The 72089-nt window shown below is 43.9% G+C and overlaps 3 protein-coding genes across 6 annotated transcripts in view; 2 read left to right on the forward strand and 1 right to left on the reverse strand.

Moving 5' to 3' along the window:
• Positions 1–5193: 5193 nt before the first annotated feature.
• On the forward strand, positions 5194–51476 carry cdk18 (cyclin dependent kinase 18). Of its 3 annotated transcripts, XM_042324438.1 has the most exons (17): positions 5194–5561; positions 20305–20364; positions 29257–29378; positions 45274–45422; positions 46416–46562; positions 47035–47091; positions 47832–47946; positions 48216–48310; positions 48438–48500; positions 48854–48977; positions 49151–49271; positions 50152–50249; positions 50390–50495; positions 50602–50644; positions 50735–50825; positions 50957–51034; positions 51170–51476. In XM_042324438.1, the coding sequence occupies exons 3-17, from the start codon at positions 29261–29263 to the stop codon at positions 51202–51204; spliced, it is 1440 nt and encodes a 479-aa protein (XP_042180372.1). In that variant the 5' UTR covers positions 5194–5561; positions 20305–20364; positions 29257–29260; the 3' UTR covers positions 51205–51476. The 3 variants fall into 3 exon arrangements, with proteins under 3 accessions (XP_042180372.1, XP_042180371.1, XP_042180370.1); XM_042324437.1 differs by lacking the exon at positions 20305–20364; XM_042324436.1 differs by lacking the exons at positions 5194–5561; positions 20305–20364 and adding an exon at positions 20430–22009.
• A 5144-nt stretch (positions 51477–56620) lies between these two features.
• On the forward strand, positions 56621–61133 carry LOC121846845 (major facilitator superfamily domain-containing protein 4A-like). The gene is made up of 2 exons (XM_042325030.1): positions 56621–57068; positions 60883–61133. The coding sequence occupies exons 1-2, from the start codon at positions 56845–56847 to the stop codon at positions 60899–60901; spliced, it is 243 nt and encodes an 80-aa protein (XP_042180964.1). The 5' UTR covers positions 56621–56844; the 3' UTR covers positions 60902–61133.
• Positions 61134–69845: 8712 nt separating this feature from the next.
• The window catches only part of LOC112254537 (ETS domain-containing protein Elk-4), a 17350-nt gene continuing 15106 nt past the window's right edge, over positions 69846–72089 (reverse strand). For both annotated transcript variants that reach the window (XM_024427210.2, XM_024427208.2), the window contains one exon: positions 69846–72089. This exon is cut by the window's right edge and continues 1665 nt beyond it. The gene's annotated coding sequence lies outside the window, so the exon portion shown is untranslated.

A 72089-nucleotide genomic window follows, 5' to 3' on the forward strand; every position in this document is an offset into this window, starting at 1 on the left:
GGCTGGCACCAACCGCCCTGGCTGGATCTTCACCCTAGCCCGGCAGATGTGGGAAGCTGGGATGTAGCGCACCGGGCTAAGCACGCGTACTGTGGACACCGTGCGAACCACCGCATAACACGGTGCCTGACCAGCACCACGCCCGCCACAGTTAGCACTGCTAGGAGCACTGTAGTGCTGAGATGGCACAGGACGTGCAAGGCTAGGGAGATGTACAGGAGGCCTGGTGCGTGAGGCTGGCACAGTCTTCACCAGACCCCTAGCACGCACCTCAGAATGAGTATGGAGAGCTGACCCAGGTGCCATTAAATCCCTGACACGCTCCGTCGGGCGAATGTCGTGCCTCATGCACCAAACCAGCAACTCCCACATATCTCTCTCCTCCAATTTCCCCATTAACTCCTTCACGGTCTCTGCTTCGCTCACCTCCAACACCAGCTCTGGTTCTGAGCTCCTCCTTGGCTCCTCACGATAAACAGGGAGAGTTGGCTCAGGTCTGACTCCTGACTCTGCCACACTCCCCCTGTGCCTCCCCCCCCAATACATTTTTGGGGCTGACTCTCAGGCTTCCGTCCGCGCCGCCGTGCTTGCTTCGCCAACCTCATTCTCCTGTAACCTTCCGCGCACTGCTCCATCGAATCCCAGGCGGGCTCCGGCACTCTCCCTGGGTCGACCGCCCACCTGTCTATTTCCTCCCAAGTAGTATAGTCCATATTCTTGCCGTCCAAACCGTCCTCCCATGTCCATTCCTCTTTTCGCTGCTGTTGCCCGTTACCACGCCGCTTGGTCCTGTTGTGGTGGGTGATTCTGTAACGGTTTTCTTTAGGTGAAGGTGAGATGGACCAAAACGCAGCGTGGTGGTTATTCATGTTTTTTAATAAAGACACTAGACATGAATAAACTAACAAAAACAATAAACGTGGAAAACCAAAAAGAGCCCTATCTGGTGCAAAACACAGAGACAGGGACAATCACCCACAAACACACAGTGAAACCCAGACTACCTAAATATGGTTCCCAATCAGAGACAATGACTAACACCTGCCTCTGATTGAGAACCATATCAGGCCAGACATAGAAATAGACAAACAAGACATCCAACATAGAATGCCCACTCAGATCACACCCTGACCAACCAAAACATAGAAACATACAAAGCAAACTATGGTCAGGGTGTGACAAATTGACTGCTAAACTTTTTTTCTAAAGCACCCAGTATAATTCCTACTTTAAGACGCTTGATATGGTCCCCCAATCATTTTTCATCATCTGAAAAGCAAAAGTGATCCTAGATCAGCACTCTTGGATCTTGTAAATCTTGTAAATATGAGCCTAGAAGTACTCAGCATATAAAGAAGATGGGTGAAATGATGGAGAATAACCCAGTTACCATCAATTTCCTGGATTAGTTATGTCTAAAATTCCTAATTGACCATACTGCCATGTCTACATACTAAAAAAAAGACAATGAAAGAGAGCTTCCAAGAGGATCCAAACACTGCAGGTTCAAACCCCACATGTGCAGATTGTCAATATACTGTATGAAGTGTACATAAATATGGGTGTGTTTGCATAATTAAATGCTGTTCAAATGTCCTATGAATGAAATTAAAATACTATATCACCTACAATACAGTCCTCAAATGCACATTGACATTACATCTAGAAAGAATGTAGGTTTCTTCCTAGGTTTTGGCCTTTCTAGGGAGTTTTTCCTAGCCACCGTGCTTCTACACCTGCATTGCTTGCTGTTTGGGATTTTAGGCTGGGTTTCTGTACAGCACTTTGAGATATCAGCTGATGTAAGAAGGACTATATAAATACATTTGATTTGATTTGAGAGAAACATAATGGGGATGTATTCCAATATGCTTTAATTTGGTTGCTGTGATATGTTATGGTGATATTAGGTCAAACTTAAATACAACATTTTCTAAATGTTTGGAGGACCTCCAAGACATGAACATCAATGGAATATTATTTTAAACCTAAAACAAATATTCTAATAAGGTGAATGTTCTGTGCAACGTAACTTAAACATGAATGTAGGAACTATATCACAACTAAGCATATTTTGGGTTTTGGTAGCCTACCTCTTGCAATGTTCCCACAACCTACAGTGCATTCAGAAAGTATTCAGACCCCTTGACTTTTTACACATTTTGTTATGTTAAAATGGATGAAATTACATTTTTCCTCATCAATCTACACACAATAAAGACAAAGCGAAAACAGGTTTTTAGAAATGTATTAAAAACAATAAACATAAATACCTTATTTACATAAGTATTCAGACCCTTTGCTATGAAACTTGAAATTGAGCTCATGTGACAAATAAAATTGATCATCCTTGAGATGTTTCTTCAACTTGATTGGAGTCCACCTGTGGTAAATTAAATTGATTGGACATGATTTGGAAAAGCACACACCTGTCTATATAAGGTCCCACAGTTGACAGTGCATGTCAGAGCAAAAACCAAGCCATGAGGTTGAAAGAATTGTCTGTAGAGCTCCGAGACAGGATTGTGTCGAAGCACAGATCTGGGGAAAGCTACAGCATTGAAGGTCGCCAAGAAGACAGTGCCCTCCATCATGCTTAAATGGAAGAAATTTGGAACCACCAAGACTCTTCCTAGTGCAGGCCCGGCCAAACTGAGCATGGGCACTCTGACATGGTCACTCTGACAGAGCTCCAAAGTTCCTCTGTAGAGATGGGAGAACCTTTCAGAAGGACAACCATCTCTGCAGTACTCCACCAATTAAGCCTATATGGTAGAGTGGCCAGGCGGAAGCCACTCCTCAGTAAAAGGCACATGAGAGCCCGCTTGGAGTTTGCCAAAAGGCACTTAAAGGACTCACAGACCATGAGAAACAAGATTCCCTGTTCTGATGAAACCAAGATTGAACTATTTGGCCTGAATGCCAAGCTTCATGTGGCAGCATCATGCTGCGAGGTTGTTTTTCAGCAGCAGGGATTGGGAGACTAGTCAGGATCGAGGGAATGATGAATGGAGCAAAGTACAAAGAGATCCTTGATGAGAAGCTGCTCCAGAGCGTTCAGGACCTCAGACTGGGGTAAAGTTTCACCTTCCAACAGGACAACGACCCTACAGTAAACACAAAGCCAAGACAATGCAGGAGTGGCATTCGAGACAAGTCTCTGAATGTCATTGAGTGGCCTATATAGAACTCGGACTTCAACCCGATCGAACATCTCTGGAGAGACCTGAAAATAGCTGTGCAGCGACGCTCCCCATCTGACCTGACAGAGCTTGAGAGGATCTGCAGAGAAGAATGGAAGAATCTCCCCAAATACAGGTTTGCCAAGCTTGTAGCGTCATACCCAAGAAGACTCAAGACTGTAATCGCTGCCAAAGGTTCTTCAACAAAGTTCTGAGTAAACGATCTGTATACTTACGTAAATGTGATATTTCTGTTGTTGTTTTTTTATATACATTTGCACACATTTCTAAAAACCTGTTTTTACTATGTCATTATGGGGTATTGTGTGTAGAGTGATTTGTAACGTAACAAAAATTTGAACAAGTCAAGGGGTCTGAATGCTTTCCGAATGCACTGTATTTACATGTTCTGGGAACCTTTAAAGGACTGATAAAGGATGTTATGTTATCATTCTTGAAATATCAAAGGAATCCAATCAAATGTTATTTGTCACATGCACTGAATACAACAACCTTACCGTGAACACTATACTTATGTGCACCTTGATACAAACATTTTCTGAACATCAGCGCAACTGGACAGTTTTAGCATTTTGGGAACGTATTTCAAGTCATGTTAACCCTATGTTCCCACAAACTAATGAAACATTCTGGGAACCTCTAAAGAAGACAAAATGTGTTATGGAGACATTTTTGTAACATCAGATGAATGTTTTTTGCACTCTAAAAGAGACATTGTAGAATCTTCTGCACAACCTGACAGTTTTTGTGTTTTGGGAACATATCTTTTGTGATGTCTCCACAATGTTCCCACCAGACTGTTCCCACAACCGAATGAAACATTCGTGGACTTAAAATAACAGATTAAATGTGTTACAGGAACATTCTTGCAACATCAGGCACATGTTTTATGCAAACATACAAACATTTGGGGAATGTTCTTTGGTGGTTGTTACAGATGTTGTGGACAACATTTTAGTGAATGTTAGGAGAACATTCCAAGGATATTTAATCTCAAACATTTTTGATAAACAAATATATTTTGTCAAAACATTTTCTCAAGATAAAACCCTAGGCTAGAACTTAATGGGAATCTTAGCTAATGTTCTGGGAATGTTCCCGGTTTGCTGGGTATTCACTGCTTTTGCCTTGGGTCGGGTTTACGAGACTAAAAGGTGCATGTGTTGTTCTCATAACTGCTGTAAAGGAGATGATTGTCGAGAGCATCCTGACGGGTTGCATCACTGCCTGGTATGGAAACTGCTCGGCCTCCAACTGCAAGGCACTACAGAGGGTAGTGCGTACGGCCCAGTACATCACCGGGGCCAAGCGTCCTGCCATCCAGGACCTCTATACCAGGCTGTGTCAGAGGAAGGCCCTAAAAATTGTCAAAGACTCCAGCCACCCTAGTCATAGACTGTTCTCTCTGCTACTGCACGGCAAGCGGTACCGGAGCGCCAAGTCTAGGTCACAGAGGCTTCAAAACAGCTTCTACCCTCAAGCCATAAGACTCCTGAACAGCTAATCAAATGGCTGCTGCTACTCTCTGTTATTATCTATGCATAGCCACTTTAATAACTCTACCTACATGTACATAATTACATAAATGACCTTGACACCGGTGCCCCTGCAATTTGACACACTGACTCTGTACGGGTAACCCCTGTATATAGCCCCGCTATTGTTATTTACTGCTGCTCTTTAATTATTTGTTGTACTTATCTCTTCATTTTTTTGTATTTTCTTAAAACTGGATTGTTGGTTGAGGGCTTGTAAAGTAAGCATTTCACTGTACGGTCTACACTGGTTTTATTCGGAGCGTGTGACAAATACAATTTGATTTGTTCAGTTGCTTCAACCTGTTTCCAAAAAATGGCTGTCCTGCATTAGCTGGTTAAAGTGAGAATCATGTCAACACTGCAGAGCAGGCTGTGGAACGCTTGTGCGATGCTGAGCTGTGATTGGCCGTTGCTATAACAATGAGGGCGGGGTGAATGCGGTAGGGGGCGGAGAGAGAGATTGACGATAACACTCTTCTGTAGCGTTCCCTCTCTTCTCATAATCTCGAGTTAGCTTCTGTTTTTTTCTGTTTATTATTTTTCAGTCAGCAGGTCATTGCATGCAGGCGGACGGAGTGGCTGAGTCCTGCGCTGTCAGAGGGGGAGATTGGAGTGGTTGTCTCTTGCTACTACGCTCTTTCTATTTCTCTCTCTTGCTTGTGTTCTGCCTGCTACCATCGGAATAACATTCCTGCAGCTCTGGATTATCTGCCTAAAACACAGAATTACACTTTTACACACACACCTGGGAAATCTCTGGATACCGTAAACAGAAGGAGAGAGGCTTCTGTTTCCCTTCGCGGGCGACCTCTTCTCCCCTGTAAGTACAACTGCAGCTGCTCTCTCTCTCCCTCTCTGCAGCGGTGTGTAACGTTACTTCTCACGTTGTCTGTATCGCTTTCTCTCTATCTTTCATACCTATCTGTTTTACCGTTTGCAAATGGAAGCACTTTATGTATATAGTCCCCCCATTTGAAGGTGTCATAGGCATTTGGACAGTGTATTAAAGTAATCAAATCTTTGTTGTACCCATATTCCTAGCACGCAATGACTACACCAAACGTGTGAATCTACAAACTTGTTGGATGCATTTTTCAGTTTGTTTTGGTTTGTCTCACATTGTTGTGTCCAATAGAAGAGAATGGTAAATTGTTAATAAGAAAATATGTTTCTGAACACCTCTATATTAATGTGAAATGCCTCCATGATTATGGATATTGAGGAATAAATCGTGAAAATTGAATGAGTGAGAAAATGACACAGGCAGAAAGATCATACCCCCCCCCCTCAAAAAGTATGCCTGCTAATCTTTGTGTGTCTGTGTCTCTCTCTGTGTGTGTCATACACCCCCCTCCTAAAAAAATGCTAATCTCTCACCATTACCAATAACAGCGGAGGTTAATGTGCCGGTGTTCTTTTCTCACTCATCAATAGTCACGATTCATTCATGATTATCCATAATCAAATCAAATTGTATTGGTCACATACACGTGTTTAGCAGATGTTATTGCAGGTGTAGCGAAATGCGTGTTCCAACAGTGCAGCAATATCTAACAAGTAATCACGGTAACACACACATTAACGTAGCATGTCTTGGGGATATGATCAAATATGAGAATACACTCAAATAAAAGGTGACATTCTGTAGTGTCGCTACATTTGATCTCAAATCCCAAATGCTATATTTAAATTAAAAGTTTTAGCTTGAGGTTTCTACAGATCTGCCAACCCTGGCTCGGTAAGGCCTTGCCCTGTGTCCTTTGCAGTGACACATATTCACCTCTGGCACTCTTGCACAATTTATTTTATTATAATTATTATATATATTTTTTAAATAATTGCCAGCTTGGTTCTCCAAAGACACTAGGCTAAAGATAGCTGTTTAAGAGCTAGTTAAAAACACGGTCTCACAATGAGAGTGAAGATGGAATCACTGAGAAAGAAACAGGGAGCGTAAAGGTGTGTGTACAGGTGTAGGATCTTAATTTAATCACCCTGTTGCAGAACACTTCCTAATATTGAGTTGTACCTACTACCATACCCTATTCAAAGACACTAAAATCTTTTTTCTTGCCCATTTTTCTTGCCCTTTTTTTCTTGCACACATACACAATCCATATCTCAATTGTCTCAAGGTTTACAAATCCTTCTTTAACCTGTCTCCTTCCCTTCATGTACACTGATTTGAAGTGGATTTAACAAGTGACCTCAATAAGGGATCACAGCTTTCACCTGGATTCACCTGAATTCACCTGGTCAGTCTATGTCATGGAAAGTGTTGCCAGTTATTCTGCGCTCTGGCACACTCAGACTAGAGTGCTCTGAAATCAGAGTAGATAGCCAGAGTAAATTTACAAACACACCCTTAGATTGACACACATGTGCGTTAATCCTTAACAGTCTATTAGACATATTGTACTTTTCTTAAATGTTGTTTTGTATTTGACTAAAACAAGCAGACAACAACAAAATTGCTTTTGAAAATGTAAACTATTTGTTGTGAGCCAATGGGGTAACCTAGGTAACAACAGGTTGTTTTCTAATACCGACTGGGATTATCGCAATTATGCATCACCTAATCAACATAGAACCTCCCTTTTTTTTCTTTAAAAAAAATATATATTTTGAATATTCATCAGTGTGTTGTGTGGAAGCTCTGTGGCAGCAGACTGTCAGCAGGGCAGAGGGAGACAGACTGAGATAAACAGACAGACAACTATTAATAACTCGAACAGCCTTTATCAGCACTGTTTGCATTATGTTGTTTCATTACCATAATTCAAATAAAGGTTAAATAAATAAAAAATGTGTACACTATCATGAAGACTGAGGGACTAGAGTAGTGCACATGTTATTTCCTTAAGTTTCTAACTGTAGTTATATCATCAAACAAGAACTAGTATGCTTATACAAACGTACTTGCATTTTTTTAAATGAAATTAATTATAAAATGACATGTATACTTTTGTTAATCCCTTTGAGGCTTTGTCTTCATTCAGCTTTGACTTAACTATACTATATAAAAATCTAAACGCAACATGCAACAATTTCAAAGATATGACTTAGTTGCAGTTCTTATAAGGAAATCAGTCAATTTAAATTAATTAGGCCCTAATCTATGGATTTCACATGACTGGGCAGGGGTGCAGCCATGTGTGGGCCTTGGAGGGCACAGGCCCACCCACTGGGGAGCCAGGCCCACCCAATCAGAATGAGTTCCTCTTCAAAAAAGGGCTTTATTACAGACAAAAATATTCCTCAGCACCCTTGGGATCTTTCATTTCAGCTCATGAAACATGGGACCAACACTTTACATGTTGCGTTTATATTATTGTTCAATATATATTCAGATCCTCTTTTTTGTTGCAGCCACATTTCTCCACCACATAACTTTTTAGAAAACAAAGACAAGCACAAGAGACAACCATTTTAATAAGCCATTATCAATCATCTGCTAACAGAGGTCACATACACAGAAAAACATTTGATAAACAATGTTATTCTTACAAACAACGGCCTCTAGTCTTATGTCGAGTGCTTCCTTGGGAACAGGTCAAAAGTACTAAGTAGGATGGGTAAGTACACCAATATGAACATACTGTACATTTGGATAGAAAAACACATACTAGCTAGCTAACAACAACTATCTACTTCCTGTTTTGTCTTCTTCTGCTGTAGTGACTGCTTATTTACTACCAACATCAACTAGTAAAATAATTACCTGATTACTATTGACAAGCCTGTGTGTACTAAAGAGTTAGTGTTTTTAATTCTTATTTACAACCAACATCAAGTAGTTAAAATCTCTACCTGAGTACTACTTTACTACTGGAAACACTGTTTTACTACTGAACACAAACCTTTAATTGTGTATCTGAGTAGTGCATAAACTACACAATCCCTACAAGTCTCTACATAGCCACTACTGCACAAAATATGTTTTGTCTAGTATTTCAGTAGTTGTTTTTCATTACGTAGGAGAGAAATACAATACTGTGGAAGGGAAGAGAGAAGACAACTGTTCTTGAGAAAATATATATTTATTTGGCTGAGGACACTTTGATACTCTTAGTTTGACCGTAGCTTCTGTTTGCGTCTTTAGTTGACACAATGTAAAAGCCATTTTCCTTGGTAAAGATACACTGCCTCACAGAGACGATAAGACACATTCCTCTGTACCTCATGTAGAAGGGGTCTGCTTGTTTCTGCCAGCTTACGCTCAATCGTCTTAGCCCTGAGACCTGTAGTGGCGGTCACTCATCGACCATGATATGAGTAGTGGTGATTTTCTGCTCTCTGAGGCACGGATGTGTGGGCAAAAGGTCAGCATCAACCTTTCTGGCCTTATATATATATATACAGTGCCTTGCGAAAGTATTCGCCCCCCTTGAACTTTGCGACCTTTTGCCACATTTCAGGCTTCAAACATAAAGATATAAAACTGTATTTTTTTGTGAAGAATCAACAACAAGTGGGACACAATCATGAAGTGGAAAGACATTTATTGGATATTTCAAACTTTTTTAACAAATCAAAAACTGAAAAATTGGGCGTGCAAAATTATTCAGCCCCTTTACTTTCAGTGCAGCAAACTCTCTCCAGAAGTTCAGTGAGGATCTCTGAATGATCCAATGTTGACCTGAATTACTAATGATGATAAATACAATCCACGTGTGTGTAATCAAGTCTCCGTATAAATGCACCTGCACTGTGATAGTCTCAGAGGTCCGTTAAAAGCGCAGAGAGCATCATGAAGAACAAGGAACACACCAGGCAGGGCCGAGATGTGTGTCATGTGTTGAGTGATTGAATTTACCTGTGTTATCCTGTTATTGCATTAAGGTGTGTACTTACTCCATGTTAGTGAGTTAGTGTAGTGTGTATGATGCCAGGGCTGTAGGGTTAAGTGTAATTTTTAAACAATCAGTATACATTGTGTGCAAATGAAATAAGGAGGTAAGGCAATAAATAGGCCATAGTGGTGACGTAATTACAATTCAGAATTTAAAACACTGGAGTGATATGTGCAGATGAGGATGTGCACGTAGAAATACTGGTGTGCAAAAGAGCAGAAAAACAAATATAAGGGATGAGGTAGGTAGTTGGTTGGATGGGCTATTTACAGATGGACTGTGTACAGCTGCAGCGATCGGTAAGCTGCTTTGACAGCTGACGCTTGAAGTTAGTGAGGGAGATATAAGTCTCCAACTTGAGTGATTTTTTGCAATTCGTTCCATTCATTGGCAGCAGAGAACTGGAAGAAAAGGCGGCCAAAAGAGGTGTTGGCTTTGACCAGTGAAATATACCTACTGGAGCATGTGCTGCCAGTGGGTGTTGCTATGGTGACCAGTGAGCTGAGATAAGGCGGAGCTTTACCTAGCAAAGACTTATAGATTACCTGGAGCCAGTGGGTTTGGTGACGAATATGTAGCGAGGACCAGCCAACGAGAGCGTACAGGTCACGGGGGTGGGTAGTATATGGGGCTTTGGTGACAAAACGGAAAGATTTTGACCCCCTCATCGGTTTGACCATCCGCATTGATTCGTGATTGTGGGAACGACGGATGGAGAGGAAATTCGATTTCACTAGCACGTCCAGGGATTCCACCTCGCCTCCGAGTCATCCAGGAAGTCCCCGACGGTCCCATGACCGAGAGCACCCGAGATTTCCCGACCTTCCTCGAGAGTCACCGAGGATGGCCAAGGCACTGTTTCCCAGGCCCAGGCAAATAAGCAGGGCTGGGCTGTCGCCAGCGGAACGGCAACACCGGATCAGAACAAGGAGCTGTCTGTATTGCGGGGCTTTTGGTAATTTTGTGTCCTCGTGCCTGGAAAAAAGACCAGGCTCACCGATAAGAGCGAGTACTCTGGTGGCCATATGGGGAACTCTTTTCCTTCCCTTACTCGCACCATTTTTCATGTCATTCTGCTGTGGGGAAACCAGTCCAAATCACTCCGGGGCCGATGAGAGCTTTTTGAATGCCATGCTGGCTTCCGAGCTGAACATCCCCACTCAGCCCCTCTCCATTCTCGTGGATATTAGAGTGTTGGTTGGACACTCTATAAGTAGGGCCCCCCCCCCCATTCTGATGGCAACACCGCCATCTTGGCCGTGGCGGATCGCTTTTCCAAGGCCGTCCACTTCATTCCTTTCCCCAAGTTACCCTCTGCCAAGGAGACGGCCCAGCTCATGGTGCAGCACATCTTCCGGGCCCATGGGCATGGTCTCCGAATGCGGCCCTCAGTTCTCATCCCGGTTCTGGAAGGCGTTCTACACCCTCATTGGGTTGTCGGCCAGCCTGTCTTCCGGGTTCTACCGCCAGTCTAACAGCCAGTCGGAGCGAGCCAACCAGGACCTCAAGACCACCCTGTGCTGCCTGTTCTCCTCCAATCCCACCACCTGGAGCCAGCAGCTGGTGTGGGTGGAATATGCCTGCATCACCCTTCCCTGCTCTGCCATGGGCCTATCACCGTTTGAGTGTTCCCTGGGGTATCAGCCCCCGCTCTTCCCTGAGCAAGAGGAAGTCGGCATACCTTCTGCCCAGATGTTTGTCCGCCTTTGTCATCGTACATGGAGGAAAGCCCGGTCGGCACTCCTCAAGACCACCTCCAAGTATCGACGACAAGTGGATCGCCATCGGACCCCAGCTCCCCAGTATTGTCTCGGGCAGAAGGCATGGCTATCCACCCGGGATCTGCCCCTCCGGGTGGAAATCCTGCAAACTGTCCCCCCGGTTTATCGGCCCGTTCCCCATTCCCAAGATCATTAGCCCCTCTGCTGTTCGTCTTCTGTTGCCCGGTACCCTTCGTATACATCCCACCTTTCATGTGTCCAGAGTCAAACCCATATCTCACAGCCCTTTGTCTCCCCTTTCCATGCCCACTACTCTCCCCCGTCTCATCAACGGCCAACTGGCTTACACAGTGAGGAGTCTACTGAAGGTTCGACCTCGGGGCAGGGGATTCTATTACCTGGTTGACTGGGAGGGTTATGTCCCGGAGGAGAGGTCCTGGGTTCCGCCAGGAACATCCTGGACCCAGGCCTCATTGCGGACTTTCAGCACTGACACCCCGGTCAACCAGGTATGCGCCCAGGTAGGACACCAGGTGGCACCCCTAGAGAGGGGGTACTGTCACACCCTGATCTGTTTCACCTGTTTTTGTCATTGTATTCACCCCCCTCCAGGTGTCGCCCATTTTCCCCATTATCCACTGTGTGTTTATACTTGTGCTCTCTGTTCGTCTGTTGCCAGTTCGTCTTGTTTGTTCAAGTCAACCAGCATTTTGTGTCTCAGCTCCTGTTTTTACCATACTCTCTTTTCTCACCCTCCTGGTTTTGACCCTTGCCTGTCCTGACTCCGAGCCCGCATGCCTGACCACTCTGCCTGCCCCTGAGCCTGCCTGCCAACCTGTACCTGTGCCCCCCCTCTGGATTACCGACCTCTGCCTTACCCTGACTCTGAGCCTGCCTTCTACCCGGTACCGTTTCCACACCTCTGGTTTACTGACCCCTGCCTGCATTGACCTGTCTATTGCCTGCCCCTGTTGGAATATTACACTATTGTTTATTCGATGTGGTCTGCATCTGGTTCTTACCTTCCTACCTGATAAGATGTTGCATCTTGAGGAGGACCATTTCAACTTTGGAAAGTGATACACTGTGGCAGGACGCTGTCAGTGCATGGAGCCAGTGCATCAGGATACAGATATAGTTTTTCATTTTCTAGCTCAGAATATACAGTATTTTTCATAATCACAGTGTAATTTTAAAGGCATGTGCTGTTCTCCTACTTTGCGGCAGCTAAGCGACAAATCAGAGAAGAGAATCGACAGGAAGATAGACGTCATCCTAAGCTCATGTGAGTCTGCTCCGCTCTGCTCACTTATCATGGTTCTGCATCTGGTCTCTTTCAATGGGGCCCCATCAAACACTTCACCCTTTGCAGCAGAACTTCATGTCATTGACCAGTATGTCCACAGCTCAGGTCCCCCAACCACCCAGTCAGACCGAGGGAAACTGATTGTAGGCTTGTATAGAATTCTCCCATGGCCTTCGAACATGACATATCTGGACACACCCATGAAACTGCCAATAGACCCACGTCCAGATCTTCCATGGCCAGTCATCCTCTAGGGGAAGGAAACACAGAGGAGAGGCACAGGCCCATGCACAGCACCCCAATGAGTACTGACTTTAATAAGGAGGGCCGCTTCTATGAAGGTGATGGCCTGAAGACCAAGTTGGCTATGTTTGAGGGGAAGGAGGATTGGGGGTCATTCATGATTCCTTTTGAATGTCTAGCACTGAAATACTACTGGAACTCAGAGAAACTTGACAGGCTGCACGAGTGCCTGAGGGGTCATTCCATCTGTTTTGTGTGCTCCCTCCCACAGTACGTTAGGGAGGACAACGACCAGCTGGTCACGCACCTGCAGACCAGGTTTGGTCAGAAGGAACCACCCACGACTGTGAGGAGGAAACTGGGGGAGATTAGGCAGGGTATGGAGACATCTGCTGAGTTTGCAGAGGAGGTCAATTGCCTGGTTTCTCTTGCCTATCCTGGGGTTAGCTTGGTGCCTCAGGATCAGCTTGCCGCTGACGCTTTCCTTAATGGACTCAAAAAACAAAAGGTGGCATACCAGGTGATAAACTGTGACCCTGGCTCAAGCACAGCAACTCGTGGAGGTGCATGAGCACAACTTAAAGGCAACTGTTGGTCGTGACAGCAAATCAAGGCACAGGGCTCGAAGCCTATCGTGGTCTGACTCAGACAAACAACCAGTGACATACATGGTTCAAGGGCCCACATAAGTTTGAGTTTCTACTGGAAGAAATTAAAATGTTACGGGTGGAGCTGAGAAGCCTCGAACACCCCCCCTGCACCCCCTAAGTCTGTCATGTCCGGCCCCATCAGCTACCTAGAGCTGTCTACTGAGCGGGGGAGAAGGAGGTCCGGCCAAGGCGGAGTCACGTTCCAGTCCCCAAGTCCAAACAAAGGTGCCAAAACCACCTGCTTCCAGTGTCGGGAGGGGCATTTCAGAAGACAATGCTCAAGGTCTCCTAGCCCCACCCCATCCAGAACTCTAGACAGACGCCCAACTCCAGACCTCACCACCATGAACAAGTCCCGAGAATAGGGCGAGCTGCTATCCGAGGCCCAAGCCTTCAGATCCCAGTCTAAGTTAATGGGGTTGATCAATTTGCACGCTGGGTTGAGGCCTACCCACTCCCAGACCAAGGTACAGAGAGCACAGCAAAAGGAAGGAAAGGCCCCTTTGTCATCGGTGCATGTTTTGGACCAGTCCTGTACGAAATCAGTGGTCTGCGAGGAAAGAAGGTCCTCCAACATGACCACCTGTCTCCATACACTGGGGAGGTGGTCCCAGGATGGATGAAACGACTCAGACATCAGGTCACCATACAACACCAGAGTACCTCAACTGAACCCACACAAAGCCTAGACACCCCTGACAACCAAGACCCAATTTCCACAGCTGTGGAACAGAGTGAAAATGACTGTGAGGAGGGACAAACTTCAAAAAGAAAAAGCTCTGACCGGCTGCACGCAGTCGCTGCGTGCTGAAGAAAACACAAACACCATCAGCCAAGAATAAAACGCAGAGGGCGAGTAGTCCACTTGTTATCAGGACTGACACATTGGAAAAAAACAAGCAAACAAGCAAATATTGACTCTAGTTACTGATGTTTTTCAGTGAAAGGGAACTGTTACAGTCATCCTGAAAAGTGAAGTTGTGAAAAGGACATTAACACTCACCTTTAGTTTACTGAACAAGGTAGTCACTTGTTCAGTAAAAAAAAGAGAGAAAAGAGGTACTTACCTTGTTTGCTGTTACTACTGATGACACTCAAATGTTTGAAATGCATTTAACTTTGCATTTAACTTTTACCAGTATGTTTGTTCATAGTGGGGAAAATTGTTAGTTATTGTGGGTGCCCAAGGGACTCTGCACTGCTGGAGGGGGGTGGTGTTGTAAGTGAAGATCCCGCCTACATAGTTATTGTATGAGTGATGGCTTACCAGCCAATCATGTAAGAGTTATTCAGGTATATTTGTTGCGCACCGGTTTAAGTGTCTTGACATATTTCCCCATCATGGAACCAAGCTAGTTCTTGTGTTGGAGCTAGTTGGTCTAGTGCATTATATTATTTACAAGTTGGTAATAAAACGCCCAAAGAGAGAATGTTGTTGTGGCCTTCTTTCCACGCCTCCAAACAACGAGTAGTTGACAGGGGTCCAGGATCATTGATCGAACTACAGTACAGTAGCTAGCTACCATTAGCCAACAACTGTGGTAAAGCAACAGGAGACGGCTGATCAAATCCACGTAGGACATACAACAATATATAGGCTATGCTCAGAACGTTCAATTTATCGAATCAGTTATTGTTTTCGTGCTCAAACTGTGACCAACACCTGTCAAACTCAGACATTTTTCTCAAAACACAGGGATGCAGATTCGCACGGGACTAGTATTAATGGCGCCGGAGGAGATGGCTGCCGTTTTATGGTCCCCTAACCAATTGTGCTATTGTGTGTGTTTTTTTTTCACAGTATTTGTAACTGATTTTGTACATGATGTTTCTGCCACCGTCTCTAATAACCGAAAAGAGCTTCGAGATATCAAGACAGCGATTACTCACCGCGTACTGGAAGAGTTGGCCACAAATTTTCTTCACACACCCGAAAAGGCCCTCATCCCTGTCATTCGCAGGAGAAAGAGACTGAGATATCGGGGACGTAGGTCGGGGTGCCTTGTAAGGATCTGAAGGCGAGTGGGTAATCTGCCTTTAACCATTGGTCCTATTAGCCAACGTACAATCATTGGATAATAAAATAGACAAACTACGATCACGTATAATCCTACCAACAGGACATAAAAAACTGTAATATCTTATGTTTCACCGAGTCGTGGCTGAACGACGACATGAATAACATACAGCTGGCAGGTTTTTATTCTGTATCGGCAGGATAGAACAGCTGCCTCTGGTAAGACAAGGGGTGGCGGTCTATGTATATTTGTAAACAACAGCTGGTGCACAACATCTAATGAAGGTTTTGCTCACCTGAGGTAGAGTATCTCACGATAAGCTGTAGACCACACTATTTACCAAGAGTTTATCTATATTGTTCGTAGCTGTCTATTTACCACCACAAACCGATGCTGGCACTAAGACCACGCTCAATGAGCTGTATACCGCCATAAGCAAACAGGAAAACGCTCATCCAGAGGCAACGCTCCTAGTGGCCGGGGACTTTAATGCAGGGAAGCTTAAATCCGTTTTACCTCATTTCTACCAGCATGTTAAATGTGAAACCAGAGGGGAAAAACTCTAAACTCTAGACCACACACAGAGACGTGTACAAAGCTCTCCTTTACCCTCCATTTGGGAAATCTGACCATAATTCTATCCTCCTGATTCCTGCTTACAAGCAAAAACTAAAGCAGGAAGCACCAGTGACACGTTCAATAAAAAAAGTGGTCAGATGAAGCAGAAGCTACAGGACTGTTTTGCTAGCACAGACTGGAATTTGTTCCAGGATTCTTCCGATGGCATCAGTCACTGGCTTCATCAATAAATGCATAAGATGACGTCGTCCCCACAGTGACTGTATGTACATACCCCAACCAGAAGCCATGGATTACAGGCTGCAGCTTTCAATGAGCGGGACTTAACCCCGACGCTTATAAGAAATTCCGCTATGCCTTCTGATGAACCATCAATCAGGCAAAGCATCAATACATGACTAAGATTGAATCGCACTCCACCAGCTCAGACGCTCGTCAGATGTGGCAGGGCTTGCAAACTATTACAGACTACAAAGGGAAGACCTCTAAACAGGTCAACATTCACAAGGCCGCAGGGCCAGCCGGATTACCAGGACTTGTACTCCGAGCATGCGCTGACCAACTGACAAGTGTCTTCACTGACATTTTCAACCTGCCCCTGACTGAGTCTGTAATACCAACATGTTTCAAGTAGAGGTCGACCGATTAATCGGAATGGCCGATTTAATTAGGGCCGATTTCAAGTTTTTATATCAATCGAAAATCTGTATTTTTGGACACCGATTTGGCCGATTAAAAAAAACAAACATTTTTTAAAAATTGTATAAATTTTTATCCACCTTTTAACTAGGCAAGTCAGTTAAGAACACATTCTTATTTTCAATGACTGCCTAGCAACGGTGGGTTAACTGCCTTGTTCAGGGGCAGAGCGACAGATTTTTACCTTGTCAGCTTGGGGATTCAATCTTGCAACCTTACAGTTAACTAGTCCAACACTGTAACCACCTGCCTCTCATTGCACTCCACGAGGAGCCTGCCTGTTACGCGAATGCAGTAAGAAGCCAAGGTAAGTTGCTAGTTAGCATTAAACTTATCTTATAAAAAACAATCATAATCACTAGTTTAACTACACATGGTTGATGATATTACTAGTTTATCTAGCGTGTCCTGCATTTCATATTATCGATGCGGTGAGCATTTGCGAAAAAGGTTGTTGCTCCAACGTGTACCTAACCATAAACATCAATGCCTTTCTTAAAATCAATACACAAGTATACATTTTTAAACCTGCTTATTTAGTTAATATTGCCTGCTAACATGAATTTCTTTTAACTAGGTAAATTGTGTCACTTCTCTTGCAACAGAGTCAGGGTATATGCAGCTGTTTGGGCCAACTAGCTCGATGCGAACTGTGTGACGACTATTTCTTCCTAACAAAGACAACCAACTTCGCCAAACGGGGAATGATTTAACAAAAGCGCATTTGCGAAAAAAGCACAATCGTTGCACGACTGTACCTAACCATAAACATCTATGCCTTTCTTAAAATCAATACAGAAAGTATATATTTTTAAACCTGCATATTTAGCTAAAATAAATCCAGGTTAGCAGGCAATATTAACCAAGTGAAATTGTGTCACTTTTCTTGCTTTAATTGCACGCAGAGTCAGGGTATATGCAACAGTTTGGGCCGCCTGGCTTGTTGCGAACTAATTTGCCAGAATTTTATGTAATTATGACATAACATTGAAGGTTGTGCAATGTAACAGCAATATTTAGACTTAGGGATGCCACCCGTTAGATAAAATACGGAACGGTTTCGTATTTCACTGAAATAATAAACGTTTTTGTGGAGCGATGGGTAACGATGCTTCGAGGGTGGCTGTTGTTGACGTGTTCCTGGTTCGAACCCAGGTAGGGGTGAGGAGAGGGACGGAAGCTATACTGTTACACTGGCAATACTAAAGTGCCTATCAGAAAATCCAATAGTCAAAGGTATATGAAATACAAATGGTATAGAGAGAAATAGTCCTATAAATACTATATAACTACATCCTAAACCTCTTACCTTGGAATATTGAAGTCTCATGTTAAAAGGAACCAGCAGCTTTCATATGTTCTCATGTTCTGAGCAAGGAACTTAAATGTTAGCTTTTTTACATGGCACATATTGCACTTTTACTTTCTTCTTCAACATTTTGTTTTTGCATTATTTAAAAATAAGTGTTCATTCAGAATTGTTGTAATTGTCATTATTACAAATAAATAAATAAAAATCAACCGATTTTTAATCGGTCTCTGCTTTTTTTGGTATCGGTATCGGAGTTGAAAAATCATAATTGGTCGACCTCTAGTTTCAAGCAGACCACCATAGTCCCTGTGCCCAAGAACACTAAGGTAGCTTGCCTAAATGACTACCAACCCGTAGCACTCACGTCTGTAGCCATGAAGTGCTTTGAAAGGCTGGTCATGGCTCACATCAACACCATTATCCCTGAAACACTAGACCCACTCCAATTTGCATACCGCCCCAACAGATCCACAGATGAGGCAATCTCTATTGCACTCCACACTGCCCTTTCCCACAGAAGGAACACATATATGAGAGTGCTATTCATTGATTACAGCTCAGCGTTCAACACCATAGTGCCCTCAAAGCTCATCAATAAGCTAAGGACCCTGGGACTAAACACTTCCCTCTACAAGTGGATCCTGGACTTCGTGACGGGACGCCCCCAGGTAGTAAGGGTAGGTAACAACACATCCGCCACGCTGATCCTCAACACGGAGGCCTCCCAGGGGTGCTTGCTCAGCCCCCTCCTGTACTCCATGTTCATTCATGACTGCATGGCCAGGCACTACTCCAACATCATTAAGTTTGCCGATGACGCAACAGTGGAAGGCCTGATTACTGACAACGATGCGACAGCCTATAGGGAGGAGGTCAGAGACCTGGCCATGTGGTGCCAAGATAACAACCTCTTCCCTCAACATGATCAAGACAAAGGAGATGATTGTGGACTACAGGAAAAGGAGGACCGAGCACACCCCCATTCTCATCGACGGGGCTGTAGTGGAGCATATTGAGAGCTTTAAGTTCCTTGGTGTCCACATCACCAACAAACTATCATGGTCCAAACACACCAAGACGGCTGTAAAGAGGGCACGACAAAGCCTATTCCCCCTCTGGAGACTATGAAGATTTGGCATGGGTCCTCAGATTCTCAAAAAGTTCTACCACTGCACCATCGAGAGCATCCTGACTGGTTGTATGGTATGGCCTGGTATGGCAACTGCTCTGCCTCCGACCGCAAGGCACTACAGAGGGTAGTGCGTGTGTGTTTTGTCAGTGTGTGGTTCCGCTTATACAGGACTATTAAAGGCCCAGTGCACTACTTTAATGACCCCCCCCCTTACTTCCTGCGGCTATGACTGTACATTATGTAAATAACATTTATCTTAACCATAACTTGACCTCAGCAGCAGATTAAATATGTCCTGATTCTCCACTCTTCCTTTAGATATCTAGCTCACTGAGATACCTTCCAAAGGTTATGTGTAGAGACAAAACAGACATTATCATTCAATAACTGTGCAGGGGTGTTTACTGTAAGTACAGACAGAGGAAAGTGCCCAGCCTGCTCTGTTTTCTGTATATATGCCAAAATCACCTGTGTGAGTGAGTACAGTACATAGTAATTGACACTCTGCAATCATACACTCTCCAGCACACTTAGTTCAACACAGCCAAGGTCGACATCTGATGTTCCAGGTACAATCACATCACATGCACCTGCATAAGCACATTAACAAGCATACACACACACACACACTTCTTTTTTTACAATATACACTTGCAAACACTGAGTGCACACAAAGACTTTGTAATTGCAAGCACAATGTCATATTATGACTACAACCAAAAGGAAAATGACCAAACAAGATAAGAATGCATAACATAAATGTCCTATTACATAAAGCTGCACAGCCAAGCCTGGAACACAATGGAGCACTCTAATGTTGACCCAGCAGAGTGAGATATTTGTTTTTCACTTAGGCCCATGATGTACAGTCAGCCTTCTGTTCAGAGAGAGATGCACTCACCAGACACACACACACACCGAAGATGGAGAGACCGAGAGGGGGGACAAGACAGAGCCCAAAGAAAGGAGCATTTGTTGTCTTACGAGTCATCTCTCTACTGCTGGCGAGGAAAAATACAAAAGGTTATCTTTATTATTGTCTCACCACAGATGAGGAGAGAGGGATGGATGGAGGAGGGACAGGTCAGGGGAAAACTCCCACCATGCATGGTGAGTCTGAGTCCATGAGACGTGTCATTGTAATGTTGAACACAACAACAGTCCCTTTGGAACATGACCAGAGGAGAAACAACAGTCCTTCACCACTGTACTGTACTTATATTATCTGCAGTCACTCACACACAATTACCACAACAGCCCTTTACAGCCCTAACATTTCACTGAAGAACATAAGTGCTTCCAATTCTGTTTTCTTTGTGTATAATGGATTGTTTTGTGTCTTGAAAGTAGCTTGTCTTTTAGTCTCTTGCACCTGGAAATAACAAACTTTGCACTGGACTGGTCAACAGCTGTGTTTGGATGTGAATTTGCTTGTGCGTGTACCTGCTTGTGTGCAATGGTGCTTCTGTACTCTGGTATATGGGGGACAGATGTTCAATGTTCCTGTGTGTGCCTTCTGTCTGTAGTCCTGTCGGGACATTCTCTCTAGGAGAATGTTGTCGGATGTGTGTAGAGACAATGTATGTGTTGTGTGTATTCGTAGACAACGAGTTTGTGTGGATGAAAGAGTGCGCATGTGCAATGTGTGTGTATGTATGATTGTGTGTGTTTTGGAGAGCTACCGCCGGTTACACAGGCAGCGCTTGAATGAGCAGTCTTTCGGTGCGTGTGAACTGTTGGGGCGAGAGGTAATATGACCACAGGCCCAGAGTTGGCCTCACTACTGAGCAGTAACAAAGTCTGCACAGTACAAAGGCACACTCATTCATTGTTATTCCTTAAATCCATTTATACAAAATAAACACCAGCTCAATCTTTCTTTCTCTTCCTCTCACATCCCCCTCTCCTCACATGTGCCATTTTTACTGCATGCTCATCTGCTTTCCACAACTTCCTTTTTAAAATCCATCAAACCATGTCAAGGGCAAGGTATTGGTATTTAGGATTGTGATGCACATTTGCCATGGTACTTTGAATGTTTTTTTCAATGTTCTCATCCTTTCTTTTTCCATTGAACTATCTGTGTATCTGTTTGTTTGTGACTGCTGTCTCCTCTCCTGCCAGGTCCAGAGGTCTGATTGGAAAAATCACACTGGTCAGATTAGACTGCTTCCTACTGTAATGGATTTTCCTACCATTGAGCCCAGGCACACATTTCAGCCTATTTCATGTGGTTTTGGGATATTTCTGTGGGCTGGAGAGTGTGTGTGTCATGTTCCTGATGTGCACTGACCTGCATAAACCCATGAAGCCAAAGTGAACAAGCAACACATCATCTACCTCAGTAGGCTGTATTCTTGAGAGAAGTTTAATCCAGGACAATGGTTGATTTCTACAGACATTTGGGTTGTGGATTTACAGTATATGACAGGAGTTATTATGGAAGTCCTTTTTGCTAGAAAGACTATTTGAACAATAGTTAATTGAATGAATCATCATGATCCATCTAAGACAGAAGTGAGAAACACAACAAGCAGCTAATAGCCTCAACTTTCCTATAACTCTTCTAATGCATTCTAAACTTTACAGGAGAGAGTATTGCTGGAGTGGAGCAGAGAGACTATTAGTGCTCTCTCTCTCTCAGGAGAAAGATGCACCATTAAGGCTATCTGTGTCCAGGACTGATCAGAGGAAATGAATGGCGGGACTGAGCCTTGCTGGCACCCCTACATGACCAGATGCCCTCTGATTGTGGGTGTGTGTGTGTTAATCGTCTCATTATCTGTGTGTGGGGGGGTGGTGGGGGTGTTCCCAATCAAATACACCAAACCCCACTGAGCCTTCATGTGTTGAACATAGAACACTCATCTTATTTTTCTCAATCTTCTCTGCATCTTCTGGTCTTCTGTAGTTGTGTATCCTGCATTGACCACCCACACACACACATAGTCATACTGTACATTTACTGAGCCTGACGCCATGTTCTTTGACAGTTTAAAGCCATCCTATTGGCTCAGAGCATAGAGCTCCCAGAATGCACCCTGCTCCAAACAGAGGGATATGTTGTCTGTAAACAAGATACTTGTAGCACACCACCATTGGTAACACATCGCTGAAAACACACAAACATACTTAATCTGTGCTCAGGAACACTTCGTATGCTGATTACTCAACACTACATACGTCAGCTACTACAGCAAATACAATTACTGCAACACTTAACAAAGAGCTGCAGTCATTTTTAGAATGTGTGGCAAAAAAACTAAAAGCTAAAACAACTAAAAGCATTGTATTTGGGACATATCATTCACTAAACCCTAAACCTCAACTAAATCATGTAATGACTAATGTGGAAATCAAGCATGTTGAGGAGACACTGTCATGGTCAAAACATATTGTTGCAACGGTAGCTAAGATGGGGAGAGGTCTCTTCGTATCGCGATCAACAAAACAAGTCCTACAGGCCCTAGGTTTGTCGCACCTGAACTACTGCCCAGTCATATGGTCAAGTGCCACAGAAAGGGACAAGCAAACCACAGTTGGCCCAGAACAGAGAAGCACGGCTGGCCCTTACATGTACACGGAGAGCTAACATCAATAACATGCGTGAGTTGGGGTGGGGTGGGAATTCTGTTGTTTTTCTATGTTTTGTTCTGTTGTTATATTTCTATGTGTTTGGCCTTGTATGGTTCTCAATCAGAGGCAGGTGTCAGTCGTTGTCTCTGATTGGGAGCCATATTTAGGTAGCCTGTTTTCTATTGTGTTTTGTGGGTGGTTGTATCCCGTGTTAGTGTTTTCATCATACGGGACTGTTTCTGTTGTTTTGTTTGTATTTTTGTTCAGTGTTCTGTTGATTTATTAAATATATCATTATGGACACTTACCACGCTGCACATTGGTCTGATCCTTGCTACTCCTCTGAAGAAGAGGAATTCCGTTACAATATGATGTGGTAAAGTAGTGTGTAATAATGTGTTGTGTGATTTGTAATTGCCTTAGTCTTTTTTGGACCCCAGGAAAAGTAGCTGCAGCTTTGACAGGTACTAATGGCGATCTGAAAGAAATACAAAATATTTACGTTGACACACAAGCTGCTTTGGAGAGCTGGAAAGGGGGAGGAGAGCAGTGAGGAAAAGGCGAAGCGAGATGTTTCACTCTTGCCCAAATCTTTGCAAAATAAGCCAAATGCGTTTCTATGGGCTTATTTTGGATCTAAGCTTGTCGCCTGTCTTCCCGCCTTTGGGACAATGACTCCCATTGTTAGGGCATGGAGACATGAGCATCTCATCATTGAATACAGATCTCTGAGAAGAGCAATGAATCGAGAGGTTGAATCCAAAGGACATAGAACTATCATTCTCTTGTCTCTCCCAACCTTTGAGGGGAAGATTTAATGCAACACCAGGTTTGCTGGTCATCTGCCTAACAGACGTTGCTTTTAAAGGGGCAATCACTAGTTGCTACATCTATTTTTATAAATGAATGGCATATACCCATTAATTCTTAAAGAATATAGTTTATAAATGACTCAATCTAATTTTATTGGTTAAAACTCATTTTTTTCAACCACTACACAAATTTCTTGTCCTAACTGACTTGCTAGAACTATAGTTCTATGACATCTACTTTGTGCATGACACAGTAATTTTACCAACAATTGTTTACAGACAGATTATTTCACTTATAATTTACTGTATCACAAATCCAGTTGGTCAGAAGTTTACATACACTAAGTTGACAGTGCCTTTAAACAGCTTGGAAAATCCCAGAAAATTATGTCATGGCTTTAGAAACTTCTGATAGGCTAATTGACATCATTTGAGTCAATTGGAGGTGTACCTGTGGATGTATTTCAAGGCCTACCTTAAACTCAGTGCATCTTTGCTTGACAAATTGTAGACCAAGTCTGGTTCATCCTTGGGAGAAATTTCCAAACGCCTGAAGGTACCACGTTCATCTGTACCACGTTCATCTCAACAAGGAAGAATCCACTGCTCCAAAAACACTGTAAAAAAGCTAGACTACGGTTTGCAACTGCACATGGGGACAAAGATCATACTTTTTAGAGAAATATCCTCTGGTCTGATGAAACATAAATAGAACTGTTTGGCCATAATGACCATTGTTATGTTTGGAGGAAAAAGGGGAAGGCTTGCAAGCTGAAGAACACCACCCCAACCATGAAGCACAGGGGTGGCAGCATCATGTTGTGGAGGTGCTTGGCTGCAGGAGGGACTGGTGCGCTTCACAAAATAGATGGCATCATGAGGCAGGAAAATTATGTGGATATATTGAAGCAACATCTCGACATCAGTCAGGAGTTAGAAGTTAAAGCTTGGTCGCAAATGGGTCTTCCAAATGGACAATGAACCCAAGCATACTTCCAAAGTTGTGGCAAAATGGCTTAAGGACAACAAAGTCAAGGTATTGGAGTGGCCAAAACAAAGCCTTGACCTCAAGTCTATAGAAAATGTGTGGGCAGAACTGAAAAAGTGTGTGTGAGCAAGGAGGCCTACAAACCTGACTCAGTTACACCAGCTCTGTCAGGAGGAATGGGCCAAAGTTCACCCAACCTATTGTGGGAAGCTTAAACAATATGAAAGCAATGCCACCAAATACTAATTGATTGCATGTAAACTTCTGACCCAATTGGAATGTGATGAAAGAAATAAAAGCTTAAATAAATCATTCCCTCTACTATTATGCTGACATTTCACATTCTTAAAATAAAGTGGTGATCCTTACTGACCTAAAACAGGGAATTTTTACTAGGATTAAATGTCAGGAATTGTGAAAAACTGTGTTTACATACACCTTAGCCAAATACATTTAAACTTCCGACTTCAACTGTACGTATATGGATGAGCGATGGCCGAGTGGCATAGATGGTATAAAATACAGTATATACTGCACATGTGATATGAGTAATGTAAGATATGTTAACATGATTTAAAGTGGCATTATTTAAAGTGACTAGTGATCCATTTATTAAAGTGTCCAGTGATTGGAATGTTGTTCCGAAAGAGCTGCAAAATCTGGACCCCTACAAATCAGCCAGGCTAGACAATCTGGACCCTCTCTTTCTAAAATTATTTGCTGAAATTGTTGCAACCCCTATTACTAGCCTGTTCAACCTCTCTTTCGTATCGTCTGAGATTCCCAAAGATTGGAAAGCTGCCGCCATCATCCCCCTCTTTAAAGGGGGAGTCATTCTAGACCCAAACTGCTACAGACCTATATCTATCCTATCCTGCCTTTCTAAGGTCTTTGAAAGCCAAGTTAAGAAATATATTACCGACCATTTCGAATCCCACCGTACCTTCTCCGCTATGCAGTCTGGTTTCAGAGCTGGTCATGGTTGCACCTCAGCCATGCTCAATGTCCTAAATGTCATTTACAAAATAGCCTCCAACACTCTACTCAACAAATTGGATGCAGTCTATCACAGTGCCATCTGTTTTTTCACCAAAGCCCCATATAAAACCCACCACTGCGACCTGTACGCTCTAGTTGGCTGGCCCTCGCTTCATATTCGTTGCCAAACCCACTGGCTCCAGGTCATCTACAAGTCTTTGCTAGGTTAAGCTCCACCTTATCTCAGCTCACTGGTCACCATAGCAGCACCCACCTGTCGCATGCCCTCCAGCAGGTATATCTCACTGGTCAACCCCAAAGCCAATTCCTTCTTTGACCGCCTTGCCTTCCAGTTCTCTGCTACCAATGACTGGAATGAACTGCAAAAATCACTGAAGCTGGAGACTCATATCTCCCTCACTAGCTTTAAGCACCAGCTGTCAGAGCAGCTCACAGATCACTGCACCTGTACATAGCCCATCTGTAAATAGCCCATCCAACTACCACATCCAAATACTGTATTTATTTATTTATCTTCTCACCCCAGTATCTCTACTTGCACATTCATCTTCTGCACATCTATCACTCCAGTGTTTAATTGGTATATTGTAATTATTTCGCCACCATGGCCTATTTATTGCCTACCTCCCTTGTCTTACCCATTTGCACACACTGTATGTAGACCTTTTCTACTGTATTGTTTCTTTATTCCATGTGTAACTAGCCTACCTGGTTAAATAAAGGTGAAATAAAACTAATAGTAATTGGGACACAATGTATACAGTGGCAGCCTCTGTGTTAGTGATGGCTGTTTAGCAGTCTGATGGCCTTGAGATAGATCCTGTTTTTCAATCTCTCGGTCCCAGCTTTGATGCACCTGTACTGACCTCACCTTCTGTATGATAGCGGTGTGAACAGACAGTGGCTCGGATGATTGTTGTCCTTGATGATCTTTTTGGCCTTCCTGTGACATCGGGTGCTGTAGGTGTTATGGAGGGCAGGTAGTTTGCCCCCGGTGATGCGTTGTGCAGACCGCACCATCATCTGGAGAGCCTTACGGTTGAGGGCGGTGCAGTTGCCGTACCAGGCTGTGATACAGCCCTACAGGATGATCTTGATTGTGCATCTGTAAAAGTTTGTCAAGGTTTTGGTTAACAACCCAAATTTCTTCAGCCTTCTGGAGGTTGAAGAGGCACTGTTGTGCCTTCACCACACTGTCTGTGTGGGTGGACCACTTCAGTTTGTCTGTGCTCTGTAAGCCCAGGAACTTAACTTTCCACCTTCCCCTGCTGTCCCTTCGATGTGGATAGGGGGGTGCTCCCTCTGCTGTTTCCTGAAGTCCATAATCATCTCCTTTGCTTTGTTGACGTAGAGTGAGAGGTTGTTTTCCTGACACCACACTCCGAGTGCCCTCACCTCCTTCCTGTAGGCTGTCTCGTCATTGTTGGTGATCAAGCCCACTAATGCTGCGTCATCTGCAAACCTGATGATTGAGTTGGAGGCGTGCATGGCCACGCAGTCGTGAGTGAACAGGGAGTACAGGAGGGGGCTGAGCACACACCCTTGTGGGGCCCCAGTGTTGAGGGTCAGCGAAGTGGAGATGTTGTTTCCTACCTTCACCACCTGGGGTGGCCGGTCAGAAAGTCCTGGACCCAGTTGCACAGGTTGGGGTTAAGACCCAGGGCCTCCAGCTTGATGATGAGCTTGGAGGGTACTATGGTGTTGAATGCTGAGCTGTAGTCAATGAACATAATTCTTATTCTCATGAGCTTAGAACAACTGTTGTACCCCATCAGAACCCAAAATATAAGCATGTTTTACTCCAATGTTTGTAAATGATGTAAATGTAAACAAACACTATGTAGCTATGATGTTGATATCATGGATGGTGGTTACATTTCTCCAGGCCCATCCCTCAGCCTTTTTACTGAAACAGGAGCTGATATTGTTTCTACTGTTGATTGTCACTTTAAAGGGAAGTGTGCATCTTCAGGTTCAAATGATTGAAAAATGGAATAAGAAATTACACAGACGAATTGTACATTTTTTTAGTGGCACCAACTGTTAAGATGCTTCAGGAGGGTGGTCACGTGTGCTAGAAATGCAGAGGTCCTGGATTCATGCCTCGGGGTGAGCCAAATTAGGAGGACATGGTACTCTAAGCAAGCAGCGTGATGTCCGTTACACATGCACGCACAAGCATGTGTACGACTGAGGAACATAGTTCTGCCTACTCTTAGGTCTTAAAATAATGACATCACACACACAGTCTGAAAGAAAACTAATTAGAAAGTAGGAGACCATAGCAACCAACCTGCACTGCTGCCCAGTGAGTGAGAGTGAGAGAACGATATAATGAGTGGGGGGAGAGGGTTATATGGTTATGTGATGTATTGACAAAGCAGTGTCTGGGCCATGACAGAGAGGTGACTGTATTGATTAAATGCTCTCCTGCTATTTCGCTGCCTCATTATTCCATCAATCAGTGATCTGATGTTAGCATTTATTTTTAACAGCCAGGGAGCACCACACACAGAGACTGCCTCTCTGTCTCTCTGTTTCTGACCTCAACCAAAGACCACAACCCAATCACTAACGGGAGCTGTTCTGTTTGGTGTGCCATGGGAGGGTGTGCAGTTAGGTTAGAGAACATTGGTTCAGCAGAGGGTAGTTACATATTCACTTTCCTCTGTCCAGACAGTCTGATCGTTATGCTCTTTCACCCCGGGGATTATGGTTAGTGGTTCAAATTGTATAATGTGGTCGTAGCCTGTAAAATGTTTAGGACATGGTGTTGTTTGAGTAACTTTGCCTTGGATCTGAAAACGTGTTATTTATTTAACCCTTATTTTACCAGGTACTTTGACTGAGAACCCATTCTCATTTACAGCAAGAATCTGGGGAATAGTTACAGGGGATAGGAGGGGGTATGAATGAGACAATTGTAAGCTGGGATGACCTTTACCTCAGTGGGCTTACATCAAATCAAAGTTGATTTGTCATGTGTGCCGAATATAACAGGTGTAAACCTTACAGTGAAATGCTTACTTGCAGGCTCTGACCAATGGTGCGAAAAAAAGTGTGTGTGTGTAGGTAAGTAAAGAAATAAAACAGTATCAAATCAAACAAATAAATAAAAAGACATTTGAAAAAAGAGTAGCAGGGCTATATACAGACACCTGTTAGTCAGGCTTATTGAGGTAGTATGTACATGTAGGTATCGTTAAAGTGACATGCATATATGATGAACAGAGAGTAGCAGATGCGTAAATAGAGGGGTTGGCGGGTGGTGGGACACAATGCAGATAGCCCGGTTAGCCAATGTGCTAAAGGTCTTACTCACGTTGGCTACGGAGAGCGTGATCACACAGTCATCCGGAACAGCTGATGCTCTCATGCATGCCTCTGTGTTGCTTGCCTCGAAGCGAGCATAGAAGTGATTTAGCTTGTGTCACTGGGCAGCTCGCGGCTGTGCTTCCCCTTGTAGTCTGTAATAGTTTGCAAGCCCTGCCACATCCGACGAGCGTCGGAGCCGGTGTAGTATGAGTCTGGAGTAATATACAGCAAAAAAACAGGGTTCGATACCCAGTCATTTACATACATATGCCTTGTTCTCTCTCTCTCTCTCTCTCTCTCTCTCTCTCTCAGCGCCATGAACAAGATGAAGAACTTTAAGCGACGTTTCTCTCTGTCTGTCCCTCGCACTGAGACCATCGAGGAAAATGAGTTCACTGAGCAAATCAACCAGCTCAACATCCAACACACTCAGGGTAAGACCTCTAACTACCTTGCACTGCCTGTCCAACACTGTCCAATGACACACAGCAAATCATGTCCTCCTTGTATCCGGTGGGTCTTGCTGTTATGAGTGTTGCTAATGGATGACAGCGTTTTGGGACTATATTTAGAAACAGGAAGCTCAAAATCCTGATCCCAGATCTTACACTACTTTCTCCTCCATACCTCCCTGCATTCATTTATTCATCCTTTTATTAATGGATCAGGCCATTCTTTGATCCGTTTGTAATCAAACCACCAGCCCAGTCATCTCTGTACCAGCCCCACTCTGTCCCCACAGCCTGTATATCACTGATTTCCAGCTAAGGGAAGGCTGCAGTTTGATGAGTTTAGGACACACATTTACACAAGCTCCGAGTGGAGAGATAGAAGAGAGGAGAAGCAGAAAGAGAGGTGTGTGTAAGAGAGGGAGGGAGGGAGGGAGAGAGAAAGACGGAAAGGGAGGGAGGGAGGGAGACGGAGAGGGAGGGAGGGAGGGAGGGAGGGAGGGAGAGAGAAAGACGGAGAGGGAGGGAGGGAGGGAGGGAGGAAGACGGAGAGGGAGGGAGGAAGACTGAGAGGGAGGGAGGGAGAAAGACTGAGAGGGAGGGAGGGAGAAAGACAGAGGGAGGGAGAAAGACAGAGGGAGGGAGGGAGAAAGACTGAGGGAGGGAGGAAGACGGAGAGGGAGGGAGGGAGCCGTAGAGAGGGAGAGAGAAAGACGGAGAGGGAGGGAGGGAGACGGAGAGGGAGGGAGAGAGAAAGAAAGACGGGGAGGGAGAGAGAAAGACGGAGAGGGAGGGAGGGAGAGAGAAAGACGGAGAGGGAGGAGGGAGGGAGGGGGAGGGAGAAAGACGGAGAGGGAGGGAGGGAGAAAGACGGAGAAGGAGGGAGGGAGAAAGACGGAGAGGGAGGGAGGGAGAGAGAAAGACGGAGAGGGAGGGAGAGAGAAAGACGGAGAGGGAGGGAGGGAGAGAGAGACGGACAGGGAGGGAGAGAGAAAGACTGAGAGGGAGGGAGGGAGAGACTGAGAGGGAGGGAGAGACTGAGAGGGAGGGAGGGAGAGAGAGACAGAGAGAGAAAGACTGAGAGGGAGGGAGGGAGAGAGAGACTGAGAGGGAGGGAGGGAGAGAGAAAGACTGAGAGGGAGGGGTGGAAGAGTGAGACGGGGTGCTGGGAGCTGAGGCTGATGGGGATTAGCAGTGTTCAAGACACATTTATACAAGCCAATCTCCCTTGTTGTAGGCCACTGGGTCAGAGCAACAACCATCCTCTCATCTGGCACTAGTCTGCCCTGCAGCAGTGAAAGAAAACCTTTTAATCATTGTGCTCTGGTGTTCATAGTGTTCTTTAGGCTCTCTGTCAATCCAGACATTCTAGAAAGACGGAGAGGGAGGGAGGGAGAGAGAAAGATGGAGAGGGAGGGAGGGAGAAAGACGGAGAGGGAGGGAGGGAGGGAGGGAGAAAGAAAGACGGAGAGGGAGGGAGGGAGGGAGGGAGGGAGGGAGGAGAAAGACGGAGAGGGAGGGAGGGAGAGAGAAAGACGGAGAGAGAAATACGGAGAGGGAGGGAGGGAGAGGGAGGGAGGGAGAGAGAAAGACGGAGAGGGAGGGAGGGAGAGAGAAAGACGGAGAGGGAGGGAGGGAGAGAGAAAGACGGAGAGGGAGGGAGGGAGAGAGAAAGACGGAGAGGGAGGGAGGGAGAAAGACGGAGGGAGGGAGGGAGGGAGAGAGAAAGACTGAGAGGGAGGGAGGGAGGGAGAAAGACGGAGAGGGAGGGAGGGAGGGAGGGAGGGAGGGAGGGAGAAAGAAAGACAGGGAGGGAGGGAGGGAGGGAGACGGAGAGGGAGGGAGGGAGAGAGAAAGACGGAGGGAGGGAGGGAGGGAGAGAGAAAGACGGAGGGAGGGAGGGAGGGAGAGAGAAAGACTGAGAGGGAGGGAGGGAGGGAGAGAGAAAGACGGAGAGGGAGGGAGGGAGGGAGAGAGAAAGACGAGAGGGAGGGAGGGAGGGAGAGAGAAAGACGGAGGGAGGGAGAAAGACGGGAGGGAGGGAGGGAGGGAGGGAGGGAGGGAGAAAGAAAGAAAGACAGGGAGGGAGGGAGGGAGGGAGGGAGAAAGACGGAGAGGGAGGGAGGGAGAGAGAAAGACTGAGAGGGAGGGAGGGAGAGAGAAAGACGGAGAGGGAGGGAGGGAGGGAGAAAGAAAGACGGAGAGGGAGGGAGGGAGAGAGAAAGACGGAGAGGGAGGGAGGGAGAGAGAAAGACGGAGGGAGGGGGGAGGGAGAAAGACGGAGAGGGAGGGAGGGAGGGGAGAGAGAAAGACGGAGAGGGGGAGGGAGGGAGGGAGAGAGAAAGACGGAGAGGGAGGGGAGGGAGGGAGAGAGAAAGACTGAGAGGGAGGGAGGGAGGGAGGGGGAGAGAGAAAGACGGAGAGGGAGGGAGGGAGGGAGAGAGAAAGACTGAGAGGGAGGGAGGGAGGGAGAGAGAAAGACTGAGAGGGAGGGAGGGAGGGGAGAGAGACGGAGAGGGAGGGAGGGAGAGAGACGGAGAGGGAGGGGAGGGAGGGAGAGAGAAAGACTGAGGGAGGGAGGGAGGGAGAGAGAGAGAAAGACGGAGAGAGGGAGGGAGGGAGGGAGGGAGGGAGGGAGGGAGGGAGGGAGAGAGAAAGACAGACGGAGAGGGAGGGGGAGAGAGAAAGACGGAGAGGGAGGGAGAGAGAAAGACGGAGAGGGAGGGAGGGAGGGAGAGAGAAAGACGGAGAGGGAGGGAGGGAGGGAGGGAGAGAGAAAGACGGAGAGGGAGGGAGGGAGGGAGAGAGAAAGACGGAGAGGGAGGGAGGGAGGGAGAGAGAAAGACGGAGAGGGAGGGAGGGAGGGAGAGAGAAAGACGGAGAGGGAGGGAGGGAGGGAGGGGAGAGAGAAAGACGGAGAGGGAGGGAGGGAGGGAGGGAGAGAGAAAGACGGAGAGGGAGGGAGGGAGGGAGAGAGAAAGACGGAGAGGGAGGGAGGGAGGGAGAGAGAAAGACGGAGAGGGAGGGAGGGAGGGAGAGAGAACGACGGAGAGGGAGGGAGGGAGGGAGAGAGAAAGACGGAGAGGGAGGGAGGGAGGGAGAGAGAAAGACGGAGAGGGAGGGAGGGAGGGAGAGAGAAAGACGGAGAGAGAGGGAGGGAGGGAGAGAGAAAGACGGAGAGGGAGGGAGGGAGGGAGAAAGAAAGACAGAGGAGGGAGGGAGGGAGGGAGGGAGGGAGAAAGACGGAGAGAGAAAGACGGAGAGGGAGGGAGGGAGAGAGAAAGACGGAGAGGAGGGAGGGAGGGAGAGAGAAAGAGAGGGAGGGAGGGAGAGAGAAAGACGGAGAGGGAGGGAGGGAGAGAGAAAGACGGAGAGGGAGGGAGGGAGAAAGAAAGACGGAGAGGGAGGGAGGGAGAGAGAAAGACGGAGAGGGAGGGAGGGAGAGAGAAAGACGGAGGGAGGGGGAGGGAGAAAGACGGAGAGGGAGGGAGGGAGGGAGAGAGAAAGACGGAGAGGGAGGGAGGGAGGGAGAGAGAAAGACGGAGAGGGAGGGAGGGAGGGAGAGAGAAAGACTGAGGGAGGGAGGGAGGGAGGGAGGGAGAGAGAAAGACTGAGAGGAGGGAGGGAGGGAGGAGAGAGACGGAGAGGGAGGGAGGGAGGGAGAGAGAGACGGAGAGGGAGGGAGGGAGGGAGAGAGAAAGACTGAGGGAGGGAGGGAGGGAGAGAGAGAGAAAGACGGAGAGAGGGAGGGAGAGAGAAAGACGGAGAGGGAGGGAGGGAGGGAGGGAGGGAGGGAGAGAGAAAGACAGACGGAGAGGGAGGGAGAGAGAAAGACGGAGAGGGAGGGAGAGAGAAAGATGGAGAGGGAGGGAGGGAGGGAGAGAGAAAGACGGAGAGGGAGGGAGGGAGGGAGAGAGAAAGACGGAGAGGGAGGGAGGGAGGGAGAGAGAAAGACGGAGAGGGAGGGAGGGAGGGAGAGAGAAAGACGGAGAGGGAGGGAGGGAGGGAGGGAGAGAGAAAGACGGAGAGGGAGGGAGGGAGGGAGGGAGAGAGAAAGACGGAGAGGGAGGGAGGGAGGAGAGAGAAAGACGGGAGGGAGGGAGGGGAGGGAGGGAGGGAGGGAGGGAGAGAGAAAGACTGGGAGGGAGGGAGGGAGAGAGGAGGGAGGGAGGGAGAAAGACGGAGAGGGAGGGAGGGAGGGAGAGAGAAAGACGGAGAGGGAGAGAGAGAAAGGAGGGGAGAGGGACGGGAGGGAGAGAGAAAGACGGAGAGGGGGGAGAGAGAAAGGAGGGAGGGAGGGAGGGAGGGAGAAAGATGGGAGAGGGAGAGAGAGGGAGAGAAAGACGGAGAGAGAGAGAGAAAGACGGAGAGAGAGAGAAAGACGGAGAGAGAGAGAGAGAGACGGAGAGAGAGAGAAAGACGGAGAGAGAGAGAGAGAGAGAGAGAGAGAGAGAGAGAGAGACGGAGATCCAGACATTCTACCCTTCGCAACCCCTTATTCCACCACAGCCTGTTTCAGACAATAACTGAACAAAGATTTCATGAAATAATCATTGATTTCTGCAACAGTGAATCAGGGCGATGCTGTCCAACTTTCTGTCCATGTTTGGAGTGACGGAATTGGCTGACATTTTTCCCAGAATTAACCACATAACCTAACATTCCTTTCAACTCCTAATGAGTTTGGGATAAAACATCAGCAACACAACCTTTCCTAGACTCTCAAATAATGTTTTTTCACATCAAGATACAGCTCAATCATATTCCCTGACACTGAAATACCAGAACACACAAAATGTTTGTCACATGCATCAGAGCAGCTGTCTTTACAGTGGTCATGTCTTTATTGTTTCTAATGGATCTTTATTGCAAACAAAAAGAGAAACACAATCGGCTCACAGATCAGAATGACTATATATTAGGTGTATATCCTTAAGGCAGTTTTATCAACATAATATCTCCTTCAGTCGCCTGTCTCGGTAGGTAAGCAAAAAAAGTCAATTTGTCACGTCTGAGTGAGAGATTAATTCATTAGCAAACCTTACAGGCTAACGTGTGTGTACCAGGGAGGCCACCCGTCCACCTGCCAGTCTAATCTTTAAGCCAATCTAATAGAGCAACCTAGTTTACAGTGCCTTCGGGAAGTATTCAGACCCCTTGACTTTTTCCACAATTTGTTAGTTTACAGCCTTATTCTAAAATGTATTAAATCGTTTTTTTCCCTCATCAATCTACACACCCCATAATGACAAAGCAAAAACCTATCACATTTCCATAAGTATTCAGACCCTTTACTCAGTACTTTGTTATAGCACCTTTGGCAGCGATTACAGCCTTCGAGTCTTCTTGGGTATGACGTTACAAGCTTGGCACACCTGTATTTGGGGAGTTTCTTCCATTCTTCTCTGCAGATCTTCTGAAGCTCTGTCAGGTTGGATAGGGAGCGTTGCTGCACAGCTATTTTTAGGTCTCCAGAGATGTTTGATCGGGTTCCGGTCTGTGCTCTGGCTGGGCCACTCAATGACACTTAGAGATTTGTCCCAAAGCCACTCCTGTGTGCTTAGGGTCGTTGTCCTGTTGGAAGGTGAACCTTCGCCCCACTTTGAGGTCCTGAGGGCTCGGGAGCAGGTTTTCTAAAAAGGTTCTCCCATCTCCACAGGGGAACTATAGAGCACTGTCAGAGTGACCATCAGGTTCTTGGTCACCTCCCTGACCAAGGCCCTTCTCTCCCGATTTCTCAGTTTGGCCAGCTTGGTGGTTCCAAACTTGTTCCATTTAAGAATGATGGACTGCACTGTGTTCTTGGGGACCTTCAATGCTGCAGACATTTTTTGGTACCCTTCCCCAGATCTGTGTTTCGACACAATCCTGTCTCGGCGCTCTACGGACAATTCCTTCGACCTCATGGCTTGGTCTTTGCTTTGATATGCATTGTAAACTGTGAGACCTTTATATAGACAGTTGTGTGCCTTTCCAAATCATGTCCAATCAACTGTATTTACCACAGGTGGACTCCAGTCAAGTTGTAGAAACATCTCAAGGATGATCAAGGAAACAGGATGCACCTGAGCATAATTTCGAGTCTCATACCAAAGGGTCTGAATAATTATGTAAATAAGTTATCTGTTTTTTTTTTATATACATTTGCAAACATTTCTAAAAACTTGTTTTAGCTTTGACATTATGGGGTATTGTGTGTAGATATCTGAGGATTATTTATTTAGTCAATTTTAGAACAAGGCTATAACAAAATGTGGAAAAAGTCAAGGGGTAAAGTTTCACTATATTAAATAATACTTTTATATGCTGATGGAAAGATAAACATAATGAAATAATTGAATTAGTTCAGGTCATCACATTAAACACTGTCATACAAAATTTTACCAGTGCCAGCTAGAGAAGAATGGATGCCCCATCGGTAGAAAACATCGTAGTAGCCTACAACAGTAAGCTTCATTAGAAATGCAACTCTGAGAGGAACTAACAGTCCGCAGACAGCTCCTGTCTTGAATTTGAGTTTCCTACCTGGCCATGTGAGAGCCTTTGTCTGCCTTTTAATACATTATTCACTTCATCAGATGTCTGTTATCTCCCAATTTAGATAGGATAGGACTATAACACACTGTCTTTTAAATATACACATAGGCTGAAGACTCTGTACCCTCTCATTATAAAGAACAATATTATTGTGAACACTTTTCTTCCTCCTGCACACCAACAAAAACACGACTACAAACTCTCTCACACTCACTAACTCTCCTTCTTTGTGGACATGGCCTTACATAAAGACATATTGTGGTCCACTTATTGGATTGTCCTTTTCCAAACAAGCTGTCTTATACCTTTGTGTGTGTGTGTGTGTGTGTGTGTGTGTGTGTGTGTGTGTGTGTGTGTGTGCACGTCTCACCTGCCCTGACCCCAATTACAAGCAGACAGATCAAAGGGTTGCTGTAACTGTGATATTTAAATGACCAGCCTGCTCCCTTTATTTCTTCCCCTCTCGCTCTCTCGTTCTGTGCCCACCCATAGCAGAAGTATTAATCAAACTAAGATGTCATCATAGCTATCTTTCTCACCATTAATCTATCACCACTTCATACTAGAGGTTGACTGATTAATCGGAATGGCCAATTAATTAGGGACGATTTAAAGTTTTCATAACAATCGGAAATCGGTATTTTTGGACACCGATTTGGCCTATTCATTTACACCTCCATTTAATTTTTATTTAACTAGGCAAGTCAGTTAAGGACACATTCTTATTTTCAATGATGGCCTAGGAACGGTGGGCTAACTGCCTTGTTCAGGGGCAGAACGACAGATTTTTACCTTGTCAGCTCGAGGATTCAATCTTGCAACCTTACAGTTAACTAGTCCAACACTGAATGCAGTAAGCCAAGCTAAGTTGCTAGCTAGCATTAAACTTGTAAAAAACAATCAATCAATCATAATTACTAGTTAACTACACATGGTTGATGATATTACTAGTTTATCTAGTGTGTCCTGCGTTGCATGTAATCGATGCGGTGCGTATTCGCGAAAAAGGACTGTCCTTGCTCCAATGTGTACCTAACCATAAACATCAATGCCTTTCTTAAAATCAATACACAGAAGTATATATTTTCAAACCTGCATATTTAGCTAAAATAAATTCATGTTAGCAGGCAATATTAACCAGGTGAAATTGTGTCACTGCTCTTGCGTTCATTGCATGCAGAGTCGGTGTTTATGCAACAGTTTGGGTCGCCTAATTTGCCAGAATTTTAAGTGTTTTCGAAATGATAGATTCCGGATTCGACCATATTAATGACCTAAGGCTTGTATTTCTGTGTGTTATTATGTTATACCTAAGTCTATGATTTGATAGAGCAGTCTGACTGAGCGGTGGTAGGCACAAGCAGGCTCGTAAGCATTCATTCAAACAGCACTTTCATGCGTTTTGCCAGCAGCTCTTCGTTGTGCTTCAATCATTGCGCTGTTTATGACTTCAAGCCTATCAACTCCTGAGATTAGGCTCATGTAACCGATGTTAAATGGCTAGCTAGTTTGCAGGGGGGGCGCTAATAGCGTTTCAAACGTCACTCGCTCTGAGACTTGGAGTGGTTGTTCCCCTTGCTCTTCATGGGTAACGCTGCATCGAGGGTGGCTGTTGTCAATGTGTTCCTGGTTCGAGCCCTGGTAGGAGCGAGGAGAGGGACAGAAGCTATACTGTTACACTGGTAATACTAATGTGCCTATAAGAACATCCAATAGTCAAAGGTTAATGAAATACAAATGGTATAGAGAGAAATAGTCCTATAATTCCTATAATAACTACAACCTAAAACTTCTTACCTGGGAATATTGAAGACTCATGTTGAAAGTAACCACCAGCTTTCATATGTTCTTATGTTCTGAGCAAGGAACTTAAACGTTAGCTTTCTTACATGGCACATATTGCACTTTTACTTTCTTCTCCAACACTTTGTTTTTGCATGATTTAAACCAAATTGAACATGTTTCATTATTTATTTGAGGCTACATTGATATTATTGATGTATTATATGAAGTTAAAATAAGTGTTCATTCAGTATTGTTGTAATTGTCATTATTACAAATACATTTGAAAATATCGGCTTCTTTTGGACCTCCAATTATCGGTATCGGCGTTAAAATCATAATCGGTCGACCTCTACTTCATTCCATCCAATTCCCTCTCTCTCGCCTTCGTTGATCTCTCGATCTCTATTCCATCTCTCTATCGCTCTTTTGCCAAATCAATTTTTCACCTTATTTTTCGAACACTTAAGTGAGCTGGTTAGATACTTGCCTTCTGCCTATGAATGATTAACTTTTATTTAAACTAAAATCTACCATCTAAATTTCCATCATCATCATTTGCATGCATGTACACCAGAAATGGTATCTGTGTTTGCAGACACAAGTGTATCTACTAATAAAAGGAAGACTGTGGGTGCAGGAATAAATATTAATGGATGAGCTATCTGTCAGAGAGAGAGGAGACAAGAGAAGGAAACAGAGAGAGGGGGAGAGGAGACTGAGAGAGAGAGAGAGAGAGAGAGAGGGGAGGGGTGCGAAGAGAGAATATTTCCCTCTGTTTAGCCCTATCCTCACATGCTTTTGTTAGCAATCAGTGTCTCCATGGAAACAAGGAGTTAAAGAGCTCACTGCAGACTACATCAAACACCTCAGGAGGCAATAGGCTGAACACACACAAGAACGCGAAGAAGCACAAACACACCCTAGCAACGGTCATTGAAATTGTTAAAAGGTTTTAAAAACTATTTTAATAAATGCAACAGTTTTAGTCTTTTAGGAGATACTCTTATCAAGAGTGACTTACAGTACTGAGTGCATACATTTTCATACCTTTTCGTACTGGTCCTCTGTGGGGATCCAACCCACAACCCTGACATTGCCATGCTCTACCAACTGAGCCTCATGGCACTACATTTTTCACATTTTTATGAATGGAGTTCAGGCATTATATTTATTGTCAAATGGCAAAAAAAATGTATGTACTTGTGTGTGTATATAAACTACCGTTCAAAAGTTTGGGGTCACTTAGAAATGTCCTTGTTTTTGAAAGAAAAGCACATTTTTGTCCATTAAAATAACATCAAATTGATCAGAAATAAGGTGTTGTCACGTTCTGACCTTAGTTCCTTTGTTTTGTCTTAGTTTTAGTATGGTCAGGGCGTGAGTTGGGGTGGGCAGTCTGTTCTTTTTTCTATGATTTGGGATTTCTGTGTTTGGCCTGGTATGGTTCTCAATCAGAGGCAGCTGTCAATCGTTGTCCCTGATTGAGAACCATACTTAGGTAGCCTGTTTTCACCCTTGAGTTGTGGGTGATTATTTTCTGTTGAGTGTTTGTATTCTGCACCAGACAGAACTGTTTCGGTTTCGTTTGTTCACTTTGTTGTTTTGTATTGCAGTGTTCAGTTTGATTCATTAAATATTAACATCATGAACACATACCATGCTGCGCTTTGGTCCTCCGATCCTTCCTACTACTCCTCCTCAGAGGAGGAAGAAGAAACCCGTTACAAGTGTAGACATTGTTAATGTTGTAAATGACTATTGTAGCTGGAAACACCTGATTTTTTAAAAATTGATTATCTACGTAGGCGTATAGAGGCCCATTATCAGCAACCATCACTCCTGTGTTCCAATGGCACGTTGTGTTAGCTAATCCAAGTTTATAATTTTAAAAGGCTAATTGATCATCAGAAAACCCTTTTGCAATTATGTTAGCACAGCTGAAAACTGTTGTGCTGATTTAAAGAAGCAATAAAACTGGCCTTCTTTAGACTAGTTGAGTGTCTGGAGCATCAGCATTTGTGGGTTAGATTACAGGCTCATAATGGCTAGAAACAAAGCACTTTCTTCTGAAACTCGTCAGTCTATTCATGTTCTGAGAAATAAAGGCTATTCCATGCGAGAAATTGCCAAGAAACTGAAGATCTCGTACAATGCTGAGTAGTACTCCCTTCACAGAACAGCACAAACTGGCTCTAACCAGAATAGGAAGAGGAGTGGGTGGCCCAGGTGCACAACTGAGCAAGAGGACAAGTACATTAGAATGTCTACTTTGAGAAACAGACGCCTCACAAGTCCTCAACTGTCAGCTTCATTAAATAGTACCTGCAAAACACCAGTCTCAATGTAAACAGTGAAGAGGTGACACCGGGATGCTGGCCTTCTAGGCAGAGTTCCTCTGTCCAGTGTCGTTGTTTTTTCCCACATATTAATATTTTATATTTATTGGCCATTCTGAGATATGGCTTTTTCTTTGCAACTCTGCCTAGAAGGCCAGCATCCCGGAGTCACCTCTTCAATGAAGCTGCCAGTTGAGGAATTGTGAGGCGTCTGTTTCTCAAACTATACATACATACATAACCTGTCCACACACACACCTACTCATTCCAGCGTTTCTTTATTTTTACTATTTTCTACATAGTAAATATATATTTTGAATTGTTTAACACTTTTTTGGTTACTACATGATTCCATGTGTTATTTCATAGTTTTGATGTCTTCACTTTCTACAATGTAGAAAAAAGTTTACAAAAAAGAAAAACCCTTGAATGAATAGGTGTGTCCAAACTTTTGACTGATACTTTATATATTTTATTATTATCAAATACAACAGGTGTAGGCCTTATAGTGAAATGCTTACTTACGAGCTCCCAACCAAAAATACGGACAAGAATAGCGAGACTATATACAGGGGGGTACCAGTACAGAGTCAATGTGCGGGAGCATCGGTTAGTTGAGGTAGTATGTACATGTAGGTAGAGTTATTAAAGTGACTATGCTTAGATGACAACAGAGGTCCTGAATGGCAGTAGAGGAGTAGAGGTCCTGGATGGCAGGAAGTTTGGCCCGTGTACTGGGCCGTTCACACTACCCTCTGTAGTACCTTGTTGTCGGAGGCTGAGCAGTTGCCATACCAGGCAGTGATGCAACAAGTCAGGATGCTCTCGAAGGTGCAGCTGGAGAACCTTTTGAGGATCTGAGGACCCATGCCATATCTTTTCAGTCTCCTGAGGGGGAATAGGTTTTGTTGTGCCCTCTTCACGACTGTCTTGGTGTGCTTGGACCATGTTAGTTTGTTGATGATGTGGACACCAAGGAACTTGAAGCTCTCAACCTGCTCAACTGCAGCCCCGTCGATGAGAATGGAGGCGTGCTCGGTCCTCTTTTTCCTGTAGTCCACAATCATCTCTTTTGTCTTGGTCACTTTGAGGGAGACGTTGTTGTCCTGGCACCACATGGCCAGGTCTCTGACCTCCTCCTTATAGACTGTCTCGTTGTTGTCGGTGATCAGGCCTACCACTGTTGTGTTATCGGCAAATTGAATGATGGTGTTGGAGTCAAATAAGTGAACATGGAGTACAGGAGGGGACTGAGCAAGCACCCCGTGTTGAGGATCAGCATTGCGGATGTGTTGTTACCTACCCAGGAAGTCCAGGATCCAGTTGCCGAGGGAGGTGTTTAGTCCAAGGGTCCTTATCTTATTGATGAGCATAGAGGGCACTATGGTGTTGAACACTGAGCTGTAGTCAATGAATAGCATTCTCACATAGGTGTCCCTTTTGTCCAGCTGGGAAAGGGCAGTGTGGAGTGCAATAGAGATTGCATCATGTGTGGATCTGTTGGGGTGGTATGCAAATTGAAGTGGGTTTAGGGATTTCTGGGATAATGGTGTTGATGTGAACCATGGCCAGCCTTTCAAAGCACTTCATGGCTACAGACGTGAGTGCTACGGGTCGGTAGTCATTTAGGCACGTTACCTAAGTGTTCTTGGGTACATGCACTATGGTGGTCTGCTTAAAACATGTTGGTACTACAGACTCGAACAGGGAGAGGTTGAACATTTCAGTGTAGACACTTGCCAGTTGGTCAGCGCATGCTCGCAGTACTCGTCCTGGTAATCCGTCTGGCCCTGTGGCCATGTGAATGTTGACCTGTTTAAAGGTCTAACTCACCGGCTGCGGAGAGCGTGATCAGTCTTCTGGAACAGCTGGTGCTCTCATGCATGTTTCAGTGTTATTTGCCTCGAAGCAAGCATAGAAATAGTTTAGCTCGTCTGGTAGGCTCATGTCACTGGGCAGCTCTCGGCTGTGCTTCCCTTTGTAGTCTGTAATGGTTTGCAAGCCCTGCCACATCCGACGAGCGTCAGAGCCGGTGTGGTATAATTCGACTTTAGTCCTGTATTGACGCTTTGCCTGTTTGATGGTTTGTCGGAGGCCATAGCGGGATTTCTTATCAGCTACCGGGTTAGAGTCCTGCTCCTTGAAAGCGGCAGCTCTAGCCTTTAGCTCAGTGTTGATGCTGCCTGTAATCCATGGCTTCTGGTTGGGGTATGTATGTACAGTCACTGTGGGGACAACGTCATCGATGCACTTATTGATGAAGCTAATAACAGTTGTGGTGTACTCCATATTCCAGTCTGTGCTAGCAAAACATTCCTGTAGCTTAGCATCTGCTTCATCTGATCACTTTGTATTGATCTTGTCACTGGTGCTTCCCTCTAATTGTTGATTGTAAGCAGGAATCAGCAGGATAGAATTATGGTCAGATTTGTTAAATTGAGGGCGAGGGAGAACTTTGTATGCGTCTCTGTGTGTGGAGTATACAGTTGAAGTCGGAAGTTTACATACACTTAGGTTGGAGTCATTAAAACTTGTTTTTCAACCATTCCACAGATTTCTTGTAAATAAACTATAGTTTTGGCAGGTCGGTTAGGACATTTAATTTGTGCATGACACAAGTCATTTTTCCAACAATTGTTTACAGACAGATTATTTCACTTATAATTCACTGTATCACAATTCCAGTGGGTCAGAAGTTTACATACACTAAGTTGACTGTGCATTTAAACAGATTGAAAAATTCCAAAAAATTATGTCATGGCTTTAGAAGCTTCTGGTAGGCTAATTTACATAATTTGAGTCAATTGGAGGTGTACCTGTGAGTGTATTTCAAGGCCTACCTTCAAATTTGATGCCTCTGCTTGACATCATGGGAAAATCAAAAGAAATCAGCCAGGACCTCAGATAAAAAGAAATTGTAGACCTGCACAAATCTGGTTCATCCTTGGGAGCAATTTACAAACACCTGAAGGTACCAAGTTCATCTGTACAAACAATAGTATGCAAGTATAAACACCATGGGACCACACAGCCATCTTACCACTCAGCAAGGAGACATGTTCTGTCTCCTAGAGATGAACATACTTTGGTGCGAAAAGTGCAAATCAATCCCAGAACAACAGCAAAGAACATTGTGAAGATGCTGGAGGAAGCAGGTACAAAGTATCAATATACACAGTAAAATGAGTCCTAAATCGACATAACCTGAAAGGCCGCTCAGCAAGGAAGAAGCCACTGCTCCAAAACCGCCGTAAAAAAGCCAGACTACGGTTTGCAACTGCACATGAGGACAAAGATCATACTTTTTGGATAAATTTCCTCTGGTCTGATGAAACAAAAATAGAACTGTTTGGCCATAATGACCATAGTTATGTTTGGAGGAAAAAGGGGGAGGCTTGCAAGCCGAAGAACACCATCCCGACCATGAAGCACGGGGTGGCAGCATCATGTTGTGGGGGTGCTTTGCTGCAGGAGGGACTGGTGCATTTCACAAAATAGATAGCATCATGAGGCAGGAAAATGATGTGGATATATTGAAGCAACACCTCAAGACATTAGTCAGGAAGTTAAAGCTTGGTCGGAAATGGGTCTTCCAAATGGACAATGACCCCAAGCATACTTCCAGAGTTGTGGCAAAATGGCTTAAGGACAACAAAGTCAAGGTACTGAAGGTGCCATCACAAAGCCCTGACCTCAATCCTATAGAACATTTGTGGGCAGAACTGAAAAAGTGTGTGCGAACAAGGAGGCCTATTACCCTGACTCAGTTACACCAGCTCTGTCAGGAGGAATGGGCCAATATTCACCCAACTTATTGTGGGAAGCTTGTGGAAGGCTATCCAAAACGTTTGACCCAAGTTAATCAATTTAAAGGCAATGCTACCAATATTAATTGAGTGTATGTAAACTTCTGACCCACTGGGAATATGATAAAAGAAATAAAAGCTGAAATAAATCATTCTCTCTACTATTATTCTGATATTTCACATTCTTAAAATAAAGTGGTGATCCTAACTGACCTACGACAGGGAATTTTTACTTGGATTAAATGTCAGGAATTGTGAAAAACTGAGTTTAAATGTATTTGGCTAAGGTGTATGTAAACTTCTGACTTCAACTGTACCTGTAACGGATGTCGTCGGGAGAAAGAGAGGAGGACCAAAGCGCAGCGTGGTAAGTGTTCATGATGATGTTTAATTAAAACTCAGAACACTAAACAATAAATGACAACGTGAATTTACCAAAACCGAAACACTCACACGGAAACAAACACCCACAAACCACAAGTGAAACCCAGGCTACCTAAGTATGATTCTCAATCAGGGACAACAATTGACAGCTGCCTCTGATTGAGAACCATACTAGGCCGAACTCAAAAACCAACATAGAAAAACAAACAGACTGCCCACCCCAACTCACGCCCTGACCATACTAAAACAAAGGAACTAAGGTCAGAACGTGACAGTACCTATACAAACTTTACATTGTTTGCGAGATCAGACATACTATAATATCACTATAATCCAAGTATTCATTTTCGGAACTTGCCTTCATTTCAGTGCATCTAATTTGTAAACATTTCAACTGTATTAAATGATTACTTTTTTCAATTACACAAAAAATGACCAATCATCAAAATAAATGGCTGAAAACGACAGATCCTCAAGTGGGTGGGTTATGCGCATTGCTACTGTACGTACGCACACACACACACACACACACACACACACACACACACACACACACACACACACACACACACACACACACACACATCAAATCACTATACACACATAGGCACACATGCACAGACACACATACATAGAGGTTTCAATCGGTGTGATGGAAGAGACACATATCCACTCCAAACACATCCAAAAGCAGTGAGACCAACAATCCATTCACATACAGGGTCAAACCAAGGCTGAAACACTCCACCTTGAGCTGTTCAACAGCCTGACACAGTTACACATGCACACACTTCCACACAGTATAGCTGATACAGCCTTGTGTAGTGTCCAGACTGAAAGAGTGCTGTGTTGTTGTTTCATAAAGAGTAATTGTCCACTCAATATGTTGTGTACAAAACTGAAGAGGATAGATTGTTAAAGCAAGTATGTGTGTGTGTGTGTATGAGGCTACAATATGTATTTAACAGTATATGTGTGTTACGTTTTCTATAACACTAAAGTGTATGTTTTCTCCCTCTGTCTGACCTGCAGCATTGACTCCAGACAGCCTGACTCTGCCGTCACTGCACCCTGAGGCCAGTCCCAGTCCAGTGAGCCCTGACCCAGTCATACCCGGAGCACAGTCCCCCTCCCAGCTCCAGTACCGCAGCAAAGCACCACACCGACGCTTCTCTATGGAAGTGAGACAGGGAGGGAGAGTTGGGAAGAAAGACAAATGCATATAAAATATAGAGAGTTTAGATGTGATAAAGTTAATATTGACAGACCGATTAGTATAGTGTAGCTCAAAACACCAATCTGAAAGGAACTGCTATACTGAGAGAGACACTAAGTAAATATAGCCTCCTGTACGTCAGGTAACACATTACACAGGTAACACATTACTTGAAGGGGGAATACATAAGGCATTCATAAAACCGTTATGAAACCAGTCATAACACCATTATGATATCATAAGTGACTGGGTTCCTCTCCTCCCTCTCCAGACTGAGTGGCCATAACTTCCTCTCAGCCTCAGAACAGCAGTAGCTGCTACACAGCCCACAGGGAATTACAAGCCATCATCTGAATTTTCTTTCTTTACCGTCTCTCGCTTTATTTCTTCTTCTTTTTTGCTTCCACTAAACCCAGCCGTGACAGATACCTTTAGTGAGAGAATTCAGCCGTATTACTTTTCAACAAAAATAACTGCAAAGAGCGACTGTCACAAATGCATATGTTTGTGTACGCACGTACAAACGAGCACACACACACACACACCCTGGGGAAATGTACATACACACAAAAACTTTATTTTAGACAGTTCCAGATGTGTATTACAGGGGGAAGTGTGAGATAGTCACTCACGGGAGAAACTGTGTCAGAGGATGAGAGACTGGGGAAAAAGATTAATTGAACAGAGGTTTGATTAATCTCGGCCTATATTCAAACAGGTCTCCATTCATACAGAATAGACTCACAGAGAGATGACATTCTCAAACCAATAGTTGTCTAATCATCCCTAGCTTTAAATAGCCACAATCCCTCCTCACCTCTGGCAATGAACATTCTGGTGCAATGTGTCATTGATAATATGAGAATATTGCCCATTTATGATGGTATGTATATTGACGAATACTGATTGATTATGTGTGAGTGTTGCATATTGATGACGGATTATTGATTGTCTGCAGGATGTGAGTAAGCGTATGTCTCTGCCCATGGACATCCGCCTTCCTCCGGAGTTCCTCAAGAAGCTGCAGATGGAGAGAGAGATGGAGAGTGAGAACAACTCTCCTCCCTGCAAACCCCTCAGCCGCATGTCTCGACGGGCTTCACTGGTTAGTACCCCATACCTCGTACCCCTACTGTATACCTCATACTCCTATACCCTAATACACCCATACCCTAAATCAAACCCCTCAAACGCATGTCCCTACGGGCTTCACTGTTCAGTGTCACATACCTGTACCACTATATACCATAATACACCCATACCCCAATACACTAAATCAAACCACTCAGACGCATGTCCCTACGGGCATCACTGGTCAGTATCCTGTACCCCCCTATACCCCAATAGCCTAATATACCCATACCACAACACCCAGTAGGCTACCGCCTATACCCAATATCACAGTATCCCAATACCATGATCCCTAAATCATATGGTCATAACCATAAATATATCCCTTTACCATCCATAACCCTACAGCACAGTTACCCTACACATAACTAACCAATATCCCAATACTGTAATAATACCCTAATGCCCTAACCATAGTAGGCTACCTAATGTGTTTTTCCATGCAGTCTGACATTGGCTTTGGAAAGCTGGAGACGTACGTGAAACTGGGCAAACTGGGAGAGGTAAGTGTGTGTCACTATGGTCACGCTCTTTCAGCTGCAGTTCAAGCCACACATCCAGCTGATGGAATAGGTGCAGGATACAGAGAATAACTTGTGAAAATAAAGGAGAAACTTTAAAGTAAAGGTGTGTGGGTATTATCAGCGTGTGGGTATTATCAGTGTGTGGGTATTCACCTTCCCTTTTACCTCATCTAGCTCCCTTAAGGAAGTCTAACAGGAAACAAGTGAGTCAACACATTCTCTGGGGACATACTGGGTTTCACCAATCTACAATAGCTGGATAGGTGTAAGCAATCCCCCTACTTAGTTTTCTTCATATGTCTTACACCTATTCAGTCCTGCCAGATCTGTGAAGGGGAGTGAACATGGGCCGCATCAGGGTGGGAGCAGTGTTCTGGAATGTATTGCAGTCTAGGTCATCTCAAACCAGAGGGGGGAGTTAAAACATGTGTTTACAGTAAACTAACAGAACCAATGAATGGTCAACCATGACTGCTCCTCCACATGACAATGTGGTCCTCTTTAAATACCTTACATCCTGCCATGAAACAAGTCATTGTTTCAAGAGAGAGACAGCAATGACATAAAGCTGCCTGGTAGCTAAATTAACCTTATTCTTAATAGGTTATGGTTAGGGGTAAGGTTATGGGATAGGGTTAGACTCAGTAGTTAAAAGGGTCAGGGTTAGACATTTGGCATTGACTATTCCTTCCTGTTTCCTATTTACTGATCCTGTGTAGGGGACGTATGCCACCGTTTTTAAGGGTCGGAGCAAACTGACAGAGAACCTGGTGGCGCTGAAAGAGATTAGGCTAGAGCACGAGGAGGGAGCGCCCTGTACAGCTATCAGAGAAGGTAACACACAGCACCCTATAAAGCCATCAAACCTCTCCTAACCTCTGCTCACACCACACATACCCACAGACGTGTTTCAACAGGGCTGAGATTTACTACTGTAGCTCATTTTCTCTCTGCCAACAAGAACAGTGTGAACAGTTTGTGTCATGAACAGTGCTTGTGCCCATATAAATGGATGTGACTCCACCCAGTGGAGCTAAAATGTAATTACCATGTCATCCATGCAGCCAGAGGTACATCCAACCATTTTCTCTGTCTCTCTGCAGTGTCTCTACTGAAGAACCTAAAACACGCCAACATTGTCACACTGCATGACATCATACACACAGAACGCTCCCTCACTCTTGTCTTTGAGTACCTGGTGAGTAGTTCAAACATCTTTCAAATACTTTGAGCAGTTTAATAATCAGTATCTTTTTTTTTATTTTTTTTTTTACATAGCTTCATGTTCTTAAATAGTGTGTGTGTTTTGTCTGTGTGTCTCTCAGGACAGTGATCTGAAACAGTACCTGGACAACTGTGGAAACCTGATGAGCATGAACAACGTCAAGGTTAGTCCCCAGAGCAATAGAGAGTTTGGCCACCTTTTGGAAACAGACGCCATGTAGTTGCCAATGAGCAGTCCATTTATCCATTCATGACAAGAATTTGGATTCTAATTTTAGAAGTTCAGTAACATTCTGTAGCATTGTTTAAAATTAAGAAAAAATCCAGGAATTGCTATTGGTCAATACTTCTCATGGGGAGCTAACATGGCTGCCGTGGGGAATTATTTGATTGTATTGTATCATGTAAATGTATCAGAAAGCAGAAACCTCAATGTCCTAACTCTAAATATATCGTTATTGTCACCCCTACTGAAAACAGTTCATCATCTTCTCTTCTTCTCTCTCTCTCTCTGTAGATCTTTATGTTCCAGTTGTTACGTGGTCTGTCCTACTGCCATAAGAGGAAGATCCTTCACAGAGACCTCAAACCTCAGAACCTGCTCATCAACGACAAGGGAGAGCTCAAACTAGCTGACTTTGGTATGACATGCACATACGCACACACATACAGATAGTCTCCCCAAACAGATAGATACACAGACATTGGTAACTTAGCAACCTTTTAAACACCCATTCGGCATGTAGATGACCAGATCAGTAGATAACGTTCCCTCTCGGAGATCCAGCTCATGACTGTTTGTTTGATTGGTCAGGTCTGGCACGGGCCAAGTCTGTCCCCACTAAGACCTACTCCAACGAGGTGGTGACTCTATGGTACCGCCCCCCTGAAGTACTTCTGGGTACCACGGAGTACTCTACACCCATCGACATGTGGTGAGTAGTACACTACACAGGTACACACAAAAATGCACACACACAGACCTCCATTCTGACTCAGAGAGACAGAATCCTTTCAGAAAACCTCTACATGTCTGTCACGTTGATTAACCTTCATAAACAACAATGGAAACCTAAATGAGAGAAACCATGTTTTGATCAAATGTCTTGTCCACACTATACATGATCACAGCAACATAGCTAAGCTGTTCCTTCACTTAACTCACATATAAGCCATCACTCCTGATATGAGTAATCACCATGGTGATCATTTCTGCATCACATGAATTTACCTTGAATCTTCAAATGCTGTTATCCAGCAACACAATACAGCAACTTTCAACTAATTCGCAACACATTATTTTCATCAGTGGATGGGTCTCCATCAGAGCAGAGGACATCATTGTACTCTCTTACACCTTGGCTTGTACACAGGCCTGCTCTTAGATTTGTGTGTGTGTCTCTGTTCTACTGACGAATCTCCTGCTCTGTGTCAAATCAAATCAAGTTTTTATTTGTCACATACTTTGTAAACAACAGGTGTAGACTAACAGTGAAATATTTACTTATGTGTCTGTGTGCGTGTGTGGTGTGTGTACATGGTGGTCTAGACCATGTGATGTGAGTCCATCAGTGTGAGTGTGTGTGCGGCTCCAGGGGTTTGTTATTTCCATACACACTGTGAAGCATTACCACCTCCCTTCAGGCATTAGTCTCCAAAGATCACTTTGGACATGTTACAGAACATCAAAACTGTGATGTATCATGGGTCAATTGTGAATGACTGACTGATCTACAAATAATCTGCTATGTCAAACGCACCCTTTACTTTCCATTTCAATCCTTTGTGTCTGTGCTTCCTGTGTCTGTGTTAAAGGGGTGTGGGCTGTATTCTATTTGAGATGGCGACAGGTCGTCCCATGTTCCCCGGCTCCTCAGTGAAAGAGGAGCTGCACTTAGTCTTCAGAATCATTGGTAATTCTACTCTTTCATTTATACCACTGGGCAATTGTGCTGGTAACTAGATTCAAAGACATACAGACAACCCCCCCATACAGACATAGAATATGAAGCATTTACATTAACCTTTCTCTCTCGCTCTCCCTCTCTCTCAGGTACCCCAAAAGAAGACAGCTGGCCAGGTATCTCCAATAATGATGAGTTCAGATCCTACATGTTCCCCGAGTACAGACCTCAGCCACTCATCAACCACGTGCCTAGGTAACACAACCACAGCATTACCGCAATAAGACCACTCACCAACCACTAGCTCAGGTAACACAAACCACAACCCAGTAACATAACCAGAATCTACTGTCCTCTCCAGGCTGGATACTGAGGGGATTGACATGCTAACTGCTTTACTCCTGGTAAGAAAAACACTTACACCAACCTGTAACCAATAGTGTTCAATACCAAACCTTTATTCTGGCATTGTGTGCATTTCCGTGTTATTTCAGTATGACACTAGGACCAGAGTCTCAGCTGAAGCATCTCTTAGACACCCCTACTTCCTCACCCTGGGAGAGAACATCCACAGCCTTGCAGACAGTAAGAAACACACATTAAATGTATTTGACTTCAATCATGTGGTGAGAACGATGTATTAAGTTGCAATTTATGTTTTGTGCTTCATGCTCTCTCTCTCACTCCCTCCCTCTCACTCTCTCACCTCTCTCTAGCCTCCTCTGTGTTTTCTCTCAGAGAAATTAAACTACAGAAAGACCCAGGCCACCGCAGCTCAGTGTTCCAGCCTCCAGGTACAATACAGTACAACAAATACAGTACTACTCCCATAAACCATCACAATAACACAAATAACAACTACTGCAAATAAACCATGAAACATGTTCAGTTCATTCATGTGATCCTCCTGTTCTCTTTACCAAACCCAGGTCGGGGGAAGAACAGAAGGCAGAGCATATTCTAAAGGACGACCAGCCGATGGAGTGCAGACAGGGCGAGAGAAACCCTCAAGGAGGAATCGGCTTTGAAGACAAACACACTCCAATCCCTCATACAAACAGAAATACAAATGCAAACACAAACATCCAGGTCACATCAGTCTAACCTAAAAGGTATTTCCTGGTTAAATAAAGGTTCAAGTTAAATTTACACACACACATCTAATCCTCTCCATCCCCACAACAGAGGATGGATACAGACAGGGTTTCTGAGAATAAACTAGCACTACACCTGAAACGTCTTGGAGCCGAGTTCCCTCTATATGAGCATTCTACTGTCATGATTCTGGGACTGACCAGGAAGTATCTCCCATTCTCCTACCCAATCCCCTTCCTACTCAGCCCCCTGCAGACACCCAAGCTAACCAATCACTCTGCATGTTTCAATGATCTCCACTTCTCCCTTTCCCTTCCTCCTCTCCTTCTGTTCATGTCCCCTTGTAATAAAATAACACAGAGTTAGCACCTTGCAACACAATCACCATCTGAGACCAAAACTCTAAATCCAAACTAAATCTGAATGGTTGGGCAAACCTGCCTCTACATAACCACCCCTTGATTTCACCTAGTGGGGATTTCATTCAAATCAGTATTACAGTTTTTGAAATGGCCTTAGTAAAATGTGCTTGAGATTTCTTTCTTCAAAATATGATATAAAAAACCTATGGGCATTTGCTTTGCATTAGTGAATAACACACGTTTAGTGTTCGTATCACTGAGTCTCCTATTTGCACAAGCCTGAAATCACCTCTGAAGAGTGTTCCTGGACTGGCTCTAGATTAAGATGAAGAAGGATTAGACAAAGACCATTACATAATAAACCCGGAATTGCAAATGGAAACTGACTATTCCAATTGGTTTATTCACTTCCATTCACTGGAGCAAAAATTCTGATCTCCCCACTTCTCTCTGAAGTGTGCAGTTGTTCCCCCTCCCCCTATGAAATGGGCTTGGGAATTCCAATTGGCTCCCAGAGCAGATATAGGATACAGTGCCTTGCGAAAGTATTCGGCCCCCTTGAACTTTGCGACCTTTTGCCACATTTCAGGCTTCAAACATAAAGATATAAAACTGTATTTTTTTGTGAAGAATCAACAACAAGTGGGACACAATCATGAAGTGGAACGACATTTATTGGATATTTCAAACTTTTTTAACAAATCAAAAACTGAAAGATTGGGCGTGCAAAATTATTCAGCCCCTTTACTTTCAGTGCAGCAAACTCTCTCCAGAAGTTCAGTGAGGATCTCTGAATGATCCAATGTTGACCTAAATGACTAATGATGATAAATACAATCCACCTGTGTGTAATCAAGTCTCCGTATAAATGCACCTGCACTGTGATAGTCTCAGAGGGCCGTTAAAAGCGCAGAGAGCATCATGAAGAACAAGGAACACACCAGGCAGGTCCGAGATACTGTTGTGAAGAAGTTTAAAGCCGGATTTGGATACAAAAAGATTTCCCAAGCTTTAAACATCCCAAGGAGCACTGTGCAAGCGATAATATTGAAATGGAAGGGGTATCAGACCACTGCAAATCTACCAAGACCTGGCCGTCCCTCTAAACTTTCAGCTCATACAAGGAGAAGACTGATCAGAGATGCAGCCAAGAGGCCCATGATCACTCTGGATGAACTGCAGAGATCTACAGCTGAGGTGGGAGACTCTGTCCATAGGACAACAATCAGTCGTAGATTGCACAAATCTGGCCTTTTATGGAAGAGTGGCAAGAAGAAAGCCATTTCTTAAAGATATCCATAAAAAGTGTTGTTTAAAGTTTGCCACAAGCCACCTGGGAGACACACCAAACATGTGGAAGAAGGTGCTCTGGTCAGATTAAACCAAAATTGAACTTTTTGGCAACAATGCAAAACGTTATGTTTGGCGTATAAGCAACATAGCTCATCACCCTGAACACACCATCCCCACTGTCAAATATGGTGATGGCAGCATCATGGTTTGGGCCTGCTTTTCTTCAGCAGGGACAGGGAAGATGGTTAAAATTGATGGGAAGATGGATGGAGCCAAATACAGGACCATTCTGGAAGAAAACCTGATGGAGTCTGCAAAAGACCTGAGACTGGGACGGAGATTTGTCTTCTAACAAGACAATGATCCAAAACATAAGGCAAAATCTACAATGGAATGGTTCAAAAATAAACATATACAGGTGTTAGAATGGCCAAGTCAAAGTCCAGACCTGAATCCAATCGAGAATCTGTGGAAAGAACTGAAAACTGCTGTTCACAAATGCTCTCCATCCAACCTCACTGAGCTCGAGCTGTTTTGCAAGGAGGAATGGGAAAAAAATTCAGTCTCTCGATGTGCAAAACTGATAGAGACATACCCCAAGCGACTTACAGCTGTAATCGCAGCAAAAGGTGGCGCTACAATGTATTAACTTAAGGGGGCTGAATAATTTTGCACGCCCAATTTTTCAGTTTTTGATTTGTTAAAAAAGTTTGAAATATCCAATAAATGTCGTTCCACTTCATGATTGTGTCCCACTTGTTGTTGATTCTTCACAAAAAAATACAGTTTTATATCTTTATGTTTGAAGCCTGAAATGTGGCAAAAGGTCGCAAAGTTCAAGGGGGCCGAATACTTTCGCAAGGCACTGTACTTCCTAAATAATCTGGACATCACTGTCTAATCTGTCTCCATTTTATGCTTGGACCGAGCCTCTCTTCTAACATAGTCTCCCCTTACCTCTCACCTACCTCTCTCCTAACCTACGGTGCATCTAGTCTTGAAGGGGTTCCTCTTCTCCTCTCATTCATCTAAACTGTTATAAAAAAAAGACAGGGTCACTGAAAAGCAATTTGGGGTAAGCCTACTAGGATTCAATCTGTTTACACCTCTGTGTGTCCAGCACATTTATATCTGATGAAAGAAAGGGAACAAGGAGAGGGAGCCACTATAGACTACTCAGATGCAGTTCTCTCTACCCCACACTGGAGACAATGCCAATAATCTTCTAGAGATAACTTTCCTTGTCTCCTTTACTTCCTCACCACCTAACTGAAAAAAACAGACAGGTAAAAGCAATATGGTGGACACTTCTCCAGTCCTATCAGTGGCCATGAAGGAAATAAGGTAAGGATGGGAAGCCAAAAGCATTGGGACCCACTGGGAGAGATGGCGATCTGTGTATTACACTTTAAAACTTCCCCTCTGTTTATTTTAGCAACCTCTGGGGCAGAAGTATTATCCTACTGTATATGTTTTGCTGTAGTAAATAAAGATATTTTAAATACTGTACTGTAATGAAAATAAATCATCTGTACCTTAAAGGCCCAGTGCAGTCAAATGTGATATTCCTGTGTTTTATGTATATTTCCACACTATGAGGTTTGAGTAATACTGTGAAAATGATGATAATGCCCTTTTAGTGTAAGAGCTGTTTGAAAATACCACCTGTTTACTGCCAGGTGGTAAATTAGTTAATAGTCAAATAAGAAAGAGAGTTCCAAACCTCTCTGGAATAACAGCTAGTTTTCAGTTTTCCCCTCAATCAGACCACTCCCATTTAGTCTTAGCAAAATTAGAAATTTATCTTCGCTAAGGAAGCTATCTGGTTATTTAGATATTAGTTTCTTTTTGACAATTTGAATAGACAGCAATCACAGTAAGGTACTTAATTGTAAACCAGAAATGACTTGATGTCTGATAAAAATATCTGCATTGGACCTTTAAGAGATGTTTTTCTTCTTTCTCAGTGAATTTTATGCCAGATGATACAAGTGATGACTGTATTAAATGACTGTAGATGATGTCTAAATGTTTTATAAAAGATAAAGTATATTTAGATTTTGTATCAAATGTGATATTCAATATTTTGTGTGATTTATCTACAGGACTATTATTAAAACAAGAGAAACGGAATGTATTGTGACTGCCAAGAAGCCAAAAGTGATCAAATAATAAATAACTGATAAATTAATAAATGATATCATTCTGTAGCACAATGACCGTCTCTGATTCAGTACTTATACACAATACGGTTTATGACTGAGCGTCTTCAATCATGACGAAAAATAAATAGAAAGCAAGAAAATGTAGTGTTCAATGGGTGTCACAATTCCAAATCTGGCCTTTCATACTAATTTGGACATTTAATCATCCATATTTTGTCACTCATGATCTACTTTAAGATATTGACCATAACCTATTTATTAAGATCATGAATCTCGTGGTCATAATGCGATTGAGGAAAACCAACAGGAGTCGCAACACAGACCACTAGTCAATGGACAAACCCAGCACGCTTAAAACTATTCCATAAAAATGCATTACACGGAAAATAACGACAATGGCACTTCACATAACATAGATTATTGCTAAACAGTCAAATCTAGCGTGGAAGATGCAGGCGTGAAAATCTGATACCAATTTTGGAGGGGACAATTAAATAACATTTTCTCAAGAGCAATTCCTGAGGGGGACACCAAAAGTAGTGCTGTAACACAGCCTACGTTGTAATATGTTAAATGTATATTGAGGAACCATAATCACTACTACTGGATAATTGATAGGTACAGTAGTTAACTGAAGGGTTGTCCCAACTGGTTCAAATGTTTAAATCATTATAATACTACTACTATTAATAATAGTTATAGCACTGTTCCTTATCAGTCCAGTGTGTACCTGGTTAAATAAAGGTGAAATAGCATTTTAAAAAGTTCCCTGGCGACAATTTAGCTTTTGCAACGAGACCATTAAATATATTTTAGACAATGGTAGAAGAGGGTATAGTTATGTTCAGTTTATCGCTAACCTTATCACAGGGACTTTGAAGCACTACAGCTACATGCTGATCTTGGAATAAACTGACGATAGCAAAGATTCCATCTTTGACAACGCCACATAAATGGAATAGGTACTAGCTAGCTTGATAGTCAATGTTTGCTTTAGTTTGCGCGCTAGCTCTGCAAATTCAGCTAGTGTGTGAACCCTGCCAACATTTAAAACGTTTCAAAAACATTGATATGGCGCGATTGACTGCATTAACCTCACGTCAGTTAAGTGCATTGAGAGCCTTTCGGACAGTAGATACGAACCCTCTATCACCTTGCCAGCTAAAGAACTGGCAGTGGATCAAACCATTGTGAGGCAAAGGGCGTAATCTTTTGAAACTTAAAAACGCGCTATTAAGTGTCTATAATCAGCACAAGTGCTTTCATTGCGTATTATTAATATTATTGAAATTACATAGTTATGTTTACAGTGATATATTGGGGGGGGGACAAATCATTTTTTTCCCAGGATGGGGGGTCGTGTCCCCACTGGGATTTCCGCCTATGGGAAGATGCCCTTCTCTCCTACGGAGCGGCACAGTTGAGTTCAGTGATGGACATCAGTCGCCAGGGGAGGGCACTGCGAGTTTGACAGGTTTAGAAGTGTGACGTAACTGGAAGACAAACAACAGGTTATTAACTCAATTTACTAACGATGGGCAGGCATCCCAACTCCGCCAGCCAAATTTAAATAACTTCAGGGGGGTTGTTGTCGGCACACGTCAAGGTCTCCTTATAACCTTCGTCTCAATTCAATTAGATGGTTTCCCTCTCTTAAACAGCTCCAGTGCTCGTCACGGCAACAACGAGATGTTAGTAGATGATCTGGTCTGGGCTTTGTTCAAGCGCCACTGGCAGCACACCCTGACCTACTGGAGCGTGTTCTTTAGTTTCGGGCTGTGTATTGCGTTCCTGGGGCCGACCATCCTGGCCCTGAGGTGTCAGACCCAGTCCACTCTGCAGGAGATCTTCTTCTTCGCCCAACAGCTCTCTCTCATGCTGGGGAGTGCCCTGGGAGGAATCTTCAAGAAGATGTGAGTGTCAGATGTCTGGCTACTGGTGTGGCCAATGTGTACCAGCCAGGGTTGGGGTAAATTTAGTTTCAAGTGATTTTTAAACTATAACCTGGGATTTGTTTTTCGGCAACAGCAATTAACAGCAGCCCCTCCACTAGTTTTGGTGTGCAGCAGAGGGATTGGCAGTCATAACATCCACATGAAAGTCTACTTTGAAACATCTTTAGTTTGGAAGCTATATATTTTTGTCCTTTAAGTTCCAGTTATTTGTGAACAACGGATGGAGTAAAAACACTTTTTATATTGTGGTTTATGATATAGGGTAAGACAGTTGTGCTAAACTCTTGGTTTCCATCCAACATTTTTATGAATGTAAAGTGGTCTCAGAGCATTTCATGTTATTCTGTACGAGAATCCGAGACACTCCATTTAGTATGATACATTATCTTACGTTTGGTATCGTTACATAAGACAGATGGTTACTTAAGGCAAAATCGAAAGTATAACAGTAGGCGTATAATATGAAGGTCTAGCAGCCCAAAGGTAGCGAGTTCTAATCTCACCATGGACCATTTTTGCTAATTAGCAACTTTACAACTACTTGCTACTTTACAACTACTTACCATGTTAGCTAACCCATTTCCAAACCCAAACCTTAACCCTTTAGCTCTATGACTCAGGAAACCATGCAGTTCATTAGGCTACAGCTGAAACAAGTTATGATGAACTAAACAAGATGGTGATCTCGATGTTCCTTTCCAATAAATATCATGGGTCTTATTCTGGTGACATGATTGTTGATGCCTGACTGCTGTTTGACAAATGCAAATATTCTGTCTCTTATCCACAATAATTATCTTGTAGACTAGCTTACACGCTCAGCCTACCCGCACTGTATCTGCAAGCTGTTGGCTAGAGCGCACTTTCCAAGACCAGAGAAGGCAAATTTTGCTATTTATTTGTGATCACTATCGGTAGAGTTGAAAATGCGATGGAAACACAACTTACGCGAAAATGTGTACATTATCGGTGTTTTGTTCCCCGAGCCACTTAGTTATCACTCTTGCCTTATGGCAAGGTGCTCCATCGTGCTGGAAAAGGCATTGTTCGTCACCAAACTGTTCCTGGATGGTTGGGAGAAGTTGCTCTCGGAGGATGTATTGGTACCATTCTTTATTCATGGCTGTGTTCATAGACAAATTTCTGAGTGAGCCCACTCCCTTGGCTGAGAAGCAACCCCACACATGAATGGTCTCAGGATGCTTCACTGTTGGCATTACACAGGACTGATGGTAGCACTCACCTGGTCTTCTCCGGACAAGCTTTTTTACGGATGCCCCAAACTATCGGAAAGGGGATTCATCAGAGAAAATTACTTTACCCCAGTCCTCAGCAGTCCAATCCCTGTACCTTTTGCAGAATATCAGTCTGTCCCTGATGTTTTCCCTGGAGGGAAGTGGCTTCTTTGCTGCTCTTCTTGACACCAGGTCATCCTCCAAGTCTTTGACTCACTGTGCGTGCAGATGCACTCACACCTGCCTGCTGCCATTCCCGAGCAAGCTCTGTACTGGTGGTGCCACGATCCCGCAGCTGAATCAACTTTAGGAGACGGTCCTGGTGCTTGCTGGACTTTCTTGGGCGCCCTGAAGCCTTCTTCACAACAATTGAACCGCTCTCCTTGAAGTTCTTGATGATCCAATAAATGGTTGATTTAGGTGCAATCTTACTGGCAGCAATATCCTTGCCTGTGAAGCCCTTTTTGTGCAAAGCAATGATGATGGCATGTGTTTCCTTGCAGGTAATCATGGTTGACAGAGGAAGAACAATGACTCCAAGCACCACCCTGCTTTTGAAGCTTCCAGTCTGTTATTCAAACTCAATCATCATGACAGAGTGATCTCCAGCCTTGTCCTCGACAACACTCACACCTGTGTTAACGAGAGAATCACTGACATGATGTCAGCTGGTCCTTTTGTGGCAGGGCTGAAATGCAGTGGAAATGTTTTTGGGGGATTCAGTTCATTTGCATGGCAAAGAGGGACTTTGCAATTAATTGCAATTAATCTGATCACTCTTAATAACATTCTGGAGTATATACAAATTGCCATCATACAAACTGAGGCATCAGACTTTGTTAAAATTAATATTTGTGTCATTCTCAACTTTTGGCCATGACTGTACTGTTCACAGATCATAGGGTCTTACAGGAGGCATGTAGAGGTCTAAAAAAGTGCCTAAAATTGCCAATTTCATAACTTTCTCAAAGGTTTGTGACAAATGTTGTCTGTCCCCCCCCCACACGGGACGGTTGAGCTAATGTGCGCTAATGTGATTAGCATGATGTTTTAAGTAAAAAATAACATTTCCCAGGACATAGACCTATCTGATATGGGCAGAAAGATTAACAAGAATTTAAGCTAACTGCACTGTCCAATTTACAGTAGCTATTTACAGTGAAAGAATACCATGCTATTGTTTGAGTAGAGTGCACAGTTATGAACTTGAAACTGTATCAATAAACCAATTAGGCACATTTGGGCAGACTTGATACAACATTTTGAACAGTAATGCAATGGATAATTGGATCAGTCTAAAATGTTGCACATACACTGCTGCCATCGAGTGGCCAAAATTTAAATTACACATAGAGTCCTAAGTCATAATGGCCTTTCTCTTGCATTTTAAAGATGGAACATAAAAAATTGAAAACACTTTTATTTCTTTGTATTATCTTTTACCAGATCTAATGTGTTATTCTCCGACATTAATTTCACATTTTCACAAATTTTAAAGTGTTTCCTTTCAAATGTTATCAAGAATATGCATATCCTTGCTTCGGGTCTTGAGCTACAGGTAGTTAAATTTGGGTATGTCATTTTTGGCTAAAATTGTGTGTGTGGGGGGGTCTGGTCCTTAAGTTGTTTAAACTCTTTCCTCCCAATGACATTCCTATATGAGAATTACAAGCGCAATCTGAGATTCCACCCAAAATTCTGTTGCCGTGAACTGGGAGTTGAGATCCTCGCCTACACCTCGTGTTGATTGTTCAGGGTTCAGGATTCAGACCACTTTACACATACAGCTGCCATCTGGCAATGTTCTGGTCTCAGAGGTGAAGTATTTCTTCACCTTGTGTTGAGGTTCAAGGGTCTACCCATTTGAAATGTGTAGCTCCTGCCTCACGTTTCCTGGTCTAATGTTTATTTCTGTTGACAATCCTTTTATGCCCTCTGGCCGAAGGGAGCGGTTCTGTCAGTCTGACAGGGTATCTGACCTTATTGGGGTGTGGCTACTTACTTATGCACAGTTTATAGTAGATAGGAATGTGATTTTAGGAGGTAGAAGAGAATCTCTGAACAAAAATACTTTAATACTTTTTCATATTATATGCACAATGTATTGGATGGAAACTTTACAGATAAAGGGGATATACTTTCCAAGTTACAGTATTTCGTCCATAATTTTTAATGACGTCAAAATAAAAAACAGCATGACATTAGTTTTCTATAGTTCCCCACTGACCATTCAGTCTGTTAACAAAGGACATTCATTTCACCAATACTGGAGGGGAAAAGAGAATCCTCTTCTCATTAAATTTATGACAGGGCGTGAGATGTGGTTTTTGCCATAATCCCACTATGCCACCATGTGCTGATGCTTGGCGTTGCCATGGCAATATCTGGCATGGCGATGGGGGTGATTGACACCATTGCCAACCAGTAGACCAGAAAGATTCAGCAGTGTTCCTACAGGTCAGAGAGGGGGAGGGGAGGAGAAAGTGAGCGGGGTCAATGGTATTTTAATCACAAATTTTCCCCTCCTATCTCCTCAGGTCCTGCATTTCTTCATAGGGCTGGGTGCGTTGGTGAGTCCCCTCATAGCAGACCCTTTCCTGTCTGAGGGGAGTTGTGTTCTGGGGGGACATGACAGCCAACTCCTCCACTGACCCCCATCACCTTCGCAGCTCCCTGGCAGGCAAAGGGACAACCCCATTGCACAAGATATCCCACCACTTCCACCTCTAGACAGAGGGCATCATCATCACCACCAACATCTCCTACTCATTCTGGATCATGTCTTTTTATTAATGTAAGTGTATAAGCACTTTGTTAGCAGTTAGAATGTTGTGTTGTAGCTGTGGTTGATACAGTAGCTGCAGGTTAGCAGTAGTGGCTGGTTGATTTGAATAACAAAACAAAGGGACATTGTACCACGGGGCAAGCTTCCTATAGATCACTGAGATAGATGGCTCTTTTAAATAACAAATAACCAGCGAGTCACAACTTTTTTTATTTAATATTTTCAATTGTGTATGTTCTTTCTCTAGCTGCCTGTACCTGTAGCAGTGTATTTGTTGATGTACCTTGAGTGGCTGTTTCCCTGCTCCAACCAAAGCCCTTGTCTGCTGGACAAGGAGAAAAACTCAGAGAAGAACGAACAGGATCACAACATCCAGGGTAAGACACCTCTCACCCAACCCAAGGGTAAGTCTAACAATACTCCCCTCACACCACCACAGGATAAGACACCTCTCACCCAACCCAGGGGTAAGTCTAACAATACTCCCCTCACACCACCACAGGGTAAGACACCTCACACATTCACCCAACCCAATGTAAGACCCCCCTAAAATATCCACAACAGCTGCCAGGGTAGAACCCCATAGACACTACAGCCCCAACTCCAAACGTCTCACCAACTAAAACATGGCTAGTGCTGGGCTGGAATAAAAGCCTGAACACTGTAGCTGTCCAGGGCTGGGGTTGAAGATCCCTGAACTAAACATGTAATTCTGTACTGTAAATCCAGGTCATTGTGGTTTGCTTGGCTGCTGTAACTGGTGAAATGAAGGATCGCCCTGCCTCTTACTTCCTCCTCTACATTCTGGGTGGAGCCGTGCTCTTCATCACCGATGGCATCATTGTGAGACTGAACTTTGCCACACACACACACACGACTGCTCACTGTCAACCTACTAATTCCTGTTTGTTTAACCCAGGGTTCCTACACAGGATTCATTTACACATATGCAGTGTCTCCTCCCCTCTCTCAGCCAGCCATCTTGTGTGGCAATCTGACCAGTGTGTTCTGGGCATCTGTCACCGCGGGCAGACTGGCATCTATGGGCATCTTAGTGCCAGCATCAGTTTGGGTTGGTAAATAGACAGCTATGAAAAATTTAGATGAAAACTCTCTTGGGAAATAGTGTTGTCTACTGCCTTTCATGAGGTACTCTAGCTCAGGCGAGTAAAACCTTGAGACTTCCCTAATATTAGAGAAAGGCAGATTATCCACTTGTCAGGTATCCCACTCACCGTTCTCTTACTAATGATGGGGATTTGGGCCTGGTCCAGGAAGAGCAGTACGTCCTTCGCATCTGCATCGTTGAAGAAAAAATCCTTGTCCAGATCGAGGTGAGTACTTGCTGTTCTGATGTCCAGAAGATATTTTCAGTCATAGGCAACAATGGCAGAAAACATTATGTACAATTTTTTTTTATCAATGCGAAAAACACAAAATACCACACTTAGTCAGGAGCCTGTAAAATGACAGCTATCCCCTCCAGCGCCATCCAGTGTTAATATTGTTAAACATACAGCATGTAAATTTTCTAAAAAGAGTGCCCAAAAGAACATTAAGGCCTAACCTATTTGCAAGACAACCACCGGTTGGATCAGAATCTGACAATTAATCTTGATGGTTGTACAGTCGTCTCAAAACTGTAAAGGACCTTGGCGTTACTCTGGACCGTGATCTCTCTTTTGACGAACATGTCAAGACTGTTTCAAGGACAGCTTTTTTTCCATCTACGTAACATTGCAAAAATCAGTAACTTTCTGTCTAAAAATTATGCTGAAAAATTAGTCCATCATTTGTCACTTCTAGATTTGACCACTGCAATGCTCTACATTCTGACTACCTGGATAAAGGCCAAAATAAACTTCAGTTTGTGCTAAACATGGCTGCTAGAATCTTGACTAGAACCCAAAAATTTGATCATATTTCTCCAGTGCTAGCTTCCTGTTAAGGCTAGGGCTGATTTCAAGGTTTTACTGTTAACCATCAAAAAATATCATGGGCTTGCTCCTAACTATCTTTCCAATTCGATCCTGCCGTACATACCTACACGTACGCTACGGTCACAAGACGCAGGCTTCCCTATTGTCCCTAGAATTTCTAAGCAAACAGCTGGAGGCAGGGCTTTCTCCTATAGAACTCCTTTTTTATGGAATGGTCTGCCTATCCATGTGAGAGACGCGGACTCTGTCTCGACCTTTTTAAGTCTTTATTGAAGACTCATCTCTTCAGTAGGTCTTATGATTGAGTGTAGTCTGGCCCAGGAGTGTGAAGGTGAATGGAAAGGCACCCTTGCTGTCTCTCCCTCTCTCCACTGAGATTCTCTGCCTCTAACCCTATTACGGGGGCTGAGTCACTGGCTTACTGTTGCTCTTCGATGCCGTCCCTAGGAGGGGTGCGTCACTTGAGTGGGTTGATTCTCTGATGTGATCTTCCTGCCGGGATCTGCCGCCCCCCTCGGGTTCATGGTGGGGAGATCTTATTGGGCTATACTCGGCCTTCTCTCAGGGTAGTAAGTTGGTGGTTGAAGATATCCCTCTAGTGGTGTGGGGGCTGTGTTTTGGCAAAGTGGGTGTGGTTATATCCTGCCTGGTTGGCCCTGTCTGGGGTTATAGTCGGACAGTGTCACAGTGTCTCCCGACCCCTCCTGTCTCAGCCTCCAGTAATTATGCTGCAATAGTTTATGTGCCCCAGGCTAGGGTCAGTCTGTTATATCTGGAGTATTTCTCCTGTCTTATCCGGTGTCCTGTGTGAATTTAAGTATGCTCCCTCCTAATTCTCTTTCTCGCTCTCTCTTATCTCGGAGGATCTTAGCCCTAGGACCATGCCTCAGGACTACCTGGTCTGATGACTCCTTGCTGTCCCCAGTCCACCTGGTCGTGCTGCTGCTCCAGTTTTAACTGTTCTGCCTGCGACTATGGAACCCTGACCTGTTCGCCTCGGACGTGCTACCTTGTCCCGGTCCTCTCTCTCTCTACCGCACCTGCTGTCTCTTACTCTGAATGATCAGCTATGAAAAGCCAACTGACATTTACTCCTGAGGTGCTGACCTGTTGCACCCTCTACAACCACTGTGATTATTATTATTTGACCCTGCTGGTCATCTATGAACGTTTGAACATCTTGGCCATATACTGTTATAATTTCCACCCGGCACAGGCAGAAAAGGACTGGCCACCCCTTAGAGCCTGGTTCCCCTCTAGGTTTCTTCCTAGGTTCTGGCCTTTCTATTAAGTTTTTGCTAGCCACCGTGCTTCTACATATGCATTGCTTGCTGTTTGGGGTTTTAGGCTGGGTTTCTGTATAGCACTTTGAGACATCGGCTGGTGTAAAAAGGGATTTATAAATACATTTGATTGATATTCTTTAGTCATGGTCCATGTGTTTCATTCAAAACCCTGTATTTCCTCTTCTCTCTTTCTCTCCCTCAGTGTCCGTCCGACTGACAGTCTCGCATTTCAGCTATGTAGTATGATTTGACACATTTAGTAGGTATGCCCAATCCCATCACCACTCCACCGTTTAAACCACTCTCTCCCCATCCTACCCTCTACTGCTCCCTTACTCCCAAGTTCGTCCCCTCTTTCTCCACTCCCACACCCTACTCGCTGCTTCACTCCCATGCCACCTTCAACCTCTTTCTCCTACCCTCTACCTCTCCCCCACCTCTTGTCTATCCCAGAGCAAAATAAGCGGTAACTGCGAGCTGCAGTTTTCCAGCTGTGCTGCATGTGTAAAATGTCCAGTGTTAACACATTTATGGATTATGTACCTTTGTTTGTAACAATGTTTTTTTTCCCCCTTATTTGTCAGTGTTGTGTGGCAGCCCCATGCCCAGGATGATGGTGTGTCATATGACTATTCCCAGATCTATGGGCAGTGTTCATTTTGTAAACATAATAGTGACAAAAATGTCAAACACCTATTTTTCAGCTGCAATTGAGGAGGTTATAACTGACTAAATAAACCCAGAAAAACCTTTCATTTGACTTAAACAGGAGGAGACTAAATTATCTGTGACTAAAATCTGACTACTGAGTGGACAGGACAATAGTTTTTGTAGAGATTGAGAGCTTTCCAGTGATAAGCACAATTATTATTTGCAGCACAGATGCGCAACACAATTCCGTTCAGCAGAGGGAAGGACCCGGCACACACAGCCTAGCCTATATCAGCTTGTGAGCTGCTGGGGAGCAAGCGATGAGCGTGAGCAGACAGGCTCTGCCTCCTATTATACACATCACTTAGGCGACTCTCTTGCTTCACCTGTAGCTAAACAGTCACCAGCAGCCTGGTTATGAAACACAAGCTGTTTTACGAAATGAAAAACAATAGCATTAAGTTTAAGAGTAAAACAACAGTCTAGCTATGTCTCTGTCCCTTGAGTGTAGAAACGTTTAAAAATGTGTAGTGTTGGATCCTGTATTATACATTATAGCCATTAGATATATATGATTAAATATTATCTGATGTTGGTTGTGTGAGGTGTCTGCATTTGTGCACTGGAGCATCATTATGAGATTAAACAACTGCTTGCTACTTGCCTGTTTGTGTGACAAGAACTGAGTAACATGGTGTGACCTGCATGTTGCAAAACTGTAGATAACAGCCCAGCAGATGCTTTGTCCTTGTGTTTGTATGTAACAATATTGAGCACATGGTGTGACTTGCTGTATCTTACAAAGTTGTGATAGGGAGGGGTGGTCATCACTAGGTTTAACTGAGATGGAAAAATACTGAACAACACAATAGCAGGAACTGAGCAACTGTTCTAACTAGGCTGCGATACCAGAACAGTAAGGATCTATACATCGACGGAGGGAGGACTCCAAGAAGCGCCAAGAGGCGGGGACCCGCCTGAGCGCCTGCAATAGGCTGGGCAAGTTTAAACCACGCCCAGCCTCTACTGTGATAGGCCAACAGACGGGTTGGAACTATGTCTATCACAGTATAAAGAATACGGTTAACATACATCTTGTCAGTTCTCTGTTCTGCCCTGCGTGGTATTACAGTGAGCCCGTATATACGAAAGTTGCATTTGCCATTTATTACTTAGCTAATAAAAAATACATAGTATAAAATCGGTGACTCATTGTTATATTTATCCTGATACCAGATTCGAATTTACGCAACCCTAGTCTCTATCGCTTGTCGCTTGTGTAGTTTCCCCACCGCTTGTCATAGCGAGGTTCTGTAACCAATGAACTAGCCAAGTCTCCCTCTTTTCCTCTGAGAAAACGGTGAGTTAATGTGGACCCAACGACTCAGACTTCAGTACTTGGACCAGGACTTGAGCACAGGGACTTCAGCCATAGGGACATGTGACTCGATAATTGTTGACTCTTACTTGGACTCGGACACAGGGGACTTGGAACTCGATTTCGGACTCGAGGTTTAGTGACTCGACTACATCACTGGGCGAAACAGTTATCAGCTCCCTTTCTACTTTTGGACATCAATGTGCCTGTGTTGATAACAATTGCAATGACGTGACCGAGTGATGGAGGTGCAACCCATTCTACTTTTCCAATACTTTGCAACACCATCTGGTGATTGTGCTACTCTCAAGCATGTCTGTTTTTTAATGAAATGTGCTATATTTGTGTAGGCTGAATTAGGATTTTACATGGCCGGATAATTGTTATAGTGTATATTCTGATATAGTGAACAAAAATATAAATGCAACAATTCCAAAGATTTTACTGAGTTACAGTTCACAGAAGGAAATTAGTCAGTTGAAATTAATTAATTAGGACCTATTCTGTGGATTTCACGTGGCTGGGCAGGTGGAGCCATGCCCACCCACTTGGAACCTACCTACCTGGCTGCCCGGCCAGCATGACCTTACTATCTGGCTAGCCAGACCTACCTGGCTGCCCGGCCAGCATGACCTTACTATCTGGCTAGCCAGACCTACCTGGCTGCCCGGCCAGCATGACCTTACTATCTGACTAGCCAGACCTACCTGGCTGCCCGGCCAGCATGACCTTACGATCTGACTAGCCAGACTTACCTGGCTGCCCGGCCAGCATGACCTTACGATCTGACTAGCCAGACCTACCTGGCTGCCCGGCCAGCATGACCTTACTATCTGACTAGCCAGACCTACCTGGCTGCGCGGCCAGCATGACCTTACAATCTGACTAGCCAGACTTACCTGGCTGCGCGGCCAGCATGACCTTACGATCTGACTAGCCAGACTTACCTGGCTGCCCGGCCAGCATGACCTTACGATCTGACTAGCCAGACCTACCTGGCTGCCCGGCCAGCATGACCTTACTATCTGGCTAGCCAGACCTACCTGGCCGACCTGCTAGCCCTACCAACCTGGCTGGTCGGACCTACTTGGCCCGACCAACCTACCTAGCTCGCTGGCAGACCTAGCTGGACCTATCTTGCTGGCCTGACCTACTAATTGACCAGCCAGGCAGGTCCGGCCGGCAAAATAGGTCCGGCCAGTCGGCCAGCTAGTTCCAAAACATACCCTTAATAATAATTAATGCAAGTCATGCAGAGCCCTTGGTCTAGTGATAACCCAGCATAGACACGTCACCCTTCTCCCACATTTTGTTGTGTTAGCCTGAATTTTAAATTGATTAAATTGAGATTTGTTGTCACTGGCCTACACACACTGTTTTTCGAACTATTTACAAATTAATTAAAACTGAAAAGCTGAAGTAAGTATTCAACCCCCTTGTTATGGCAATAAGTTCAGGAGTAACAAGTCAAATAATAGAGCCCCACAGTAGAGGTGTCATAATAGCCATAAAAACCTAGCGGTCAAACAGGAAAATGGTTCCAACCGTTTTTCAAACAATTTTTTTCCCATTTCGAAACACTGTTTCGTGTAGGCTTACTCGGGCATGACGTTTTGATATCCATATAAAGTACATTTGGAAAGTATTCAGACCCAATGACCTTTTCCTCATTTTGTTACTACAGCCTTATTTTAAAGTGGATAAAATAAAATCTGCAATGTACACACAATACCCCAAAATGACAGTGAAAATAGTTTTTTTTAAATGTTTGCAAATGTATAAACAATAAAGAACAGAAATACCTTATTTACATAAGTATTTAGACCCTTTGCTATGAGACTTGAAATTGAGCTCGGGTGCATCCTGTTTTCATTGATCATCCTTGAGATGTTTCTACAACTTGATTGAAGTCCACCTGTGGTAAATTCAATTGATTGGACATGATTTGGAAAGGCACATACCTGTCTATATAAGGTCCTACAGTTGACAATGCATGTCAGAGCAAAAACCAAGCCGTGAGGTCAAAGGAATGGTCTGTAGAGCTCCAAGACAGCATTGTGTCGAGGCACAGATCTGGGGAAGGGTACCAAAAAATGTCTGCAGCATTGAAGGTCCCCAAGAACACAGTGGCCTCCATCATTATTAAATGGAAGAAGTTTGGAACTACCAAGACTCTTCCTAGAGCTGGCCGCCCGGCCAAACTGAGCAATCGGGGGAGAAGGGCCTTGGTCAGGGAGGTGATCAAGAACACAATGGTCACTCTGACAGACCTCTAGATTTCCTCTGTAGAGATGGGGAGAACCTTCCAGAAGGACAAGTATCTCTGTAGCACTCCACCAATCGGAAGACATTCGTCAGTAAAAGGCACATGACAACTAGCCTGGAATTATCCAAAAGGCACCTAAAGGACTCTCAAACCATGAGAAACAAGATTCTCTGGTCTGATGAAACCAAGATTGAACTCTTTGGCCTGAATGCAAAGTGTCATGTCTGGAAGAAACCTGGCACCATCCCTACTGTGAACTATGGTGATGGCAGCATCATGCTGTGGGGATGTTTTTCACAGGCAGGGACTGGGAGATTAGTCAGGATCGAGGCAAAGATGAACAGAGCAAAGTACAGAGATCCTTGATGAAAACCTGCTCCAGAGTGCTCAGGACCTCAGATTGGGGTGACGGTTAACTTTACAACAGGACAACAAACCTAAGCACACAGCCAAGACAAAGCAGGAGTGGCTGAATGTTCTTGAGTGGCCCAGCCAGAGCCCAGACTTGAACCCTATCTAACAGCTTTGGAGAGACCTGAAAATAGCTGTGCAGCAACGCTCCCCATCCAACCTGACAACGCTTGAAAGGATCTGCAGAGAAGAATGTGAGAAACTTCCCAAATACAGTTGTGCCAAGCTTGTGTATAAGAAAGGTCAGGAAATATATATATTTTTTTACACACATTTAACCCCTTACCTTGTTGCCACAATACCTCCATTTGTTTGTATGGGTTGCCTTCAGATTCTAGATTCTCACGACACTCGTGGGGTTCCTAGAGCAGAACACAATCGTATTTGTGAGTCTCCCCTTTCCATAGAGTTGTCAACAGTGTGTAGGCCAAACTGTTCAGACACAACATAAATTTGTCTGACAAACACTTTCCACCGCAGATGCGGAAGCCCTACAGGCGGAGGAGGTGGATTGAGACGCAGCCCATACAAAAAAAATATCTTTAGCTTAAACTGACAGCTTTTGATTGGGATTTTTAAAAAATGTTACGGGTGAGCCAATAGACAACGATTTTAAACTGCAAAAGTACCAGTTTAATAATTGAATTGTGATTCAAGGTAAAGTGGTTAAATTCTTTAGTCAAAGGTGTTGAGGGAGGGGGGGTGCTAAGCTGACATATGGAATTGTTTTAAAATGGTCATACTATGGATAATTTTCCTTTTAAATTTTAGGACACCTTAAGGTATCAAACATGTTTTTTTTATTCTGATAAAATATTGATTTCGTCCGTTACTACTAAAGCCCATAGAAACGCATTGAATAACATTCATAAAATGGTAAAAGGGACAGTGAACAAAATACATTATAAGAAACAAGGCTTTGAAGTGTCGTCTTAAATCTAGGAAATATTTTTAAAAACTCAGGAAATAAACATTTTTATTTAGTTAACCCCTTTTTGGGGTAGGCACAAAACTACCGTAATACATTTTTTTTTTTTATACAGGTACAGGTTACCTCATGAGTCCCGTGACACTTGTGGGGGTCCTAGAGCAAAACAGAGAACACCATCGTGTTTGTGAGAATCTTCCCTTTCCACAGTGTAGGTCAAACCCTTCAGACACTAGACGTTTATGTGAGAAGACCGATTTTCGGGATGTCTCATGGTCTGACAAACACCGGTCTAGCTCTGCCACGTTTCACCTCCGATGTGGATGTGTCACACTGGGGGATGTGATGGATTGAGACGTGTCCAATGCAATAAAACTCTATCTAGCTTGACAGATTTTTTTTTGTCATGTAACTTAGATTGACAAACAGGTGCATCAATCGACTCTAGGGGGTTGTAAAATACAATTTTTTCTGAAATATGCACTAGGTGTAATGTTTTGTGCAACAGGGTCTAATGAATGAAACATGAATCAAAATCATTAATATGCCTACATATTCAGAGGTTGTCTTTATCAGAACTATAGTTATGTATATAGAACTGTTTCTGACTACTGTATCAAGTTAATAAATCTAACTCTTTAGTTTGAGGTAATACACATGTTATAAGGCCAAACTAAACATAGGGACTCTGCTTCATTTAAAGTTATGCCTCTTAGACACACTTCCTTAGAATATAAACATTTAAGATTTAATCCTTAGATTTGCATTATAAAGTACTTTGTGCATAGTTTTGCTGTTGATTGGGAAATAGAAATGTACACAATATTCATTTACAGCTATAATTAGATCAATATAGCTTTTTGAAAGAAGTATAATTTGAAACACAGAAAAGCGATGCTGTAAAATCTCATACTACAGGCACCCCATTGTTCTAAATGCCAACATTAAGACACACACCTACACAGACAATATTAACAATATCAAAATACTTAACAAAGACATGGATTTAAGTTTCACTCCTTAAGGCTTCGATGCTCAAATAGTCAATGCCATTAGTCCAACAATGAGTATAGAAAACGGTGTAAAGACCAAAGACATCACCATTAAAAACAGACTACAGAACAGCATGGAGCCTCGCATCTGGTCATGTAACAAAACCACAGATTACAATTCAGATTGTTAGGGTGATGGGGGAGACGGAATTAATTGAAAATACATGTCAGCTGAAGTTCACATCACAATCATATGACAGAGAAAATAGTATCTGACACCTCATAAGCAGATAACAGACACAAAGAGAGGGAAAGAAGAGAGGGATTAAGACAGGTTTGAAGGTATACTGATAAATCATATACATGTGTACATGTTTTAGCTCGTGCAAAATCAAGTTTAGCAGAATCTCCCTAGAAATGATTTGTGGTACATTAAAAGCTCATGTTCCTCATTCACAGGTCTTGCAAATGTGGGTGACGATATTCCATACTTAAGATGACTGTCATTCAATCATAATACCTATGCAAACCTGTTCTAAAACATGAATCATATACACCAAAATGTAAATATTATGTCATGAGAATAAGTAAAAAACGCTATTGTGACAGGCTTTGAACACCCTGTGTGGGTATTCTGACAGCCTGCTTCTGCCTTCAACCGTGCCACATCATTGCCATTTTCTAAACAGTCTTGACAAGGTGACATGTTTGCAATGCAGAAACAGACTGGCACCACCCAGGCTATTCACTGGCCATGTCATGGCAAGGGCCGTTTTTACACACGGGTCATTTTACCCACACCTGGGAGAGGAAACGCATAGGAGAGCCGACTTTAGAGTAAAGGACCGGTAGAAATCTATAATACTTACATTATGTAGTCTATTACTTTATCAATTCACGTTATAAACCAAATACTGTTAGTGCTCTGTAGAAGCTGAGGTTTGCTCCCAGGGAGAGCATATAGGCACTGGAGACCAGGGCAGAGGGAGTAGGATAGGGTGGAGAGGAGGGATGGTTGTTCCTCCTCTTCATGTTTGGCTTGGGGGTTAAGGCACCACATTAGAATGGCTGAGTCTTATGGAGCAATGCTGTGGGTTAGTGACAATA

Source organism: Oncorhynchus tshawytscha, linkage group LG07, assembly GCF_018296145.1.
Source record: "Oncorhynchus tshawytscha isolate Ot180627B linkage group LG07, Otsh_v2.0, whole genome shotgun sequence".
Lineage (NCBI taxonomy): Eukaryota > Metazoa > Chordata > Actinopteri > Salmoniformes > Salmonidae > Oncorhynchus > Oncorhynchus tshawytscha.

Coding starts and splice junctions, on each gene's coding strand:
- cdk18 (XM_042324436.1), top strand. Junction 29,379..45,273: donor CAACATCCAACACACTCAGG/GTAAGACCTCTA, acceptor TCTGACCTGCAG/CATTGACTCCAGACAGCCTG. Junction 50,496..50,601: donor CTCATCAACCACGTGCCTAG/GTAACACAACCA, acceptor TGTCCTCTCCAG/GCTGGATACTGAGGGGATTG.
- LOC121846845 (XM_042325030.1), top strand. CDS start 56,845: ATGTTAGTAGATGATCTGGTCTGGGCTTTGTTCAAGCGCCACTGGCAG.